Source organism: Aplidium turbinatum, chromosome 6, assembly GCF_918807975.1.
Source record: "Aplidium turbinatum chromosome 6, kaAplTurb1.1, whole genome shotgun sequence".
NCBI lineage: Eukaryota > Metazoa > Chordata > Ascidiacea > Aplousobranchia > Polyclinidae > Aplidium > Aplidium turbinatum.
Genome location: NC_137477.1, coordinates 9659682 through 9731770, shown reverse-complemented (window position 1 = coordinate 9731770; position 72089 = coordinate 9659682). Strand labels below are relative to the sequence as shown.

General features: G+C 38.2%; 3 protein-coding genes across 3 annotated transcripts; 1 reads left to right on the top strand and 2 right to left on the bottom strand.

Moving 5' to 3' along the window:
• The first annotated feature begins 12315 nt into the window (after positions 1–12315).
• On the top strand, positions 12316–28237 carry LOC145772779 (homocysteine-responsive endoplasmic reticulum-resident ubiquitin-like domain member 2 protein). Its single transcript, XM_082584653.1, has 9 exons — positions 12316–12484; positions 13013–13087; positions 13514–13591; positions 20705–20802; positions 21273–21407; positions 23295–23409; positions 25766–25935; positions 26382–26496; positions 26769–28237. The coding sequence occupies exons 1-9, from the start codon at positions 12359–12361 to the stop codon at positions 26886–26888; spliced, it is 1032 nt and encodes a 343-aa protein (XP_082440779.1). The 5' UTR covers positions 12316–12358; the 3' UTR covers positions 26889–28237.
• Positions 28238–31202: 2965 nt separating this feature from the next.
• LOC145772017 (glycine cleavage system H protein-like) lies at positions 31203–35249 on the bottom strand. The gene is made up of 5 exons (XM_082583824.1): positions 34982–35249; positions 34333–34412; positions 33704–33767; positions 33348–33479; positions 31203–31909 (listed from the first exon to the last, which is right to left on the bottom strand). Exons 1-5 carry the CDS (start codon positions 35136–35138, stop codon positions 31803–31805), a joined length of 540 nt encoding a protein of 179 aa, XP_082439950.1. The 5' UTR covers positions 35139–35249; the 3' UTR covers positions 31203–31802.
• Positions 35250–39199: 3950 nt separating this feature from the next.
• Positions 39200–63414, bottom strand: LOC145771899 (serine/threonine-protein kinase/endoribonuclease IRE1-like). The gene is made up of 24 exons (XM_082583655.1): positions 63249–63414; positions 62824–62972; positions 61995–62064; positions 60658–60730; positions 59855–59986; positions 58328–58432; positions 57721–57780; positions 56896–57100; positions 55944–56022; positions 53967–54072; positions 51651–51757; positions 51479–51567; positions 50732–50864; positions 48999–49123; positions 48694–48823; positions 48329–48388; positions 47840–47942; positions 46947–47143; positions 46524–46665; positions 44969–45096; positions 44429–44625; positions 43794–43970; positions 43079–43174; positions 39200–42478 (listed from the first exon to the last, which is right to left on the bottom strand). Exons 1-24 carry the CDS (start codon positions 63363–63365, stop codon positions 41656–41658), a joined length of 3603 nt encoding a protein of 1200 aa, XP_082439781.1. The 5' UTR covers positions 63366–63414; the 3' UTR covers positions 39200–41655.
• Positions 63415–72089: the final 8675 nt, after the last annotated feature.

Sequence of the window (72089 nt, the reverse complement as noted above, 5' to 3'; positions counted from 1 at the left end):
TGGGAAAATCTAGAAGACACCTTGAGCCAGGACATGAAAACTCCCTCAGCTTATCTCCAGAACTGGCGACTGAAACTCAGCGAAACCAAAAATTTAGCAGCAGCTTTCCACCTACACAATCGGGAAGCTGATCCTGAGCCACGTGTTTGTACCGACTGCAGCTTTGCATTTGTACACTTTTATGTTATTATTTAATTCAGTCCAGTACCCTCACATTCAACTTCTAACCTACAAGTTTATCTTCATTGCGTCTGGCAGCAGTGGCGCAATCATATAGCCTACATTCTGACGTCACATCGCATTAAATTGATTCGCGTGTGCTGAATCGTTCTTTTTCGATCTACATACTTCTGACGGAAAGGCCGAAAAGTTTCTAGCTCTGTTCGCTTCAACACGCTTCAGTACAAAAATGTACGGTACTTTCTGACTTCAACGGTTGTCTAGTCATCAGTCAGCAACAACCACCCTCAGCTAGAAGCGTTAGCCTACATGATAAAAACAATGGAAAACCTCTGTCCTTCTGCCCCCAAACCAAGGTATCTTGGGGTGACACTGAACAGATTGCTTAATGCTTACATACCGCCACCATTTGATGTCACTGCGAAAGAAACTGACACACCGCGCTGCGCTACTCAAGCGCCTGGCAGGCTCTAGCTGGGGAGCGAGGGCTGACACTTTGCGTATAGCAGCCTTAGCCCTTGTCTACTCTTCAGCAGAGTAGGCTACTGTGCACCTGTAGGCTATGGTGCCGCAGTGCTCACTGCCATAAACAGCGCCCTGCGCACAGTGACCGGATGCCTGCGTCCCACACCATTGGACAATCTCCCCATTCTCGCTGGCATCCAACTTGCTGAGCTTTGTCGCAAAGAAGCCACTCTGTCCCTCGGTCGACGGGCACTGGAGCCTAACCACCTTCTTTACTACAAGATCTCTGCTCTCCCGAACGAGCAAACCCGTTGACTGAAATCAAGACACCCATTCGTGCCAGCCATTCAACTTCTATGATCAATGAAGCTGATGAACAAGACATTTCTGCAGCTACTTGGGCGGACCATAAATGGAATTCTGAATGGAAGTCAAACACCACCAGACTCTATTCATTCATCCGCGACGCTGACACACGCCCCGTCGGCCTGACACTACTAATACAGGCATGGGTGCGCCTCAACCATCTCCGTACGAGTGTCGGGCTTTTCCGCTCAACCATGCACCAATGGGGAATGGCCTCCTCCTGTGAATGTAGTGCCGAGGAACAGACCGCAGACCACATCATCAATGACTGTACCATCTTCAAGCCCCCTAACGGAGTGGAAGGTCTGCGCGTCATGGATGATGAAACCAAAGATTGGCTGCTCTCTAGTAGCCTTCCAGTGTAGTCCAGGAACATCGTGAATCTGGGGTGGTAAAAGGGGTACCCGGACATTTTGTCGAAAGACATTTTGCCGAAAGACATTTTGCTGAATAGCCTATACATTTTGCTGAATATACATTTTGCCAAAACTCCTTTTCGTGTTATATGTATTGATATTCTCCACAAGGTGTTTTAGTCTATCGTTCACAACCTTAGTCCTTTCGGGTTCGACAATTTGTCCATCGGCAAAATGTCTTTCGGCAAAAATGTCATTTCGGCAAAATGTCTTTCGGCAAAATGTCCTTTTGGCAAAATGTCCGTGCACGGGTAAAAGGATAGACCCTCGGCCCCAGAGGCTCACACGACGACGACGACGAGCTACAGCCTATTGCAGACGAATAATTGTGCTGTTTATGTTTTGTAAGCCTTCGTTTTAGAAAAACCAAATGTACCGTACTGTAGCCGTCTGTAGGTCAGTTTAAATGCGCCTTTTACAAATTTGCACAAGCTAAGATTTGATACAAACCGAACGGTTTAACATCATCAATGCAACCATTTTCCTCTGCCAGATACTTCACACACAGCTGTACGTTATCTCACTCTTTGGTTTTGGACGGAAGCATCTGTAGCGGACGTCGAGTGGTCTGAACATCCGCCCATACCTAGCTGTAGCTGCTACAGCAACATCCCGGGTAGCCTACTAGCGTGTAGCGGGGATGATCTTGAGAACAACACCTTGCTCCTTTTTGCGAGTATGAGTTTATTGCAAAGAAATGAATGAACTTCCACGTCGGAACGTTGTAGCCAAATAATGCCTTGAATTCAAATAGAACTGGTTAAACTAACTCAGAACATAAAAAACTAACCTACACTACAACCATAATTAAACTAACACCGTGACTTCCAAGAAAGGAATCCGTAGCAAACTGACTGAGAAAATAAGGCACCACACAACTGGCCGACAGAAACCATACTGAAAACTCAAAAATTGATCATGTTTCACGCTGAACGATTGATTTAAAGGAGGCTTATTGCTTCAAGCAATGCAGCATGTGTCAAATGCGCAAAGCTACAACAACGTAAAACTAAGTATGTAAATCAAACCCTGATAAGCGGTGCAAATTCCAAGGAAACGCCCTAATTTTCAACCAGCGTTTCAAATTTCCACCAAGCACAAATTTCAAAACGGCAATTAAACTAACGCAAACACGAAAAAAGCCGCAGCGCTACACACTTAAACTCGGCAAGTGAAATAATCTATTAATCCAAGTAGCCTAGGTAGGCCAACACAGGACTCAGGAGTCATACAATGAAAACCGTCTGATGTGATCTTCGAGGCTATAGCACTATTTTTGTTTGTCACAGAAACAAAATTAATGTATCATGCATGCATTTAACTTCAAACTCAATAAGTTTTTTTCTTTAACAAGGATACTTCTGTCACAGCCCACAGAAGACAGACTTTTCCCTTAATAGACTATGGCTTAGCCTTATTTAGCTTTCTCCTAAAGGCGAAATGTCACATGAAAATAAAAATCTGTTGATGATATCGAAGCAAGAAAATTAAAAGTTTAAAAAATAGGACATTTGAGCATTCTCAAGTGTCCTCGACAGGGGTTTTAGGTTCTTTTATATAAAAAGTAGCCCTATAGCAATCTAGATACCACAACAGACAGAAAGCAACGAAAGACTATATCAGTCTTCCAGTCAGCTGCTTCCATGTTGTTCAACTGTTTTATTCGCATCAATAACGCACGGGCAGAGATGGGCAAGATCACCAGTATTGGTGATCTTGAAGATCAAGATCAAGATCACCAAGAATAGGTGATCTTGAAGATCAAGATCAAGATCACCAAACTAAGTGATCTTGAAGATCAAGATCAAGATCGTGATCTTGAAGATCAAGATCACTTTCAAGATCACTTTTTGTGTAGCCTACTTGAAAAAAAATGAAGTTTTTGGTCAATGATGTTGCAAAAAATAGTTACTATACTGTATATAAGCAACCCGGGTAAAGGTATATAGTTGGTATTGCTAACTTTTACTTTTAACTACTCGATCGCTGGCCTAAGAATTGTAATGAGTTAGTGACTGTTGCTATTAGGCCTATCAATTGTTGACGTAGTTTGCGTAGAATCGCAACGTCACCCCAAGGCCGAGGTTAATTACAATAGTAGCGATCAACACGATCATCCGCAACTCGATGCAGCCTCAAAATTTCCACCTCAATTTTTTACTTTTTACCGATAATGTAGCCTATTAGTGCCTCTGGTTGAGACTGAAAATTGAGACTGAAAAAGCAATTAGTTTTATGCTTTTTATTTATAATAAATAAATAATAATAAAGTTTAACTGCATCATTTTTTACCAAATTTTTGTCTGGTTTATGTTGGAGTTTTTATTCGTGTTACTAAGTTGTTTTAACTTTCACTGTGTTATGTCAATGTTTATTGCACCATTTACCCATCTGGCAACCTTGATACTGTTGTCTGCTATCAAAAAAGTTCCAGAGGTTTGCGGTCAAACAAACCGCTCCATACTCAGACCGTAAACAAGTCTTGGTCTGGTTGATTTGCTGCAATAAACCACTTTACATGACCAAAGTCGGCTAGAGTCCAGATTTTTTAACACCGCCATTCTACACTTTTGAAACATCTAAAATTGGGTCAAAGAAAGCAAACATTTCTTTAAAATTCACACATGGAAATTGTGAACAAAGTTAAATCATTTTTTATTATACGTCAACATAAAGTACACGGAAGTTGACTTATTTATTATGACCAACACCGAAAACTTTTTCAATTTTGAAATGGCAACACTGACCAGATTAGATGGAGATTTTAAATCGTCTTTTGTTCGACACATACCAGATTAGCAGTGGCTTAATGTTAGTAGTCGCCACTAACTACTTTGTACAGTACAAGTTTTAAAAAAATGCCTCTATCTAGGAAGTAAACTTTAATTTTAAAGTGATCTTGATCTTATTGTTCTTCAAGATCAAGATCACACAAAAAAAAGTGATCTTAGATCAAGATCAAGATCACCAAAAAAAAAGTGATCTTGAAGATCAAGATCAAGATCACGATCTTGATCTTCAAGATCACTTGTGATCTTCAAGATCAAGATCACGCCCATCTCTGCGCACGGGTACAAAAGATTGACACGGCGAGAAGAGCACAAACAAACATAGCCAGGTCGAAGACTTTAACCGTATCTGTTACTGCTTCCTTTTGGCGGCAAGAGTTACTGGCCGAAACCATCAGGTCTACGTCTCTCTTACTGCTAATTACTCCGTCGGCTTATATCAAATAACAACGGGAAAAAGTATGCCGTTGGTCAAAAGCCTTATCTATCACTTCAACCAATTTATTTCGCAAAATATATTCGTGATTGTATATTTTAGGTAGAAAAGGTGATGTTAGATTTTCAACAGGTCCTTGATAGGCCTGCCTTTCATTTTACTGCATTACTCCCGTTAATTTGTGTATTCGCCACCTAGCGTCGTTTCCCCTTCATTGTTATGTTATCGTTGCTTTGCAAATGGCAATATTCACCAAGATATTGTCATGAAACTTTCTAGACGTTTCGTACTTTCGTTTTGTTGCTAGTTTGCCAGCTAGCCGAACTTGTTAGCTACTGTAGTTTGAGACTGAAAATTGATTGAGTGATGTTTATGCTTTGTTAGCGGCTTCTCTGTTATGTATTTCCACAGGACCTAAGTTTGACAACTGCTATGGTAATACCTATTTGCGCGTAGGCTGTCTGTTTCCATATTTGCAGCTTGCTATCTCTCAAAGTTCAACTTACTGGTGAGCCTACTTGTGATATAATAATGTTTTGTATAACTGAATGTTGACTTTCTACCTTGAACAAACGTAACGTATCTCTGGTGTGCGTAAATTGTTGTTAGGTTAATACTTCAAACTTAAATATTGCAGAGTCAATCACTATAGAATCCTTCGCGTGCAAGTGCATCATTTGGCATTACTGATCCGGTCATACTACCACTCTGATACTACGGTATGTTTATTATTCTGAATTGTATGATCGATTGATTTGTGTCGTGAATTGTGGATTCATGTTTACTACTGAATTATCGACTAATAATTTAGCCTCATGGCAATAAATATTCGTAAACCGATCTTAACTAGGTCAAGTGAATTGCCACGTTACTTTGTTTTCTAATGATTATTGGCCTAGCGTTATGGTTTTATGGTAATCTACGTAACAATTGCGAAAGGTAACATCGCGAATTTATTTATAAATTCAGTCCGTCATTGGCCAACTTGTGCAACTTGTGTACCGTACAGTGGATTGAGAACTGTTAGTCAACAAATTTGGTACGTTTATCAGTTCGACTGTTGTGCTTGCTGAATTGTGACCACTGGTCACTGACCAGTGTCTTATGTTGTGTTATTTCTTGACAGAAAAACGATATAAACTTCATTGCTGCGAAACATTCATTGGAAACAGCGTGATTTTTTCAAGTTGGCGTGCTTTAACAGTGCTCAGTCCTGCCGGGTGGATTAGGAAAATCGTGACGTCACCGGCGCAATTACCGTACCTGTTGTGTTCGCGTCACACACAACAGGTAATAAAGACTCGGTTTTTGACCTATTTTCGCCATTTCTTGGTCAGATTTCTCAGTTCACATTTTATTTTGAAAGTCTTCTCAGTTCACATTTTATTTTGAAAGTTCACATTTTATTTTGAAAGATCAGTTGAGGCAAGAAAAAAAAGTAAAAGTCAAGAAATCTCAGGTTTCTAGCGTGACTGCTTCTATGTGAAATTGCTGAATTAGCAGAGGGCGAGACCATAGGGTCTACGCCAGTAACAGGTACGATTAAGAAACCGGCCTGCCACACCCCGCGGAGAGCGGCGTGATTTAGGGGTGACGATGCACTCGGAGGGTAAGTCCACCAGCTTAGGTCGTGGGGGCCAGGCTGGGGAGTCGAGGTACCTGTGGAGGGAGAGTATGGATCGAAAACACTACATGACCCGTCCTAGGAACGGTACATTACGGACGCGCAACTACGTTGTTCCTTCAACATTAGAAGGGTCAATTGCCAATTTGACATTTTTTTTACGCTTTACTGCAGGCTTGCTTTCAACTAAAAACCTTAAATTACTTTAAAACCAACTTAACTCTTCTTATATTACCCATAAAAAGTAAAATATTTTGTAAATTAGAAAAAAACGTAACTCTTCTAGTGTTGCGGATAAACCAAAAGCGGATAAAGTTTCGCATCGCTATGATCTACAATCCCTAACCCGTCCGCAAATTTAGAATGGTGGAGCGGGCCATGAAGACAGGCTTTTTCTGCATAGCCCAGAAAGATGACTTGCGACGGGCCAGGCGACCCGTCGCGTGTAAACGCTGAAAACGGCAGTAATTGACCGCCGGGCGGCGCCCATGTCTCCTTCACGCGATCTCGGCGCAGGTACTTTTGATGTCAAAATTGAGGTCTCCCACGAGGAAGAGAGTCAAACTATTTAAGGATAATTTGGCTCTCGTGGCAGACAAAATTCAAAATAAAAATCTGGAGCAGAGGCTCGATTAATCAATATAAACAAAAAATATAGGTGGGAGTGTAATAAGTACTCACTGAAGAAGAGTAAGCTTTGATTCGGCAAGCACGGATGTGCACGGGCCAGACGTTGAGGCAGGTTTGCCCAGCTGGGTCGGGAAGGCCAGAGATCGAAACCAGAGGCACTAATAGGCTACATCTGCACACTAGTGTGTATGAATGTGTAGTTAGATTTACTGTGATGGGGTGGTGGCTGACTAGATGACTGCTTATGGTCTTTCGCTACCATCCTGATTGCGCCATAATCTAACCAACAGTTGTACAATGCATTGTTTTGACAATTACATTTTACTCTGATTATTTGTTAATATATGGCGCTGTTAAAACAAAATAAATTGACTTGACTTGACTTGACACACACTGCCTCTGCACACTAGTGTGTATGAATGTGTAGTTAGATTTACTGTGATGGGGTGGTGGCTGACTAGATGACTGCTTATGGTCTTTCGCTACCATCCTGATTGCGCCATAATCTAACCAACAGTTGTACAATGCATTGTTTTGACAATTACATTTTACTCTGATTATTTGTTAATATATGGCGCTGTTAAAACAAAATAAATTGACTTGACTTGACTTGACACACACTGCCTCTGCACACTAGTGTGTATGAATGTGTAGTTAGATTTACTGTGATGGGGTGGTGGCTGACTAGATGACTGCTTATGGTCTTTCGCTACCATCCTGATTGCGCCATAATCTAACCAACAGTTGTACAATGCATTGTTTTGACAATTACATTTTACTCTGATTATTTGTTAATATATGGCGCTGTTAAAACAAAATAAATTGACTTGACTTGACTTATCGGTAAAAAGTAAAAAATTGAGGTGGAAATTTTGAGGCTGCATCGAGTTGCGGATGATCGTGTTGATCAATGCGTTGAAAGCAGATCGAGGTTTATCAAAGCGGGCAAGAACAGCGTCACAAGACGAAGGCAGCGTGTGATAATTCGAAACAATTGACTGATTGATTATTACATAGAGATCTAGTGATGATTGAAGTTACTTAATTGCTATTAATCCAGTCTCAATTCACAATGTACATGAGGCATTTTATTCCTTTCTTTCTTATTTTCGAATGTTTGGGTTTGATGAGACTGGAGCATGTTGATAAAACGACACTGGTTTATAGACATAAGGTGATAAATTCTTAGACAATTGTTGTAAGGTTATAACGTCTACATTGCCTACAAAGGTTTGCTGTCTTGCGCGCTGGGATACCTACTGCAATAAAATAATGGCGTAACTCCCCAGCCAGCAAGCCTATATGGGCCCCACATGGGGACCCATATGGGCTGATGTACGGGCCCCATGTGAGATGCCCATATGGGGCCCATACACATTGTGTCCGCGGGCATCACATTGCCCCCATATAGGCTGCCCATATTCATTTATGGGTTGCTCACACTCAACCCACAAATCTAATATGGGCTGCCCATATGTAACCCATAAATCTAATACAGGCTGCCCATATGTATATCAGGTATATAACTGCAGACAGATGCCGCGCAATGCATAGCAAGGTGCCCCCAGTAAAGTGCTCAATCGGCGTAAGTCAAGAGCGTCAACTGCAGACAGTGCACACGATGATGAACTGTTTTATTTTGATCAACAACGCACGAGTAGGTATATACCTCCATGTGACATTTTCCTATTTGTGGTACGTAAGCACAAAAAATAGTACTACTGCTAACCTTGCCAAAGTGCTCCAACTGCAAGCAGTGAGCTTTGCGCAATGCATAGCAAGGTGCCTCCAGTAATTTTGCTTGTTCAATTTCATTTTGTGTTTGTTTAAAAGATCAACAAAAGTCGTTTGAGACAACTAAAAAATCTCAAAGTCTAGACAAATGCTGATCGAGGTGTATATCATATTAGTATGGGTTGCCCACAAACCTTTGAATCACTGTGTGGGTAACCCATGGTCTGCCCATAAAAAATGTGGGCAGTCCATGGTCTGCGCATAAAAAATGTGGGCAGCCCATGGCCTGCCCATGAAAAATGTGGGTAGCCCATGGTCTGCCCATAAAAAATGTGGGCAGCCCATGGTCTGCCCATAAAAAATGTGGGCAGCCCATGGCCTGCCCATGAAAAATGTGGGTAGCCCATGATCTGCCCATAAAAAATGTGGGCTGCCCATGTTCTGCCCATAAAAAATGTGGGCAGCCCATGGTCTGCCCATAAACAAAGTGGGCAGCCCATGGTCTGCCCATAAACAAAGTGGGAAGCCCATCAATATTTCATGCTTAGCCCATGATCAATAATTTTATGTGGCTAAATTTCTTAAAATGCATTTATATGATCACGCATTTGAAGATTGGAAGTTTTATATTCCACCTTGTCATTTAGCAACACATTCTGCAAGAAAGCCCATATTGGGCGCATATGGCAAAAACAAAAAAACCCACATGCCCACAAGCCCATTAAAATAGTATATGGGGCCCATATGGGCTTGCTGGCTGGGTCACTTCTACCCTTTTCTCGACCTTTGCTATGTTGACGTGTAGCCTATTGTTTTGATATGATGGTCAGAAATAAAAACAACTGAACTGAACTGAACGTTGCTGTTATTGGAATGTCAAGCATAGCAAATTATGTTGAAAAAAATAAAGCAAGATAGTGGAAGGAATAATATCGTCAGACTAATAAAATAATGGCGTAACTAACTTTTTGACGAAATTGAGATATTAGTGTTTTGTAGGTCCCTATAAAGTGTAGCGCATCTGCCACATAATTTTCTGAGACCTACGTTAACAAGAAAGTGGTAACTTTGTAAAAAATGTCAAATGCCCTAACTCAAACGCATGACTTTAGGCCATTTTACAAGTCTTTTTATCGTTTGCTGGAAATTAATCTTTCCTCCAACAAACAGATGGTCACAAGACGACGATCTAAATTGCACAGATGGAGCTTCCATTTCATCACAAATCTAGACGATTAATTTAGCACAAGACAATTCTGTTTTTTCTAATCCATGTAGGCTATCGTAATCTTGGCCATTTCCAAGTCACTACCCTACTTCAATCAAACTGTTTTCTTTCTGTTCCTTTGAGAAGCTTCATTTTCCTAGCACTCTGGTAGTGCGACTTATCACCTCACACTGTGATACAGGTCAGATCTTTTTTTGCACCGTTTCTCAGTTGGAGACTTCTTGCACACATGGTAGGTTTTTGTGGAAAGCCATTGTTGGATACTTAAATTCTCAGCTTAATATCACTCTTACCAGCAACTTTATAAGCTCGTTGCTGGTTCTTCGCTGTCATTCTTGAGTTTCACTGATGGAGAACATAGGCTACTGTAGGAGAACATAGATTTCAAAGCGCTTGAATTGACTTTGAATAATTTGTAAGCTATTTCTAAATCAACATAAATGGCAAAAATTAAAGTTAAAAACAAAAAGGAAAAACGATACGTAGCAAGTGAAGTTGTGGCATTGGTGGAGAACCATTTTCGTTTAGTGGTTAGTTATTGAAATAAATGTTATGAGATTTTACAATAATTGCGACAATTTGAATTTCCAACGTAACAGCAAAAGCAACTGATCATAATTATAAGTAGCGCTTATGTTACTTGTTACAGCATGATTACGTTATGGCTTAAGTCATGACTATGCATTCGGAAAATGGCCTAAGTCATCCCTGCACAGTATTTTTTTCTTAAAAATGCATGGAGAATCAGTAGAGCCCTATTTAGCCTATGGCATACCGTATGCATTTCGCTCTACTAGCCTACTGCAGAGCACCATTAGTGCTTTAGCTTATTCAAATAGCAATAAATTATGATAAAAACAACTGTGTAGTCAGTTTTTTTCGATCTCAAAACAAGAAAAAAATAAGTTTCGCTATTATTTGTCTGACCACACGATATTTGATTTCGGTTTCCAGCACGTTTCAATAACGTTTGTGTTTTGTATCTTCTTTACTCATGTCAAAGATAGAAGTCTTGCTGAGAAACTGCCCTGCCATCAGATGGAAAGTATGGTTTCTGCTGTGATCAAACTGAAGTATAAGCAACGGCCTAGAGTTCATGTTGAACCCGTATCGAATCGTCCGTATCAAGTGAAAGATTTCATCAGCTTGTCACGTGACTTCGTACATGGGGAAAGTTTTTTTCATATTTAGCTGCAGCGCTCATCTCGATCGAAACAAAGACTGGTGTAATTTTTAAAAGACTGACGTGTACATTTACAATTATTGTTTACTATTGTTGTAGCCAGTTACAGACGAAGGGTTTATCGGAACTATTTTATTTATATGATTTACTAGTTAGTGAAGACTGATGGTTGTATCATCAGTTAGACTTTGGTGCTATAATTTCCTTTTGATAGAAAGTTAGCTTGCAGTGGGCTATAGCCCAGATTTGTCAAAACTCAAAGTAAGGGCAGCTTGAGTGACCTTTTATTTTTGTTTTACAATTACGCATTAAAAGTGTTAGCCAGGTCCAAATAAATGATTTACAGATTATAAATTTAACAAGCCTAAGTTTTTATCCAATATTTTTGGGGTACCGTAAGCATTCAAATTTATTCTTCATTGTTGAAAATAGCAAGTGGAAAATTAAATGGTAAACAATGACAATGATAGGCTGAACAATGAAATGATAAACAATATATGTAGCCTAAATTTTGTCTAACCAAAATGATTTAAAGTATGCTTATTGTAAAGTATTAAAGTTGGCATAAATAACAGGCGTGACCTGTTAGCAGTAAATACCGTATTACTTTTGCACAATCAATCACAATACCTAGGATATGACATAAAAAATCAACATCAAAATAGAGGATCGATTAAGTGGTCCAGCAACTAATGTGATCCAAATATTACTGCAACTTGTGAATCGAATATATATTATACAGTCTGAAAGTTGTACTAAATCAGAAGTTACTTTAAAAAAAAAGTTGATACAAATATGATACAAATATTGATACAAATATGATATCGGTACCAAATATGATACAGAAATAGTAAACATGCGAATAGAGTACCGTACCAGAACTATCGTAATTGGGGCTTACTTTGATACGGTACCAAATCTTTTTATATGTGCACTGCATATGACAAGGTTCATAAAACCAGAAAAAAAGTCATCCAAGGTCATTCAGTTGTTAGAATAATCATCAATGTTCTCAATCGTCATAAGTGTGTCACAAGTTCAGCAAATTTTTTTTAAGTGTGTTACTTCAAAACTTATGAAACATTTGTTTCCGTTAAGAAATGCAATAGCCTATACCAAAATTACAATTTAATTTTTGTAAGGGTTTGAGATCACTTTGAGGGCACCAAAAAGGTCCACCATGACAAAAAGATTGAAAACTACCTATTTAGAGATACTTGACCTGTCATGTGTCATATGTGTAGTTGTGTACTATTTCAGAAAAATAAAATTTGTTATGAAAAATTAAAGTTAAATTCAACAAAAGAATGAGTAAAATAACTATCACTTTGCGAGCTCCCAACCAAAACAAGGACCATGTCTTGACCTGTGAACCCAATTGGTCGATTCTTAAACTGAAAGAAGTTATTCATGAAACTTATCCAGGAAATCCGGTTAGTAGTCCTAGCTATAGGTTCACCATTGTACAAAGTACCATACATTGTGTTAATTGATTGTGGGAATCTTAAAACTGAGAAAGTATTTTGGGAAGCTTAATCCTGACATCTTTGTAAACTTGTAAAGGATTTGAGCACTAATGATGGTCACCAAGAGTGACAGAGTGAAGTTTCCCCTTGTTGTTTAAGTGTTACCTGTAAAGTTGATTATTTCACTTACTTGGGGTGTTGCTGAAAGGAAATCTGTCGTTGAAGTACGTTGCTTAAGCTCACACTTTAAGAGTTGAACTATCACTGTATGACATTAATTGATCTTAATATCAGTTGCTTAACCAACTGTGACACTGTGGCGGACTATATAGACAATTTTATTACGTCTGCAAACCAAAAATGCTTGTTTTGTTGATGAGACAATTTCCACTGTATTATGAATGAAGCGCTTTCCAGTTATTTAATTATGATTTTGTGTGCTACAAGCTAAACTGAATCGGTTTATACCTATTTGTTTTTTTTATTTTTTTACAGGATATTTCAACTCAAAGGTTAATTTATGGCGGGAGGTATCTTTTGGATAATGAAATTGTCAGTTCATCATTCAAGGTAACTTTTTCTTCACATTTATGAAGACAACCACATGTGCTCCATAACGTATTTTCAACTTTCTTGATTAAAATATCAAGCAAAATCTATGAAATCCAAATTAGATTTTGCACTACTGTCAACCCCACTTAGTTGGGACCAAGCAGGATTGGTCTAATATTGTAGCATATATGTCAAAATAAAATCTAGTGCAGTTACTTGTAAAACCTTAGTTTAGTGGCATTTGTGTTTTACCAGCAATTTTCGACGTCGGTTCAAGGTTTTCAGGCTTTGAATTCATGTCTGCAGGAATTGAATCAGTGTGAGCAGGAGCACACGTTGATGAGGTTTAGCCAATTTTTTTAGTACAAACTTTTTTCTTGAAAATTGCTATTGCAAAAGAGTAAGGAAAACAAACCTCTGGAAATGTCATATGAATTGTTTTAGGCTTCTAATTCTGCCCAAATTGTTCATCTTATTTTAACGGATGGAGGAACGTCTAAATCTTCATCTCAAGAGTCTGCGGTAAGTGCAGTATATATAATGTTCATCAAATATATAATGAATGATGGTGACCACAAAATCAGACAACCAGATACTCCCAATACAGTGAATTGGAAATAAACATTGCTATTTCATATCGTACTGTGGGCTACTCACAAAAGGCACGTGGGCTCTAATTTTATTTCTGAGAAACTTTTAGTTTTGTCCAAATCCAGAATTAGTTCAATATTGTAGAACATAAACTTAGTAACTTTGTTTAAGTTAAACTGTACATTCTTTATCCAAAGACTGGTCAAGTGTAGTCACTTTGGCTGCAGTAACAGAACCTTCAGACATGCACAGCCACTTGTATGAAAGATAAAATGTGCCTATTCAAAAGAATTGAGTTAGCTCTCAATGGCCAATGTATGCATTTTTATCCAGTAGCTTTATTGTTATGTTCTGAATGTTTTAGAAAAATGTGAGCTCCTTTTAGAGTAACAAAAATACATCTTAGTTAGTGCGGATTTTCCTTTCCATATATACACAATTACACATAGGCTGTGACTCATCATGATGAATTCTATACGGCCATGCCGTTTCGTGCGGTATCTAACATTTTGTTGTGGTATTTTTTTACCTGAAGCAACTGCTATTTTTGGTTTTGTTAGTCGCTTTAAACAGGTTCTCAAATAGCTTTGAAGTAGCTGTTTTCTGTCGGTATGAACATAGTTCTTTGGATTCAAAACTTTCCGATATGACATACCATCGATATACTTTTATACTACGGCAGTGACAGTTTTTTATTTGTTTTTTAATACGGTTGCGCTAGGAAGTGTGAAAGTTTTTAAATGCAATACATTACAAGTTAGCCACATGTTTTTAAGATAGGCGGTTCCAAATGCCTATCGTCGCTGCGTTGTGACCCATCAAAGAGCTCCTTCAGCCAAAAAGTCCCAACTTTGATCATTGATTCTTGTTTTGGGAGAAAAAAGAAAGAGGAAACTTTTGTTTCGTCTGTTGTGAGAATAGCACTGGTACAATTATACACAATACGAATAAAATAGCATGATGACAATCTAGATACCACAACAGACAAGCAGCGAAAGACTATATCAGTCATCGAATCAGCTGCTTCCATGTTCTCAATGTGACAAATGTCAAGCATGCATGGCAAATTATGTTTTAGTTATTTCCCTAGTTTCCTTTTTGTTACTTTGCCGTTCACTACATGTTTGCGCCAGCAATGAAAAACAAAATTTTTAAGAAATTTAAAAAAATGACGAGTTTCCTAAACTTTTTACTTTGAGAATCTTCAATAGCAATTTTATAAATGAATTGTGATGTCACAGAAAACTCCCCAAGATAAAAAATGACAGGAAAACGGCTTAGTTTAGTGTGACCGCATAACTTTAAAAATAAAAAACAAAACAAACTAAGATACAATGGAGCCCTACAAAGTGATTAGTTAATAGTAGCCTATCTGTAATAGGGTGGTCAAAAAAAAAACTTTTTTTGTAAATGTTAATGTCTCACCCTAAAATATTGTTACCATTGATGAGAAAATGACATGTGTGAATTTTCATAAAGATTGGTTGATATTTAGAGGTTGCTACCGGGGTTCAAAGTTTTGTCGTTTGCCCTTATTTTAACGTTTTGAGAGGATGTGATACAGATATGACATGATACGGTACAGTAAAAAATACGGTACAGTGCCATGGTATATTGCAAGAAAAATATGGTTTAATAATTACTCTATAGTCTGTGTATAAACTCATGTACGATTGTACGTCTGTATTACGAATTACACTAACTGGTCTACGTATAAAAAATGTGCGACTTAGTCGGCAGCAGTGGCCGAGTGGTTAGCGCGTTGGGCTCGCAGTCGAGAGCCTGCATGTTACACTCCAGCCACCCGCACTTGCTGTTGTTTCTCTGGGCAAGAAACTTTACGATAATTGCCTCTATCCAGTGATCAATTTCGAGTAATGGGTAGTACCAAATTTAAGTCATAGGTAGAGTAGACAACCGGAAACAGACATTGTCGTCGGCTGCAGCGTGGGTCAGGTGTATGCCGGAAGGAGTACACCGATGCATAGCGCTCAAGTCCGCTTTCCCGCAATGCAGGATAAAGATAAACAAACAATAAACAAACAGACTTTGTATACTTGTGTTTAAAATTCAGAGACTAAATTTGACAATCAATAACAACTTTAGAAGACAGTAAATAAACTACATGTACAAATGTACGTGATGTAAACAAATATACATAGTACAATTACATACATAGTTATTACCCTATAAACCAGGGGTTCTCAACTGTGGCCCTTGGCCCCCCAAGGGGGCCACAGAGCGTTCTCAAGGGAGCCACGATAAAAGGCTTCATTAATGAATTATAACATGTATAATATTGACAGAAACGTAGAATTGTGACACAAAAAACACTCATGCAGGTGTCAGTATCGTAAAGCTAGCTAAAAGCATGTTTTTTCATCGTATGTTCTAACTCACTGCATGTTGCATCATCTTTTGTGATTGTAACGTAACAATTAAGGATACGCTTGATTTACTGGCGTAGTCTATTACGAAAAAGAAAGCATTTAATCACTTGTTAACTGTTTTTATTGATTTCGTTTCGTTGTTCTTTAAACAAATACATTTTTATTTCACTCAAGGGGGCCATGGTCTTTTAGAGCCACAGTCTGGGGAGCCATGACTCAGAAAAGGTTGAGAACCACTGTCTAAACCCTTGACAGCCTGTTTCACCCTAAAAGGGTAATCATCAGAAGGTCCTCCTTTTAGGTTAAAACAGGCTGTCAAGGGTTTAGAGAGTAATAATTATAGTTGATTTAATTCCCTCTGCTTGGCTTTTTGCTTGGCATTGAGCACTTTTTGTAGTATTAATAGTTTTTATGGTTTAGTACATACATATAGGAATTATTGCGCTAGGGTCTTTCTACTACAGTCTGGATATCGGTGATCAGCGACGACGCGCAAAAGATACTGTTTTTGTTTTTCGTCACATGTGTGTAATGTGTTGTATTCCGTGATCAACGCCACTCCACGCTCGGCAATGTCATTTACAACCTTCATTTCACTCACAATTGTTCTCGCTCTTTGATACGCGTCATTGGTTTCCCAGTTATCTGGGTCTATCTCCAAAAATGATGAAGACAAATTTAGGGCCTTTAAATCGGTTTGTATTTGATGTAGCAAAATCTTCCAAACTTTTGTCTGCTATTTCTTTGTGGCCAATTACAGCTTTTTTACTAGGCTGTACTCCTTCGTCACATGTCTTTATTGGAGTCATCATCTTCCGTTTAGTGTCTAATGATACAGAATTATCAAAAAATGCCAACGCGATAAGCTCCTCTCCTAGGTACCACAAATGACGCAACATCTTGTTCACTACTGCCTTTGCCATCTTTGAATGAATATCCTTGTACTCAGTGGCGTAGCCAAGGGGGGGGTTTGGGGGTTACAACCCCCCCCCTTTGGCACACGTATGATGTCATGATATTGAGAATAATGCTTTCAGTCTAAAAAAAAATTGCCTAATTTTAAACAAAATTGCATTAAAAGAGCGAGTTTTGCCAATACCAAACATCTCAGCCAGGAATTAGCAACAAGAAAACACAGAGACTAAGCTTTATTTCCGAAAAATGCCGAAGAAAGCTTGATCTTATTCTTTTGCTATGCTACCGGACAGCACCATTTTACAGGAATATTCGTACCCACATTTTTGTTGAAAATGCTCTCAGAATGCACCAAATTCAAAGTAATTTTTCAAAAATTTCTGGGGGAGGCCCCCCAGACCCCCGCCGCTGGGTGGTCAAAACCCACCCCTTTCAAAATTCCTGGCTACGCTACTGCTCGTACTGATCGAGTTGTTGAGAAATGCGAGATCCTGAGGTAGTGCAAGAATCGGCAATGGGGTGAGAAACCAAGCTTTCACGTACACTCTCACAACAAACACACAGATATTGCGCAAAAGCGACATCCTCTCTTTTAGAGTCAACTACTGTACTGTTTTCGGTACATCCCAAACTTTGAGTGCACAGATGGCTTTCGCCATCCACCTGGCACGATGAAGGGCACCAGGAGCCATGATTTTGATGCCACGAAGAGGAACTCTACCCAAGAATATGATGGTCAACTCAAGGAGCTCTGTAGTCGTCACAATGTTGCTGCAATGCTGCATTAACAATTTTCATTAGCGAAGGTTCTTATGGCATCTGCTACGTCTGTCACATGCTTTAAAGCAGAGGTGACAAGCTCGCGCGGCCCGCAAGAATTTTGTGCGGCCTGCAAAACAATTTGACAATCGCCTATGCGAACAGTTCTTTTCTAAAATGCACTTTACAAAAAGTCGTTACAGGTCGAGGCTGACAGAAAATCTTAGTATGCAGTTGAGACTTGCCACATCGTTCGTTCAACCTAATATTGAACGCTTAGTCAAGCAAAAAACTTTCCAAACATCCCAAGCAAAAATTCAATGCTTCAATTTAATTTTTTAATATTTTATGCTTCAATGCTGCATTAGATAGCTTCAGCTGTATGATTCGCATGGCTTTTGTTTGTTGTTTGAAAAAGAAATTTCATACACTGATTTGTTGTTTCCGAGCATACTGGTCGAAACATTTAGTCAACTTCAGCAAAAAGGATAGAGCCAAAAAAAAGAAATCATAGGCCTACTCATATGACAGCAAACTCTTCGAAAATTAAACTGTCTTCATTATCAGTGCAAGTACTGTTGCTCTATCCTTTTTGCTCAAGTTGATTTGTTTTTATTTTTACTGTTGTATGTTTTGATTCTGCGTAAGATAATTTCAACTGTGTGGGTTTTATTACTTTCATCTGTCATTTCTTTCTTTTCATGAATAATATCTTGAGTCGCTTCTAAAACATTTCGTAGTAGGTTACGATTAAAAAGTTGTGTGGCCCGATAATTCATGTGTAATTGACAAAGTGGCCCGCGACCGCAAAAAGGTTCGTCACCCCTGCTTTAAAGCCTCGTCGTCAGTTCACGCACATTGTACATCATCTTTAGCAATAAATGACCATTTCATTTGAAAACGCTTGAAGAGTAGAATGTCCGGACCAGTCGAACGACCCATCACACATGAAAATATTGCCTCGAGAACTATCTCGTGAGTATGATGACGGCAGGCCAAATACAACAAGTCTTTGGTTTTCAAATAAAATGTTCATTCATTGATTTTGTTACATCAAATACAAACAGATTTTTTAAGGCTCTGAATTTGTCTTCATCATTTTTGGAGATAGATCCAGATAACTGGAAGACCAATGACGCGTATCAAAGAGCGAGAGCAATTGTGAGTGAAATAAAGGTTGTAAATGACATTGCCGAGCATGGAGTGGCGTTGATCACGGAATACAACACATTACACACATGTGACGAAGAACAAAAACTGTATCTTTTGCGTGTCGTCGCCGATCACGGTCAGCGATATCCAGACTGCAGTAGAAAGACCCTCGCGCAATAATTCCTATATGTATGTTGTACTATGTATATTAGTTTACATCATGTACATTTGTACATGTACGGTAGTTTATTTGTTGTATTCTAAAGTTGTTAATGAATGTCCAATTTAGTCTCTGAATTTCAAACACAAGTATACAAAGTCGCAGCGGTGACGCGCTCGCTTTCCAATTATGCAATCCTGGTTTGACTCCCGGCTTATACTGGTTGTTGACAAACACCGCTCACGCCCACCTCTACCAAGGGTGTAATATATTGGGTGGGCGTAGTTGCTGAAGTTAAGGCGGCCGAGAGAAAGGAACTGGCCTCCCTACTCTCGTTAGTGCCGAAGGCTTAGTATAATGAGAACCTCATCCCTTGATGCTTGTATTTAAGTATGGGACTCACCTTTACCTTATACAAAGTCGCACATTTCGTACATGTACAGTTGTACACCAGTAAGTATAATTCGTAGTACAGACACATGAGTTTATAAACAGACTATAGAGTAATTATTAAACTGTATTTTTCTTGTAATATACCATGGCACTGTACCGTATTTTTTACTGTACCGTATCATATCATATCCTCTCGAAACGTTAAAATGGGGGCAAACGACAAAACTTTGAACCCCGGTAGCAACCTCTAAATATCAACCAATCTTTATGAAAATTCACACATGTCATTTTCTCATCAATGGTAACAATATTTTAGGGTGAGACATTAACATTTACAAAAAAACTTTTTTTTTTGGACCACCCTAATCTGTAATTGATTCAATCTTTTAGAAATTTGATTTGGTAGTCATAAACAACCTTGGTCCTTGACTGATTGAATCTCTATCCTTGGACTGGGAAAGCTTCTTGCAGAGCTTAATCCTGGCAGTTTCGCAAGCGGCATACATGTAGACTTGTAGAGGCTTTGAATCACTGACGCAGGCCCGGTCACCGAGATTGACAGAGTGAAGTTTCCGATTGTTTAAGTCTTGTTGCCGGGAATTATTCCAATCCTTTAGATGCCGCTGAATGGAGAGCAGTTGTTAACCTTCTTCTGAGTCTATGGTTACAGTACCAAGCCTGGGCAGGGTTTGAACTTAGTTAAGTGAAAATGAAGGCTGACTACGGTTGGGTGGAATGTAAAGAAGGCCAAAACGTTTCTTGTGACTTCTCTTTACTTTGTCTTCAAATTTCAATAATAAAAGTGGCTATCTATAAGCGATCCAACTCACAAAATGCAATCACAATGGCTGCCGAATTCACTGGTAGCTACTAGCTAGCCTAAATCAAGGTTTCTTTGAATTCTCTCTTCTCTGCGAGTTTTTTTTATCGATTTCGACAATTTTGCGACTGAAATTACCACAATTCAATTCCTTTCTTAATTTGTCTAAATCTAGCTTTTCTCCAGGCTTAAATTTTTCTTGATTTCAATTTATATATTTAGACCTGGAAAGCAAAAACTTTGCTGTTTACTTTGAAAAAGCGCCGGAAACTATGTAGTGTGGTTAACTAGTTAATTACTGTTCCTTGCTGTTGATATCGTTGGTTAGTTACCATTGAACGACTTGTTGTACCTATCGAAATTTTTCTACTTCAACCAGAGATTTGGGCACCGTTTTGTTGATAATATTTTGCTTTTGAGTGGCAAATTCTATGACGTCGATTTACAATTCCTAGACTGCACCTGAAGAATCTTCGGAAGCCTCAAGTGTGTTACGTCATCGACACGTTCCCAATTCTCCTCCTTCTACCCCTTCTGGATCTACAAATAATGTGTAAGTCAATTCGGGTGTCATTTTTGTAGCCGATTATTATGAAATACTTGAGGCGAACGCCTTATTGCCTACTCTATTACAAGGGTAACATGTTTAGGTGCAGTTGCACCATGCTTATGTGTGAATTGTTTTTTGAAATTGTTCTTAACAAATTATACTTCATCGTATTTCGCTGTGAGTGTTAACTGCCAGAGTACAACATTTCTATTGAAAACATTTTTTTTCTGTTTACCTCTAAGCACTTAAACCCGGCTATGAAGCATACTCGCCTAATACATTATAATACTACTTGTTATTTTTGCTTGCATATTAGACATGTTGAGAAGCTTTATTAAATTTACAGTTGTTTTATGTTTGAATAATAATCACATAAAATAACTATGTTGCAACGCTTGTCAAACTCAAATTATTTTACGTCTCGTAACATAACTATCGCCATGCACTATTTAACGTTAACACAAACTTTGTAGACAGTGGAACCAATGGCAACACGGTTACAATCCAGCACAAAACATGTACCACCATCATTACGGCGCCCACAATCACAACCATATGGCAGCAATGTGGGAACAGTACCAGCAGCAGTGGAATCACTATATGCAACAGTGAGAGCTTTATTTTTAGCTATATTTGTTTGTATGTTGGCATTTTCTAATGCTTCGGTTACAACTAGACCAAGTGGTTGAAATAGCCACTGGCAACAAAGTTGCAGTCACAAACAGAAGTCTGCAGCTGTCAGTTTCGGGTCTGCGGTTGAAGTTTGTGCTATTTATAAGCATGCGAAACTATTAAACAAATCTTTCGTACATTACAAAATCTTAAAAATAGATTTATCTAAAAATTGTTGCACAGTTGAATTGTTATGCCTTGAAGAGACATTTCTTGATACTGTATATCATTTACAGTAGTTGATCGCATACCGCGATTGTTTTAATCTGTGTCCCTCGTTTGGTCCCTATGTAGCATGTAATTATAGACAGGTAGACTAAATCTCTTCTAGCTCCTTGGAATAGTGAGTCATGCCGACTTAGGAACAAGTTCATTTAGACCAGTGCTACTCAAACTTTTAATACAGCGTACCGGCAGCGGTATTGTCATTCGACGTACCGGTCACACATTTCAAACGAACAAAAAAATCTGACAATAACATTAACAAGTCCAATCTTGGTTTTACAAGTTTGCAATATGAAAATTCACAAACAGTTTTTCACTGACATTTCACCTAGGGAGTGGTTTTCGAACTTTTGCAACCCTTGGCGCTACTTTGTACAATGCACGAGCTTTTATATTAATATGAGAGTGTTAGGCTACAATAATTGGTGTTAATACCACAAAAAAGTGCTCAATCTGTTGGCCTACATTTGTTTTTGTGCAGATTTGTTTCGTTTTCCCTTCAAAAATTCTTTTCGCTTAGCTCCAATTTCAACTTTTAAATATAAATGCTTTCATGATCTAAAGTTTCATTGAGTCATTGCTGAGCATAATTCTGCAAACGACATATTGCGATTTCGGCGCACTAGCATCACCTGTTGTTATAATGCCAAATTCTAAACACCGTAAGATATAGGCCGATCGTATTGTCCAACAAGACTTGAACGATTTTTTTCACCGCTAACACTTTGTCCGCCCCGTTAGCTCAGCGGTTACGCGCCTGGCTCAAGATCACGCGGCTCTGGTTTGACTCTCGGGGTGTGCGCTTGAGCAACGCATTTCAGGACTGCTCTCCATTCAGCGGCACCTAGTGAATGGAATAAACACTTCAACAATCGGAAAACTTCACTCTGCCAATCTCGGTAACTAGCCCTGCGTCAAGAGCCTCTACAAGTATGCGAAACTACCAGGAATAACCAATCAAGGCTTTGTCAGTCCGAGGATAAAGATTCAAAACCAACCAACTTTGGTGCTTCCAATATAACTTTTGTCAGAATCGGAATCAATTGGGTCGGAAAGTGATTGTTTCTTACTTCTGTACATGTTCGTTGTCAATGCGACCACGCTTTGCCATTATAGGCCTACAAGCCCTACATCGGTTTATCAGCATAAGCAGCTTACGGAAGTTATGCCTCGAAAGAAAAACAACGAAAGCCTGATGAAAAACGTATACTTACTGATTAACACAAATAGACTACTCAATAAATTATTTTGAAGCTAATGGCATAACGGCAATCAAGCGCTTGCGTACCGCAGTTTGAGTAGTACTAGTTTAGACTTTGGTTATGACACCTGACACCTGATACCATTGACACCCGGGCCCCAAATAAAACAGATCACATTACCTCAAAAAAGAGAAGAAAGAAATACGAAAATAGGTATACTCCTGTAGGTTTCAACCAAAAGAATTAAGAGAAACTGTCTCCAAAGTAAGCCCTCTGTTAGGACTCCAAAGCTTCCGTGTTATTTTTTTTACTATGTGTTGGCCCTTAAACTAATTTCAGGCTGAAATGGTTCTATCGACCCCCTGTAAACGTTACTATACCATAACTTTTATTTAGTTACAATGGGCAACACCTAGCGAACAATCAAAATGAAGCTGCACCGGCCACTGAGGGCGCACAGCCTCCTGCTGCTCAACAACCCCAAGCCAATGCTGCAGAAGCGAACCCACCTGTAAGTCTCGTTATGTCGAAGTTGCAAAGCAATATGTTTAATAACCAAAATGCAGTTTTATTGTTTTATTCTCATCTGTGTCAAATTGATAAAATGTGGAGTATTTGTAATGTAGGTGCCACTTGTTTGTATGCACAAATGTAGTATAGGTAGGTGGGATGGGAATGTGAGTGAAATGTAGGTGGGATCAGGGCTTTTACACTTCTTCCTGTGGTGAGGATATTAGTTTCGTATTTTACAATCGTTACCATTTTAAATGACTAGTTAAATGTGTTATCAATTTTTAAATTCTATTGAAAATCATCAACAGTATCATAGCCGATGCGGCCTTTGATGAACTAGATGCTCAGTTCGTAAATTTTTTCCAGTGTTCCCTTTGTCGCGCAGTGTCCCAAAGTGTTCTTGGTTGGCTGATTGATGTATTGAAATTGGATATAAATGTTGTTCTTTGTCTGCCACGAGCACGTTTCCCGAGAAGGCGGCCGCTTAGACAGAGATTTTCGAAATCTTCCTTTCTGATAATGTGACCGAGAAATTTGAGTTGCCTTTGAGTTATGTTGTTCAATAGTTCCTTATCTTGATGTACTTGGTTCAAAACTTCTGCATTTGTGATGTGATCAGTATATGAAATCCTGAGCATTCTTCTGTAAAACCACATTTCTGCTGCTTCAATGTTACGCCTAGTTTCTGTGTTGAAAGTCCATGTTTCACAACCATACTGGAGAACAGACCACACTAACACTTTGAGAAGTCGCACCTTCAGAAGAATAGAAAGCTTGCGATCCAATAGAATAGGTCGTAGTCTATTAAAAGCGTCTTTAGCTAGGCCTATTCTTCTTCGTATCTCTTTCTTACATCGTGCGTCCGCTGTTAAGAGAGAACCAAGATAGTTGAAAGAAGACACTTGTTCAATTGTGTTGCCTCCCTGGTGAAGTACAAAGTGGGGTTCAGGACTTTGTTTGGAGATAGTCATGCATTTTGTTTTTTTGTCATTAATTTCAATTCCATATTTTGCACTGATGTCTGAAGTTTTGTTAATTAGTGTTTGTAAACCATCCGGGGATGTCGCTATGAGCACAGTGTCATCAGCATAGCGAATATTGTTTAATGAGATGCCGTTCACTAAAACTCCCTCATCAATACCTTCTATTTCTCTGAGAATCATTTCACTATACAAGTTAAACAGATCTGGTGACATCACACAGCCTTGTCTGACCCCACGTTGAATTTCAAAATATCTAGACAGACCTTCAGGTAGGCGAACTGCAGCTTGTTGTTGGTAATACACATTCTTAATTATGCGCAGGTCCTTGTGATCAACGTTAATGTTGTTCAGCATCTCAAAAAGCTGTTCGTGACGAACTTTATCGAAGGCTTTTTTAAAATCTACAAATGCTAGATATAGGTCTTGCTGGACTTCGATTGCTCTTTCACCAAGCATTCTCATCGTGAAGATTGCGTTGGTTGTTCCCCTGTCTTTCATGAAGCCAAATTGATTGCCCCCTATTTCTGGAAGCAATTGCCTTCTTAAGCGTTGGAGGATGATCTTTAGCAGCAATTTCACAGTGTGTGAGATCAGACTAATAGTGCGATGTTTGTCGCAATCAAGTGTTCCTGGAACTTTGGGTAGTGCAATGAATACTGATTTCAACATGTCCTCAGGAATCACACCACTTTCATATATTCTGTCTAAGAGCTTCCATATGATGTCTATTCCTTCTTCGTCTAGAGCTTTAAGCATTTCCACACAGATTTCATCTGGCCCAGCTGCTTTTCCTGTTTTCATTTGATGCAGAGCCCACATAACTTCGGCTTTCAAGATCGGTGGACCTGTCACATCTCGAGATGCATCTTCAGTAAGCTTGCTTCTGCTTGCATCCCGAAAGAGGTCCTGTATATATTCCTCCCATCTCTGAGTTACATCTTTTGGGTCATGAAGGATGTCTCCATTTGCCGCTCTGATACACTTCGATGTTGGTGCTGATTTTTTGCCTACAAGCTCGTTTATCTTTTTGAACATGTGTTTCCCATCAAGTCGAAGTTTCTCAATTTCTAGACATTTTTCTTCAAGCCATTTTTCTTTAGCTTTATGACATTCTTTTTTAATTTCAAGGTTTACTAAACGATATTGTATTGGATCCTGTTTCAATTTACGACGTTTGTCCATTAAATTCCTTATTTCAGAATTGAACCAATAAGTTGAAGTTTTAGACGCATCTATTGAAAATAGATGCGTCTAAAAGTTTCCACACTTTGATTTTAGAACTAAATACTGTAGTAAGGTTGTGCCAGTTCAAGTTAGAAATATAACCTTTGAACAGAGAAAGTGATTAATTCTTCGGACTGATCTCCGCAGATGAACGCCCAAGGAGGATTTGCAGCGGCGGACGATGAGATGGGACAACAAGATTGGCTGGACATGTTCTTTATGCTCTTCCGATACATTTTCTTTTTCAGTATAATCTTTTTTTACTCGACTTTCTGGCGCTTTGTCCTTGTATCTGGCCTCGTCCTCATATTTTACATGTAAGTCTTCGAATCAATTACGTCAACTCGTGTTGGTTTTCATCAACTAACTTATAAAAATCAGATTTAGTTTTTCTACCACCTACCGTGTCTACTTTGGATGATCAAGAAAGTTTATAGTTTCTTGAAACCGTTCTCAATGCTTCGGCTTGGTGCAAAGCTGTCTGCACCGCGCAAGAAAATCAGGTCACGCGTCGGGACAGTCACAGAGTTCATTATCCAGTCCAACTCACGATACTGAGACGAGAAAAATGGTTTAAAATGTGATGTTTTTTGCTATCAACGATATTCATTAGAATATTTTACTTGACCAGTGTCTAAGTGTATGAGAATATGAAATTTAAAGCATTGGGCATAGTTTAGATTTGGAAATATTTCAAAGTGAAAAAATAGAAACCAAAAAGGCCATTTGGTGGAATCGTTGTTTAATGTTTATTGCTTTATAGCTACCAAGCCGGTGGATTCCGGGTCCAACGGAGACGAGTGGTCGTTCAAATGGAGGGCAACCAACCAAATGAGCAGAACGACACTGACCGCAACAACAATGAAACCAACGAAAATGTAAGTTTGTCCTTTTTATCGACTAAACTAAAGGGTTTGTTCTATTATGGCGCTCTTGAGAAAGAAGGGCAAGAATCAACACAAAGGTTGGCGACAACCAACAATGGGGGAGTGAAGAAGATGGTGTCAATATATGTATTCGAACAGCACAAAGTAGGCCTATAAGATAAAAATCGTTCAATTCCAGGTCAAATTGACCTATAACCCTATTTGTAAGCCTCAAAATCTTCATGCAGAACGTATCTTAATTTATATCTATGTTTTATATGTAGGAAGAAGCCGCCACCTCCTCTCCCATCGCTCCCCCTCCACCTTCCTTATTTGCCACTGCCTGGTGTTTTGTTCAAACATTTTTCACATCCCTGATACCTCAACCACCTCCAGTTGTGTAAACGTTTCTTGTTCTTGGTTGACCTGTTTTGTAACTGTGTATCTGTGGGAGAGGTGTGTAGTTTTTTGCTAAGAATTGTTCTTTTGATTGTGTCTATTTCTTGTTTTCTGTGTCGTTTCTGTTTTGATCAAAGTCGTAATCACCTACGCTTTTGTGAGAGGGTCTAAAAGTTGTAAATTCTGAACACAACGATTTGGATAACTTTTTTGGATTGTAAACTTTCCTATTTGTGGCCACTTTTGACGTATTGGTTTTGTTTCGCTGTGCAGCTATGCTATTTTCTACCAACATGGACGTCAAGTTTAAGACACTAACAAAGTCTGTTCTGCAAACCTGGCTTAATTTTGCGTACAATACTCCCAGTTGTGATATTGAGCTTTTATTCCCTATGTTGTGATAAGGTATGTTAATGATTTCGTGGCAAGTTGCCTGTGCAACCATGCTTTTGCTTATACAATACATTATATTGATTTATTATTTTTATGGTCCCAGCCTCTGATCAAAGTAGTTGTACAATGTACATTGTCTCAGAACCGCATTTTTTATTTCTGTCAACACGTATTATTCTTGTACTATACAGTATCAGTATCGTGGTACAGTAAAACCCTCTCATAACGAAAATCCGTTGTAACGAGCATTTCTTGTTATCATTGGGCTTTACTGTATGCTGCATGTCGCTTAAGATAATAGTAATATCTTTTGTATGCGAACCTTTGCTTGTAAGTTTCCTCAAGCTGTTTGATAAGGGGCTTTAATTTCTCTGTGGTCACTTTTACGAGAAAATCTGTTAGTAACAGACATTTTTCAACTCACCATTGCTTTTGCATGAAATGTTTCTCGTAGTGCCTTGTGATAAACCATTATTTTCTCTCAATAAACTAATTCAAGGATCCAGATGCGGCAGTGAAAACATTAACGTCAAAACTTTAAACGATTTGTAACATCAAGCATATGTGACATGAAAATTGTGATCTGTGTGATCTAAAAAAATGCTGTCTTTATCCAGTTCACCCACCGGGTAAATAGATTACATGGAAATATCGATGATGCATACGCAATACGGTCTTATCACAGCAACTAGAAATGTGATAACTGGCATAGAAAAGACAATTGACCTACTTCTGTGTATGGTTCTAAGCAATTTTCTAATAATTGTATACAATGGCAAAGGTATAGTTGGGAAACGTGTTGTGATGAAAGTTTGCAGTGTTAAATGGTTCTTTTGTTGGTAGAGTGTGTTTGGTGGATTGATTTTGATCCTATCTTGAGAAGTTATAGTATCGGATTGTTTCATTAAACTATGTACTTCACTGCAGAGTAGGTAAATCGCCAATAAAGATCTCACGTCAAGTTTGAAATTGTGTTGCATTTTCATTATATGAAATTCCAAAGATATCAGCAGACTTAGCATCAGTATTCAGTAGCCTACTCCAGCTGGCAAAAGAGTTGTACGAAAAAGTTTAGTAATATGCCAAACAACATGGTTTAGCATTGTGAAACAGGTAAGAAATAGCATCGATTGCATGTGCTCCTGGGTTGTGCAATACGGTACAGATATCACAATTACATACAGACTGGTCTCAGTGGTCTGTGCCAAAGTGTTTCAGCTATATGTTTGAGGATAAAACGACACTAGCGTCGATGTACGAAGTGGGTGGTTTCAAATTTACGCCAAAAACGTTATCCAAGATTAGTTGTATCAAACGTTTCAGAATCCTTATCTGTGGTTTTCACAGGAAAACTGCCAACGTTTGAACTATTGATGGCAAGGTTATTATTTGACTTGCGAACAAACAAACTTTAACCTCGCGTGGAATAGAAGTCATTTGATTAAAACAGTTAACAAACTTACCCAGATAAGGATGAAGTGAAATACGGTACCAATGTTAATTGATTCGAACGAAAATTACACAAACGTAACCAGCTGCTGTCGTGCCTTTTTAATTATTATACTGGTGAGCATAGGCGCCGACTTTTCAAAAAACCTTGGGGGGCGAGAAAGGTGATGACGTCATAACCATAACGCTATTTTACTCGAAATAGTCTTTACTTAAGCTTACTGTCTTTTTTATATTGACACCTAGGTCGCAAACCGAATTTATTAGAACCGCTGCTTGAAACGATTAGTTTTACGCATGCAGTACGCCTAGTCGTAAACATTTTGATATTGTTAGCTCATAATTGGAACAGTTGGAAAACAAGCCGATTCATTTCCTTTTCGTGCGAGTGAATAACGATCAAGACAGTGAAGTTATCGAAATAAAACGCAAAAAAAAATCATGATCTCCAGCAGAGTGAAAACCCGCTATCAGTTTTATTAACCTCGTTTCGCTCGTTTTTCTAATTAATTACCTTCAAAGCGTTAACAACTGTTTTTTATCGGAAGTCTTTGTAGTCTGTTATCGAATACCTTTATACTCGAGCATAGGTCGAGATGTTCGCAAGTAGTTTTCACCTCAAAAAGACAGGGTCAACTTGTACACGGGACGACCAAATTGTACGACCAAAACCATTAAACACCTTTTCTTTCGTCGGTTTTCGATTTAATTCTCACACATTGCGAACAAAACAATGCATTCTGTTGAATCATAATTGATCTCACAGCGGGAAGACCTCGTTGAAAATAGCGCGTCTAATTTAGTGACTATTCCAGCAGCGTAAGTTACTCTACGATCTACTTTGAAATTTCCTCACCGTATGTCAATGCCAATACTTAGATGAACCATCGAATGGTAGTGTCGGGATACGCTATCCGACTTATACACGGGAGAAGGAAATATCACCGATTTTCAGCTCAAAAGTAGGAGTTCGACTTATACACGAGATCAATCTTTAATCGAGTACATACGGTAGTGCAGAAGTGTATATTGATGAGTGTATGAAATGTATAAATTTTCACAATATATGCATCAATACAGTGCTTATTGAAGCAAAACACGGATGACAGTTTTAAAAAATGTATTTTTTCTTCAAGCTGTATTTATTTAATTGTTCGTTGTGTCGTAGTTTCAACTCGATAAAATTTGCTAAAATCGATTTCATGTTTGAAGTCGCAAAAAATCTAACGGACGTTTGGGTAACTCGTGAAATGAGAATAAATATTCAACCTCGCATTCGCTTTTTCGCTACCGCGCGTTTTGATGTTGAAGTTGCTCCTCACGCGCAGAAGATGAGCAGTGTGTGACTGTGAGCATGCGTGCCGTGCGCATCGCAGTAGTAATTCACGTTCCAGAGAAAGCCATGCGATCAGTTGCTGTTTCGCGAGCAAAAGCAACGTAGGCTGCTTTTCGCTTTCGGCATTCTGTCCGTTTAAATGATCTAAATCTCTTTCCGAAGTATTTTATCTTTGAAACACCACTTTGTAAAGCCATTTTGTTGCCCCTCAACCATAAATTTATGGGGGGCGCCGCCCCCTGGAAGTCGGCGCGTATGCTGGTGAGACTGTATTTGCCCTTTTCGTTAGGCCTACTGTATCCTGCGAGGCAAACGAGCAGTAGCTTCTTCAGTTCGATTGTTACGCTTAATGGTCTTGCGTTGTGTGTTTTGCGATTCGATCATTTTTCTTCTTTTATACATTTAAAAAATATAACCGTCTTTATGCAATGATGTCTTTCTTGTGGCTGGGTCAAAATCCGATGTGGTTCAAAACTGCTGTTCAAGGAATCAGTGAGTATGAAAAATTCAACTATTGATTATCCCAACACAGAGACGTACGTAGCCACGGGGTAGGCTCGAATGAGCAAGTGCCCCCTTCCAAATGAATGTGTTCAATACTTCTTTTAAGGACAGTGTATTTGGATGTTTAATGACGTTTTATAAATATTTGGCGCATTCAGTAGCGATATTTTAAACAAACTCTTCATTACAAACATTTGCCCCTCTCGCAAACAGCTGCTTTTACCCCCCTAAAATTATCTCTCAGCTACCGGTACGTCACTATTCCAAGATGGAGAAATCCATGTCCTCGCAACGACCAAAGTTCTTCAGGTTAGTCCTGACAGTTTCACACAGTGCAGCTTTTCAAAAAGAGCTACGGGTATTAAGGGCTGTTCAAATATCATATTACGCTTGTGACCCTAGGGGCGTCAGTACCCTGACATAGGTGGGTACTTGGTAAAAATGGGTATCGAACAGCCTCCAGAATATTCAAAGGACTTTTTTCGAGCTAGTACCGCAGAACTGGAGTAAACAGACGTTACTATCTTATATCCGTGCACCTATGTTGAAACGACATTTTTTTCTTTCAGGACAAATTAACTCTAATGAATGTAAATACATGTCGACGTTGTTTAGGTAAAAGAATCGGGCAGTAGCCTACTCGTAACAACAATCGCTATTTTGAAAGTTTGCGAACAACAAACAAACTACACTCCTCGCACTCAAAACGCATGCAAGGCTGTGACCAATGTAGTATGAAGTTTCCTCACACAAATCAGGTTATTCGTGGTAAAGTCAAGTCTTCCGTTTGAATGCACTCGTACTGTCTGTTGTATCGGCTGAAAGCGGCTTAAGCTCCATCGGTTTCCATTTCATAAAAGTTTAGCAACTTGGTATTGGATCAAGCTTGGAAAACGTGAATGGCTAGATTTTCAAAACGCCAAATGCAATGCTGTCAAGGGGACTGGCCATGCACAAACAAAAATCACCCAGAGCAAAAGCGCTACTCTTTCTTGTAAACCAGAGTATTTTGAGAGGGACTAGTTTTGCGCGAGGAAAACAGACATAGACAAAAACAGTTTCCAGTTAGCCTACTGTGAATTGGACGCTGCGTCACCAACTTTGGCACACAATTCTTCTAAGCAAAATTTAAAACATTACTATCGAAAACCTCAGCAAGCAGCATTTATGCAGCAGTGTGCAACTGTGCATCTGCTGAGCGAAAATTCCTATCCCAGTAGGCCAGTGAGTCTTGTTCTCAATTATCCGGTTCGCTTGACTTAACCTTTTCATATTCTTCTTCGTTTAGCAGTTCAGTAACTTCGGTTTCCACAGACTGACCAACCTGTATTTTCACCATCCAACCTAAAAATATACAAATATAAATAAGCTTACCAATAAGATATTTTTTCTCAAAATACTAGGTGGTCATCTGGGTACTGGGCTTGAAAGTTTTTCCTTTAGCAGCAAGTGGCACACAGTTAAGATGGATTGTCATTGAAACAGTTCTATTAGTTTATCACAGTGCATATTTTGGCGCACCCGACGATTTAGGTCCTGCGTCACTATGAAGCGGGGGATTTAGGAGCAATTCAGAGTGAAGTTTTATAGAAGTAGTGAACAGCGTGGAATATATCTGATCAATAAACAGTAGCCTACACGAACACTCGTAACAGGTAGACCTGATGACAATACTTATTTTAAAACTCTTGCCTTTGATTTTTCTGCAGAAACCTTGAAGGAATTTTGGACAAATTTTTATTACTGTATTTCCAAATAATATGGCAATTTTGATTGAATCTTTATCCTTGGACTGGGAAAGCTTCTTGCAGAGCTTAATCCTGGCAGTTTCGCATACTTGTAGAGGCTTTGAATCACTGACGCAGGCCCGGTCACCGAGATTGACAGAGTGCAGTTTCCGATTGTTGAAGTCTTGTTGCCGGGGAACTATTCCATCCATTAGATGCCGCTGAATGGAGAGCAGTCCTTAACGTGCGTTGCTCAAGCGCACACCCCGAGAGTCGAACCAGCGCCGCTTGATCTTGAAGTTTCTTCGTTCCAGAAGTGACGCGCTAACCAATTGAGCTATCGGGGCGGACGATAGCTCAATTGGTTATTTTAATTATGTTTATTTTAATTTCAAATAGTTTCGAGGGTCTGTTATGATGAAGAAAGTTTTCCTGTCAAAGCCCTTTCCCAACCTCCTAATGAGCCCAAATATTTTGATTTAACATTGGACACAATAAACAAGCTGGTCACTATATCTATTTGTTACGTGCGATCGTTAACTGTATATAATAAACATATTATCTCAATACGCCGTCGCAACCACCATGCACCCAATAAGATAAAATAATCTTGGATTAGCTTCTGACCTAAATCACCCCGCGCCACAGATGTAGACCTGTCACGGAGCACGACAATTACACAGTCGCGTGGGCACCCTTTGCGGCATTGAAAGATGTGTTGTATTTCTGTATAATTCAAAAATTGCTTAAATCTTTCATCCCAAACTGAGAATGACTCTTTTTAATGCTTCATCCTGGTAGCTTCACATGCTTCAATGCAGGCTGGATCATCGAGGTTGGTAGCGTGACGATTAAACTCGTGGCCAGATTTGCTGAAATTATCTGCACATTTAATTAACAGCTTATTTGTTTGTCAGAAGGAGCGATCTTCTGCGATACTGATGAGCTGCATGAGCAAAATACGTGTCTATCGCTGTCAATTCTTGCTACAGTCGAATGCTGAGAAACAGCTTGGCACTCCTTTCTGATCAATTATATTTCATAGCTGATTTCACCTTCATCAAAAGGACTCGTGTTAATCAAACCGGGGTCAGAATCCAACGTTTCATTTCTTTCGATCACTTCGCCAGATACAGGGATGTACAAATCACTTGCTGCTTTAACACTTTCAACAATCGCAAACGCCTCTGCAATTAAAGTTCAAGTTTTAAGAAAATATCACCTATATACCATATTTATTATGAATAATATGAAACTACAGCTCATTAAACTAAACACAGTTGTACACTATTAATACGCTTGTAACATAAATGGCAAACTTACAGCAATTTAGTCATGTCATGGGTGGAAATATTCGTCACATTACTTTGATATAAAAACAAACTGAACTGTATTTAGTTTTACTACGTACCTCCCTTTTCATAAGACACTCCCACATCAGGAAGTTCACAAAATACAATATCTCCAAGCTTCTCCTGAAAAATCAATGCAATACAAGTCACGCCATTACCTACAAAGATACTTTGGTACACTTCACATCCCTGTACGATTTAAGTTATAAGAGAAATCAACATTTATCAAAAACCTTTGTTTATAAAAGCGCTAACTAAATGTAACAGCTTTGCAATAGAATAACAATTTGACAATGGAGAGTGTGCAGCAGTTGTTTGATATTGTATCCAGATATTGTAAACAACTAAAGGCCAATGATAAAGTTAAAACCGTAATTACAATCTGATGAGCAACCTTTCATCAAGTTGGTGAAGGGAACATTTCAATATCAGGAACTTAGTAAATTGACAACAGCACAAATACAAGGCTCATATAGTAAACAATGCGTCAAAAGAATGATATACAAAGGTCTTAAAAATTACAGGTTTTAGACCTTACCACTTCAAAGACCTAGTTCAAAGGCAAATAAAAACGAACATCATATAACCACCCACTCCGTCAACACACCAAAGCTGAAACAGGTTATCTCTACTATTGCAAACTATTTCACAACATGAGATGTCAATAACACAAGAAGTTTTTATTAACCTGAGCAAAGTCTGTGATTCCAATAGTTCCAATTTCTCCATCAATTTTTACCCATTCATGGCTCTCCGTATATGACCGTTCTGAAAATGTTATTAAAACAGTGAAGCTGTAGAAACGGTGTTTACATCATATATCAAGTGCCTATGTCAGTTACAATTTAAGTGATCTTGTAAAAAACACAAACAATAATTGCAGTTGATAGAAGCACAGACAATGTATATATTCTATAAGAATATGATATAAATATGAAGAGGTTTTTAATTAATTTTCAAGTATTTTAAAGTTATAATATTTATACAATTTTAAATAATATAGAATGAAATTGGCAAAGTGTGAGTGAAAGATGCTTAATTTTGAAAAACGTCACGGTACGGTACCCAACAATTTAAAAAAAAAATTGAAAAAATCCCCCGTTAAGGGATCGGACTCACCGAATCGGACTCACCGAAACGGGCCATTCCGCTGTTTGCAAGCCATTTTAATGAATTTTAATTTATTCATGAGACTCATACATGATTTGACATCATTGCTGCAAATATGATATTGTCCTGATGATTTCAATTTTCCAGCTGTACTGAAGTTAATAAGAATGAAAAACACAACGATGTTAGCAAGGACTGGCATGATAAATATATGCCTTATAACTTACTAGAATGTACTTTGTGTGATGAATGAAAACCTTTAAAAAATGTTTGAAAAGCTTGGTTGGACTTCCTTGTACAGAGAGTTCCGCTTGGTGAAAAGACTGAACTTGGGAGAATTCTGTTACCTTTTTGTAGTAACTTTTGAATTGCAAATCTTGACATAGCTCAACTTTTTTTTCAAATTAGGCACCAGCTTAAGCCTACAACAAATCTTAATATCGATAGACCTACACTTACATATATTAGTTAACGCAGCTATAGAAAACAGTGACACAAAATTACAATCTAGAATCTTATACACAATATACTACATAATTAAGTACAGTATTAAAATTGCAGTGCATGACAATGGGATGCAATAAAGAGAAAAAAGTTTGTGAGATATCATGTAGTATGTGCTACTTCTACTTCAAAAGATTAGCGACTGAAACAATCAAAACTCACCAGCTAAAGCTTACCAACTTGTGGAGAAGACAAAGAGTCAAAAATGAGTTATTTTCAATGTAGATGTTATCATAGGTGTCGATTTTTTCTTAGAAGAGAGGAATTCTGGGTGGGCGAGAGTTTTTAAACAGATTTCATTGAATGTGTATTATTGTGTATGTTCACAAATTCGCAACGCAATGGTTAGTCTTTCTCACAAATGCTGCGTTTCGCGTCGCTGCAGCAATTAAGCTTTAATAGGTTTGATGTTTGCTTTCTTGCACCTTGCGATCTTATGATGCTGCTAAACTAAACAAACTTCTTTTATGTTTTCCTTTGCGACCTAAAAAGCGTGTGACTCGTGACCTGTTGTCTTCAAAGTGGCGCCTTCGGATTTGCCGCAAAATGTTTGGACAGGTGTCTGCTAACTGTGCTGAAGGAACCTTCCCGAGCCGGAACCATTCGGACAAAAGAACAAACAAGGCTCTCATCAGGAATTGCCAGCGCGTGGCAGTTGCCAAAGCAACAACAATGCAGTGAGAACTGCCTTTTTTTCAACGCAGCATTGTTGTGGAATTGCTTTGTTCTGTCGGATACCTAGCGAGAGACATAGCGTAAAACAAGAAGTTGCGCTGCAGTTGGTTGGATAATTCAGCGTTTAACAAAAACGGTAATAATTGTAACGAACACTTCATAAGTGTCATGAAAACAGGGTGGGCGAAACATATTTTGCCCACCCTCGTTTCACGACAGACTGGGCACCACCCGGCCCACCCTATTTCGACGCCTACGGATGTTATTGTAAAGGCAGTGGCTATTTGACCGGCTCCGGTCTTTGAATATGAAACACTATTTGACCGGTCATGACGTCACTACATAAGCGCTTTTTTCTTTTTCTCTTTCAAAGCAACAGACGAGAAGCGCCGATATAAGTTCTAACTTCAACACGTATTCTTCAACTCAGTCCGTGGCGCGTGCGATACGTCTCCGGCTGCCAATCTAGAGAGGATGAGTTCGATACTATCCGGAAGCATTATTTTTTTTATCTAAATTTTGACCCGAAGCGCATTTTTGTGTTCAATTTTTAATTTGAGTATCCTACAGCCCATTTTTTATGTCTTTTCAAATGTGAGTAATAATGTTAGAGTTTTTTTAATTTGCTGGAATTTGAGAATTTCTCTTGGTAATTTTCCGATCGTCATAAGTGAACGTGTGTTGCCGAACGACCCTACATTTTTCTCTCAAGTTAGTTATATACAATACTTCTTTAAAAAATGGTTTTACCATTATTATTTCTTTTAAAAGAAGTATTGTATATAACTAACTTGAGAACTATACTTGAGAACTATTAACTAACTTGGACTGTAGGCTACTCAAATTAAAAATTGACTACATAAGTGCGCTTCGGGTCAAAATTTAGATAAAAAAAAAATGAAAAAAAGAATGCTTCCGGATAGTATCAACTCATCCCCTCTAGATTGGCAGCCGGAGACGAACCCTACGCGCCACGAACTGAGTTGAAGAATACGTGTTAAATTTAGAACTTATGTCGGCGCTTCTCGTCTTTTGCTTTGAAAGAAAAAAAGAAAAAAGTGCTTATGCAGTGACGTCATGACCGGTCAAATAGTGTTTCAGATTCAAAGACCGGAACCGGTCAAATAGCCACTGCCTATTGTAAAATCAGTTATTTTTGTTAGCCTACTTGAGAAGGGCTAACTTGAGTATGGCCGAAAACGTTCGTAGTTTACAGTTTTATGTTCACTCTAATATATGATGTTAAATGCCGTGTGGTTGCTTGGTTTTATCTGTCGATGGTTAAAGAAAATCACCTCTCTACCAAAATTGTTGCTAGCTCTGTTCACAACTGCTGACTTGTAGGAAACTTACCTGGCCAAGATTCACAAAATCAAGTGCATTGTAACAGGTTTCAGGACAAAATCCACTATATTCAATCAGTGCAGCAAGTAAACCAAGTCATGAAGATTCTCTAAATTGCTCATTTTTCTAAATTTGTTCCTAACAAAGCATAAAATCCCAATCTACAATGGGGACACATTTCCTAAAGAAATGAAAACACTTCACAAAGTTTACAAAACGATAAAAATAGAAAGTGCTAAACAAAATAAGTCAGATTCGGAAACTTGGTAGAATTTATTGATATTTATTTATTGCTTTCGCCACCGTAAAGGCGACTTCTTCAGTATCTGCAAAGGAATTTATTTTCACATGTGTCATTTCAATCATAAATAGCTAAAAACGATTTCGATCAGCTAGATCATCTTCAGTTAAGCTTATTCTAATAGAATATTTTCTTTCTTTCTATCTATTTTTCTTTCTTCTAATCTTTTCTTTCTATTTTAATAAGCTTAACTGAAGATGATCTAGCTGCAGCCTGCAAGGTTATCGAAATCGATTTTTAGCTATATACAGTATATGATTGAACTGACTAGTGTGAAATAAATTCCTTTGCATTACAAGACATGTAACCGAGTCTTTTATATCAAGCATTGTTTTGGGTTTGACACCTGTCAGAAAATATTTCATTTTCTTGATTCTTCAGTATCTTCTTCAAACAGAAACATCTGAATTCTGGATTGGTGTCGCCAGATAAATTTATATTAAAAGACAAAAAAGGGTTGCCAGATGACCACATGTGAAAAAAAACACATTAATTTTCGAATTTTTTTCCCCAGATTTTGTTTGCGCGGTGACCGTGGGGTGAAGTTCATGCAGTGAAAAGTTTCGAACGGTATTTTTTTTCACGTACGCAACCGTATACTCTGCGTGGTAGACACTTGACGACAATAAAAATGAGTTATGACCAGTGTTGTCAGAAACTACAAAATTCAATCTTGAAATTTTCTATTGGATTAGCATCTCACTGACCTGTTGTTAGTGAAGCGCGTTTCCGTAAAAGTGTCTCTTAGCACTTCTTTACGTGGAACTTTAACATTTTCCCAATCACAATTTACTTTTCCAACTACTTTGAAATTTTTCCAAACTAGAAAACAAGATCTCCCATCTGGCAACATAGGCCATAGCCACTTGTCAGATAGTTGCTGGACATGTTTAATCAAAATTAGTTAAAAAAGGCTTTGTTTTTTTTGTTTTCATTTCTGAACATCACATGATCTCAACAGAACAACAATACGTCACAGACATAGCAGGGGTCTAGAAAAAAAGGTAAAATAATGAAATTGAAAATTTTTCTTGTAAATGAGTAGCCTAACATTTTGTTGAAGGAAGCGTTCTTCCTGGCTATCAGCACAAAGCTGAGTAATGAGTAGGCTACGGGAACAGCGAGCAATTGCGATTTGCTAACCACAACGGTGTAGTTTCCACGCTAGCCAAAAGACTATCCAATCAACTACATGTTAATTAACCAAAAACGATGCGAATCTATACGTTTCGTATCGCCAAAAACAGTCACGTGAACATTGTCACATTTTCATTCAGCGGTACCTCATGCATGGAATAATTCGGTCAAAAGCGGAAACACCAGCTGGTCTTTCGCTGCTCCTGGCTGATCAAATTGATTTGTCAACAGTGAGCGTAAAGTTCCAAACAAAGAGTTGTCAACACTCTACCGGGTACGTTTGGAACCGTATGTTATTGTGATGTAAGCTTAATCATAGAATCTGATTGAGTGTTTATTGTCTGGAAAGATCATGAGGAAACAAGTAGGCCTACAACTACACTCAATAACTCTATTTGTGTCATAAAGCGGGGACTCCTGATATTTTCATATTTTATTACGTTTTAACCCTGTAAAACCCAATAAGAATCTCCAGGTTTTCAGCAACTTTTAAAATCTTTCTTTATTGTCGATACGAGCATTAAGTCTTAATAATATCAACGTAATAAATAACAAATTTTCATGAGTGAGACATATGCGCAACACGGTTCAGAAACGCAAAAAAGCGATAAACAATAAGTACGCAAGATAAGTAACTAAAACACACACGGATTTATCATGTTCATTCAATCAATGCATGAAAGTACGGTAAAACTGACGTAAAATCACAAAAACATAGCAAGACACAAAAGTAAAAAAACAAGTCCACCACAACCACCAAAAAGACGCGACTTACAATAAATTCAGATATAAAAAATAGACGCACTAACAAAATGACGTTTTGAGAGATGTTACTTCTTCGGCGTGTGGTGCAAAAAAGAACATTTTACAGGTCGCTAAATATTTTGATTAGTAATTTTAGATTCGTCTCGAGTAGGTTGAATGGAAGTTTCATACCCATGACGAGTCATAATACTTCAAAAAAGCAATGAACTCTACTAATGTATTTGGCTGTGCCTCTATGTGTAAGTGCAGTGAAATTGTCTGCATTGTAGAGCGCAGGGAATGACGACAGGAAGTGATGGAAAAGGTCGCTTCACAAAAGATGAGCATTTTTGCAACTAGGATATTGGGCAGTCAATTGTGCTGTTTAAATCGAAATAACGCATGGACAGAAACAATTGAGCCAAAACAAACAAGTTTTAAGTTGTTTCAAGAGCAAAGTTATAGGCTACTTGCTCTCAATAAACAGAAAAAGAACAAAAAAATTCTGATTTGGGAGAAGCGTTATTCCATCTCGATTGTTTTGAAAGTACTCTTCGTTTGTGAACTTCCAAGTCAAATTTTTTTTACGTTAATAAGTTATAATCAAGACAACAGACAATAAATAGCGAGCCACTTTCGTTGACACAATGTTTTCAAACTTTGAGAAGTAGCATAAAAAGAGTAAAAAAAAACTAACACAATGCTAGTTGTATTTTACGATATAAGAGTCGTCAAATTTAATCCAGAAGTTTGCAGTAGTTTTGATTCAATCAATGCAAACACAAAATCAACACAAAAACGCATGTTTGTACCGTTGAATTTTCAGTCAGCAAATCATCCCTTTTTACATCGTCTGGAGACTTCAAATCAATTTTTAAAACGCCTGATCTTCTGAATAGGTTGCACAAGGGAAAGATGAACTTTTAACAATATGTGAAGTAAAAAATTAAACAAAACTAACTTTCACTGAAACTGTGGCAAGGTGCTTCTATTGTAGACGACCTTAGATTAGTCAGTAATAGGGATTGAATCGGACACGGATTGAAATTTTTTTTATACAAATTTCTGTAAGCATTCACAATCACATACATTCCACATACACTCATTTACACCAGTTGTGATTGTTGGTAAATGATCGGGCATGTGGAAATATGTTGGTCCACGATTGCATGGACCCGCGTGCGCATGAGTAAGATATTGCTTTTAACAAGAGCATAATTATGACACTCTCGCTTACCGAGGCACAAAGTGGTACATAAATTATTCTTTTCTAAGCGCATTTGTAATGTGGATCTGGATTTAGATCAAACAATTTTTATGCAGGAAATAGATTTCAATATTTAATATTAACACACTTTTGCTAAACTATTTTCACACAACGAAATGTGGCAAGATTGTTGAATTTAAACAGAAAACGAATAATTAATTGACATCTACTTGGTTTAGACTGACTCAACTAAATAAATGATCATGAAAGACCTACCACATTGACAAAGTCTCTCTGCCTGCTCAATCCTGTCAGCTTTGCATTCCCGAAGACGTTTTGAACTACTGAGTCGGTCAAATGAAAAAAATAAAATACATTCGATGATAATTTACGTATTTTCAACATTGCGTGATGACTGATGATACAACGTTATACAAATTATCTGCGTCGAGATGGGCAGAAAGTGCAAATTTAACAAAAGTGAAAAATTTTCTTTGATGTCTATCTGATGTACGGTATTTCAAAATTTTAAACGTTTCCTGCGGTAAACAATAGTGCTTTGTGGTATTCCAAACAGACTACGCAAAACAGATATAGTAAGGTTTTGCCACATTTTTTTTCGAAAATTATCCTTGAAATGAAAAACTTTAACATCGCACTTCGGTATGTTACCTCAGTGCGGTAGTGTTGTTTGTAATGCGTGTACTTAACCATATGTTGTACTAAAATAATAAGTTTGTTACAAGTCCAAAGAAACTGGAAACCACTGATCACCCTCAATCGTAGGTTATGTAATGACAACGAAACAAGCTACAGTATAACTTATAAAACCGACGATAAACATTGCAGACTTCAAGCGTAAAAACTAGAAATTAAATTGACAATGTTGAATTTTCATCCTTCCACAAAACCACAAATTTATCTTGCGTTTGGTGGTGAAAGGAACGCAAAAGCTTAATCCATGTCTGGTTGGGGGGGGGGGGGGCAGTCTAAGGCTCACTGTTGACATTAGTGACATCATCAGTAATATCATCCAATGTCGGCGTAGATTTGTGCTTATTTTTCTTAAAACGACGTCGTTTCGGTTTCGCTTTTACTTTTTTATCTGTTTTAGTTGGAGCTTCTTGCGTTATCTCTTGATCGGAATTTTCATTTTGCGCGTCAGCGATGAGACTTTCGTTTGCAAGTTCTGAGATTTCTTCGACCCCATTATCAATAACTGAAGTGTCATTGCATTGATTTTCTTCGAAAGTTTTACTTTTGTCAGGTTGCTCTAAAGAGTTAAACGGATTAGAGCAAGCAACAACACCGAGTTCTTCTGAAGGCACTGGCTGTGGACGTCTTGGCTTGCCAGCCTTGACTACGTCTTTGTATGAAACATCAGTTACGTGTTTAGCTGCTCGGTCGGAAACCTCGCCTTCAGAACAAGCGCTGCTCGATTCTGAGACGCGAGGACTGCCGTGATTCAAGCGCCTTTTGGCCGCGAAACGAAGACGAAGCTCCGAGGTCTGCATATCCGGACTGTCACCCGAACCAGAAATATCAAGGTCTTCTTGATTGGAACGTCGATGGTCAGAAATATGATCAAAATCTTCGGCAGATCTAACAGTTCTGACATTAGAATGACTGCTCGAGATAGTTCGAGTAGAATTGGAATGTTTGGACAGACTTCTAAAGGCATTGGATGGAGAAGAGGACAAGAAATTTTGCCTGTTTGAGGTCGAGCGCCAATCCAGGTCTTGGTCAGCAGCGGATAAAGCTTTATTTGAACGATTTGTCTTGCCACTAGGAGAGCCTTCGCTAGGTAACGACCTAAAAAAAACAAAGTACAGGTTTAGATTTACCATCGTTTCCTATCTACCCATGAACACTCTAAACAGTTATGAATATTTGCCCGAATAAGAACTTTTGTCAAACGACACTTTTCGTAACTTGTCTCGGTTTTGAACTGCTGGCACAGAGCTTGTCAATAAGTTTGACAGCGACCGCTTGCTGTTGAAATAATTTTGAGAAGAAACCATTTAACCCACTGCCCAGACAGCAAATCAGTCGTTTTTTACGCTGACTCAACGTCTGAAAACGACTGTTTTGCTGTCTGGGTAGCTGGCAATAAGTGGAGTCTTGAAAATATTTTTTAAAAGTGCTCGCTGCATTCGTCAAGAGTTGAACCATCTGTGTTTGATTTTTCTATTTTGTTGATACAGAGCCGAGCCAAACTGTAACCAGACATTCAAAGCTAAAACTGCACACAGTCATTTAAGGTGAGGGCCACCATCCTCAAGCACGAGGGATTACCTTGACTACGACAGTGGCAAGCTTGATGTGGTATCTCAAACACATTTTTGATTTAATGTAAAATAACAAAATCTTTTATAAAAAAATCCAGAAATGCTCTAAAGATGGCAATTTTACCCGCTTCTAGTGTTCTTCCAAGAAGCTTTGCTGTTCATAGCTGGCTTGGTGAAAACGGTTTGGTGGCTGTCTTCTTCAAACAAGTGGTCTTGAGCACTGCAAAGGAACAAGTGAAGATATTTGGGAAAAGCTGACGGTTGACCGCGAGGTAGTTAGAAAACAAAAGCACGATCTAATCGGTGGCTTAGTGGAAAATGAGCACATTGTGGGTCGGCAGACAATACCCCAGCAATACCAAATACCAGTGATAAGAACAATGGTTCCACGATCAAAAAGGCGCCGGTTCGATACCGCTCAAAAGAATGTAGCTGGGTCTTCGGCAAGACAGTTAAAGGTGTACCTAAAGGTGGACACGAAGATTGGCTTCCATGCCTTCTCGTCTGCTTTAACTGAATCTTCACTCACTATGGATACGACAAAAATACAAATACCTTAAAAAAATTGTGCCAGATCTAGTTCGAAAAACCTGGACCAGATCTGGAAAAAACATATCTGATGTCCGTGTGGAGACAGTTGATAAGCTACGTCTAGGCAGAAACACACCGATAAGTGGGGGTAGGGGGCAAAAGAACAGAGCCTGGACGTATTTATCTGCCATTCTATTTTGAAAAAAAGGCATCTCCAGTGCAGGTATAGGGAAGATTTTATAGTAAAACACAAAAAAATTAGTCATTGCACAGGACATTTTCTTGCATAAGTGGAGCTTTTCACTCACCTGTCCGCGTAGTAGGAACGAAAGATGGACTCACTCCTACAACTCGCCATTGCGAGATACGTATGTATGACCAAGCGGGGGAACCTCGATGTAAAGTAATGAAGGAAGTCGTCGGGAATAGAGCCAAGCGATAGTTTGACATCATCAGGTAATTCTCTGTAGTGATGTTTCTTATTTCTGAAAGTGGAAAACCATTTCTTTTTTAATACATTTTAATTTTCATTATTTAAGCACACGATACAACACACAGCTAGATACACCATGCAGTATAACACACCATTCTTTACCCCAAAAAGAATACAATATTGCTTTCGTTTTGGCAACCTTACCTTCCCTCGTCTACTTAATTTAAATCTGCAACTACCAAGCATAAAGCGTGGATGTGACAAAAAGTGCAAATATACATTATACTAGTATACAGGCTACAGCTGAACTGATTTCAAAAACACAGCAAAATAAATGCAAACAAAACACTAATCACAAACCTATAAAATTTTACTGCGCTTGAACAAACAAAATGTTCATCAATTGTTGAACGAGACGGCAGAAAGAAAGCGAAAGATGGTGTGCGTTTAAAATAGAAACTTCCAGTTCGCCTGCTTGTAAGCTGGTATCAACCAGATGTCACAACTCGCCTGATCGCTCGAAGAAGATCCCGTACAGAGCCAGCTTTGTATGCGCGAAACTTTTGCAAATCTTCTTGCAGTGGCTGACACAGGTGTTGAACCCAGTCCCTTGGTACTTCGTTCTTGATATCCACCAGTGAGTCTCTGTCCAATTGTTGGATGACTGGACTGTCCAGGGGGTCCTTCTCAATCCGGTCACTTACGTCCTGGAAACAAGAAAAGACTGTTTTTTTTTGCATTGAAAAGAATACCAAAGACATGACCGTGACTGCAATTGTGCCAAGTATTGGATTCTTATGGTCGGGAATTTTTTACTACACTGCGATGCATTATAAAAAAATCAACGCTACGCTGCTGTTTTATTTTAACGCCTAAATCGATTGTATATTGACTCAACGAAGTCAAACTCTTCATCAACGTGGTGAAAGTAAGGTGTGTCACAATAGGCTATGCAAGCCGTGACACTGCCAGCCTTAATCGACTAAATAACATTTTTTTTAAAACAACGTTTTTTAAATTACAATTCAGCGAAATTGGTTTACGTCCAACCTCAAAAAATTGTAGCTTTTTTGCAGAGTTCCAAAACAAAGGATGCTTTAATACGGAATCGGATTTTGGCCTTAGAGTCGGATCAACTACCAACATCTTACGGATGAGATCAACGGCTTCGTCGGGATCTGAACAAAAATACATCCATGGATGATGCTCGGATTTAATGAAGAGGAAAGCGACAAGAGTTGATTAATTTGTAGTGTAGAACTTGAATATAGCGTGTTGTAGAAGGTTGTTTATAGCTTGAAACTGCAGTTTTTGTCTGACTCTTTTTAGGGGCTGTCGCCAGAAACTGCTCTTTTCTCTGACGACAGCTCCTGAAGAGAGTCAGACGAAAACTGTAGCTTCGAGCTATGAACAACCTTATCCTCGCTATTTTAAAGTAATGAAGAGTGCATACTGGATATGTAATATTCAAGCCATATTCATTCGCTTTGAAACTGCGAGCCAGTCTGTCACAAGATTTTGAGAGCGATGAAAGGTTGAATTCGCAATGTTTCGTCAGTCTAGGCCAGTGTTTCTCAACCTTTTATGGCCAAATACCCCCTTTATAAACTGGCGAAATTTTACCGCCCCCCCAACAAAAACGATTAATTACGAAAAGCAAATATATATTTGCGAGCATGAAAACAGTATACTGGTTATGTCATAGTATACAGTATACACGTTATGTAGTGGTTATGCCATAATGGAACTCACCAGATTTTGTGATATACTGAAAAATTACTGAATTTAAATTTTAAATAGATAGCGTTTGTAAACAAAACGGTTGGTCAATCAAATACGACAATGGTGTAAGAGAAATTGTTTTGCTATTGTGCGAGCATGTAGAGTAGCCTAGATTATCCAGACAATGATGTGACGAAATCGTTACGCTAGTAGGTAAAATGGGTTAAACTAGAATGCCCTCTAATAATCAAAACGCCCCCCTCAAGCCGAGATAATCATACCGCCCCCTTGCAAAATCAAAACGCCCCCCCGGGGGGCGCCGTTGAGAACCACTGGTTTAGGCGATTGACGTTTTCATATTTGCAATTACCGCACAGCAATATGACTAACTAACTATGCAAAAGAGAGTCAAGAGTTGTGGCTTTATATCCAACTTTAATATTGAAGATGACTTGTTTTGATCCTAGTTTGTTAAAACCTCCACCCTGCAAGCGGAGAGTTTGAAGATAAACTTTGTTTTTATCCTTGTGAGGAATAAACCTGCTCATATACACTGAAATGTTGGATAAGAAAAACAATTGGAGCAATCTCATAACAAGCAAAGAAAGCATTAGTCGTTTTCCATGGTGAGATCTCTGAATTATTTCCAAGAGATCAGTTCAAATTTACTGATGACTCATCTCAGTCAGCAAATCAGTCATTTCCACATCAGCTGTACGTCTTTAGAGTCAATGTCGTCTTCAACATCAACCTCTGCAGACGTTGAATCAGGGTAAAAATGACTGATTTGCCGATTGAGATTAGATCTAGGATTTTCTAGGTTTTTAAGGAGTGATTTTGCAACTTTTGTGTGTTAAATAAAAACAAACAACACCATACTAACGTGTATAATTCTGCAGCTCATCAAGGCTATAGTCTCCTGAGATAATCCTGGACTGCCGAGAGATAGAATCCCCGAACGGGTGTTTCCCACTGATTACGTAATAGAAGACACAGCCCATTGAGAAAATGTCCACCGCCTGGGTCTGCGTAGAAAATTGTGTTTAATTATACCAATGTGTGCTTTTATCCAGAGCTAGATTCATCGCCAGTACGCATCCTTGTTCTCAGCGCTTTACAGAGCACACAGTTTCAGCGCAGCAATAAACAGATTTTTTAAATGATGACTTATGAAAAAATAAAATAAATAAGAATTCATTGTCTTCTGTCCGCTTAATTTAAGTCTTCAACAACCAGGGTTAAGTATGAATGCAACAAAAACACATTAGTCAACCAAAACTTTCGAAACGTTTAGACTAAAACCCACCATCCTGTAGCGTTTGTCCAGGATCATTTCTGGGGCTATCCATCCATCCGTTCCAGCGGTACCCGAGCGATGGGAGAACGAAACACGGCCCGGTACTAGTTTTTTGCACAGACCGAAGTCGGAAATGACCACCCGTTGTGTTCCCAGCTTCCCGGGTACAGATATCAGGATGTTACTGGGCTTTACGTCACGGTGAACTGTGCATGGATGGAAGCATACTACTATCTAACTATTATTTACTATTAACATTACTATTAAACATACTATACATTGATCTTGCGAACTAATGATTTTTAAAGAACAAATCAACTCCAGAAGTAAATGACATTCTTTGACGCTATTTCACTTTTTCAGAGCAACACACAAAGTTTAAGATTTTATAATAGGCCACATCCAAAACTAACATGGAAAGGAACAGGTGAAGAATGAAGCAGACAAAGTCGGACTGAATGAAGAAGATGCGATGGACAGAATAAGATGTAGAATAGGAGTGAAAGCAATCGCTGCAAAGAAAAAGTAGGCCACCCTCACTAGTGGGGGTGGCCTACTTTTTCCGAAGCCGAAATTGGATTTAACCGAAGCCGAAATTGGATGATGACTTATTACGGTGGTGCTGCTACACATATCATTATATTCACTAAAGGTTTATCTCCGTTGCAATTATAGTACGGGTAAGCTTACAGAGTATGTGTTAAGAGTCGGATGTCAAAAAAACTTCAACCTGTTTTTGCAACTTTATCCATACACAAGCTATTCAGTTAAACACTTTGAAAAAAAACAAACACATAAAGCCACGTTGAGTGTTCTACTGTTCAGTCTTTGCAAAAAAAATGTTCTCACGTGAATAGACACTAGACACTTAGACAGGCCAAGAAGAAGGCAGCAAGTCTCACCTATTTTGAGTCTATGCAAATGATCCAAACCTAACATGGCCTGATGAAGAATGCACTGGATGCCCAATCCGGTGCTACACCCATATTGAGGGTTCTCTACGTACTGAAGATAAAATAAACTTAATATAACATGGTCATTAAAACTCATGAAAGCATTTTAAATGTCAAGTCAACACTTGATGAAGTTACATCAGTATGTAACTTCTTATAGTACCGGTCGGTAATTAACTATAGGGAGGTGATAAACCTAGTACCGGCTATAATGCGATATACCCAGTCTAAATAGTAAACGACTGTAACGTATTCGACATTTTTAACTCACACTGGCCTCAAAAAAAAATGCTTCACAATGAAATTATTGCAAGGTTGATTACAGTGTTGTTGAGATATCGATGCATCAAGAAAAGTGCAATCTCAAAGGTCAAGCCATCCAACAAAATTTTAATACCAGTGAAGTAGATCACCAACACAATGAAAATCAGCATCTACCTCTTGTAGCGTGTTGCTGCACAGCTCCAAAGCGATGTACTGGAACTGGTGATCTCGCTCCTGGAGAAAAAAAAGCAGGAGAATACTTTTAAATAAAGAAAGCTCCATTATTATTAGCTTCAAGCCATCACAATTAAAAGTTCAGAATAAGGAATATGCAACTTTCGGCGGCAGTGCTATTGTCAAATGAGTTCTTTTGACCAGTTTAAACCCATTAACTGGTCCCCTCTTTTTTTCCATCTTTGAAGCAAAATGGAGAGTGAGAGAAAACCACTTAATGGGTTCAAAAAGATTCTATCATATTCGAGCAATAGTGCTTTTCCACCAAGATTGGACATACAAGCGGAACATAGGCATGAGCTTACCATGCAGTAGTAGCGGATGACATGCGGATGTTCGTCCGACTCCCGGAGTAGAGCGACCTCTCTGTCCGCTAGACTGAAGCATTCCGGCATCACCCTCTTCACGGCAACACGTCGCCCGTCGAATTTACCGCTGATATCACGAAAACGACCCGGTTAGCAAATCACTTCTGTTTTTACATTGATTCAACGTCTTGGTTAAAAATCGATCAGAAACTAGTGAAAATAAAAAAAAACTCCACTCGATCGCTGCTTTCAAGAAAATATCTTTTCTTGGTCAAAAGGTATTCTTATTCGCCGCTTCCTACCTGTAGACTATGGTTCCTTCGCTACCCCTCCCTAATATATCGGTTGGGTCTAATGCGATTCTTCCCACGTGTTGATACCCATCGTATTGGGTGGGTTGAAGGGGATTTCCAGGCCAAACGGGTTTCTGCGCACACAAGAAAATGGTCACATGATTGCTAACATTCTTGAGTAGCATTTAATGACACAAGCACTGGTTAAAATGATGTAACAATGATCTTTTGCTGGCTGGGGTATCCACACTCCACAGTGAAGCATTATATGCATTTGAATGCATATAACCACTCAACTTTTCTTGGCAATACAGCATTAACAATAGTGGTTAACAAGCGTTGAGGCAATGCCAGCAGTGGTAATTATAACGTTTTTGCCTATTCTATACAATGCATTAGAGAAAGATATGCAAAGCATCGTTTATCATACAAAACCATGCATTTGTTAAAACGTCAATTAAAAAAATAAAACAATGCCGACGATTGCAGGCTTTGAATTGGCTTCCTTTACAAACAGCACGACGTACAGACAGTGGCTCTTATACTATAGTTTAGTGATTTTCAACCAGTGTTCCGCAAGAAATTTATTAGTTTTACTGGTGTTCCATGAAACACTGGTCGAAAATCAAAACCATAAGAGTTTCGCGTTTGTCTTTCTGCAATTTCAGCCCGAATATCAACTTTGCGCCATGTGTTGTTTATTGCGTCATTATGAAATTTCGTTTGGTGTTCTGCAAGATTACCACATTTTAATGCATGAAGTGTTCCGTGGCTTAAAAAAGTTGAAAAACACTGCTATAGTTAATGCACATGTCACAGGATAAACGCCACAACGGCTTATGCTCAACAAACCATTCATAAATGGATACAGATAACATTGCTGTTAACATCACGCCGAAAAAAAACTCAAAGTAAACAAGGACTGCAATAAAATAAACTACTTTTCGCATACCCATACGCCATATGCTGTTGTTGTAACGTTCATGTATGCAATGTGACCGTTACTCATGAGATATAGTCGACATATACTGTACATCGACACAGGAAAAAAGCTAACTGTTCTAAAGAGTTTACAATAGAAGATGGTAACCTTGTTAATAGGGTTAAATATACAATTATATCAATATTCTTAAACGTTGTTACATGCGGCGAAGTGCTGAATATCGCTGCTTATGTAACTGCAACTACACAGGAAAGATTTCTTATTGTTTTGTTCTGTTTATAAACTAGCAACAAACTTATAATTCTTTGAAATGTGAAACACGTTGAAAAAATTTCTCTGGCCGTATGGAATGGCTTCAAGAGAAATAATATGTTGTGCAGACCGACTTCATGCATGTGCAAGAACTACCGTTCAAAATCACAATACAAAAGCAATGGCTGACTACAGCATCCCTTTACGTAGTATGATTGTACACGATCTGTACTTGACGAAACTGGTTTTGCTATCTTCAACACTTCCTTGTGAATACTTTCAAGTTTTACCCTAGGATTCTATGATGCCCATTGGGAAACTACATAGCGAGCGACTAATTTTGTAGTAAGTGTATTTTCAAACGGCTGGCTATGCCACAAGGACGTGAAAATTAATTTGGTTAAAATTGAAAAATCTTTTGGTTGATTGAAGAGAATATGAATTTTCAAATTACAAAAACGCAAACTAACTGGGGCAGTTTCAATTCAGTGAATACAGAAAATCGATAAAAATAAATGTTTTTTTTATCGAATTGGACAGTACTTACCCTGACCAGGCAAACCACTAACAATCCGGTGAAGATTGATGTCAAAAAAGCGACAAAAGTAGCCACCGTGATGTCGCTCCACTTGGCTTTTTCCTGGTGCTCAAAATTCGGTTCGGATAACTTGCGTGTCTCCCTACAGGTGATCAGGCTTTAAAATTCGTAAATTTTAAAGACTTCAAAAAACGTTTGTCGTAACGTAAGATAGAGATAAAGTGTAAATGAACCCCACTAACTTCAATGGAAGTCGTGAAAAACGTTGTAAATAGTGGTTTATATTTGTGACGCCACATATAGTGTTGCTTTTTGTGTTTTTTTTTTAACTTGGCACTCCAGGGTTAATGGGGTATATATGTGGTTTTGGAAGCTTCGCGTATGTGGGCTTGAACAGTACGTGAAATTTGTACGGAACGGAAACGGAAAATACAAAAGTAACAACACAAATACTCAATGTGTAAAAACGTAGGTGTAACATCAATCAAACAAAACAACACAAAGTCTGAAACATCAACAATCCTTGGTTCATCTCATGAGGATCACACATGGTTCTTATTCAAATAAAATAAAGTCTATCTATCGTGAAGGGTACAATACATTGAACAAAGTTATGTTTTTTTTATAGAAGGTAGTTAGTAGTTACTAGTTATAGTTTTTTTTATAAACAAAACAAGACGAATTTAAGAAAACTTGTGATGATCAAACAGAATGTTAATTAATTGCAGCCAATCGATATAGATTTCAACCTCAAACCTTTCAGATTGAAATGGAATCTCGGCCTGACTTTTTTCATACACTTGTGGCTCGGTGGGAAATTCATCTAGTCTTTCGGCAGCTGGCATCTAAATTCAGTCGTCGTACAGGGTAAATCATCCACAGGTGACCACAAGTAACTATTCAAATTTCAACGGCTGTTCAATCTAACCTGCTCAGGAGAAGTGTGATCGTGATCAATGAGAAGAGGTTTGCTTCCGGAAGCTGGGTATGTCTTTGGCAACGTGATCTTCGAGGATGGCGGGACCTTGTGGTAACCTGAAAATGAGGAAGAAATTGCTTCTTTATTAGATTGACCAGGCGATTCAGCTATTTTGCTCCTAAATTGCTTTGATTTATATGATGATTTGCTACAAAAACAAATATCGTGATGTGATAAAAATATTATAAAAATGTAGTTTTTGTGGCAATCTCTATGACGACACGTCTGAAGACGTTAAATCAACGTAAAATGTCGGAGTTTGCTGTCTGTGACGTAGTCTAAATGTGGTTTATCCAACGTTTGAAGCTTGCGCGAAGACAATGTTGGCAAATGCAGAAATAACGTCAGAGTATCACATTTCTTGCACGCACTCCTTGATATGAAAGTGATGAGTTTAACTTGCGGTCCTTTCTTGTGTCATCCAACAAATTTACAATTTGACTTGAATGCAACGTTATAAGATTATGTACTGACAAAATCGCAACCTGTGTGAGATAGCCCAGGCAACAAACCAATCCTTTTTTACATTGATTTAACGTCTGCAGTTAAAATCGTCTGCGTCAAAATCAATAAAAAAACTGACTTTCATACTGGAGAAAGATCAACGGTTCGCGACTAAACGCCATCTGTCGTCAACTGCATCGCTCATATTAAAGTAATAAGAATCCTCTTTTATTGCAATTGCACTCCACAGCTTAAAAAGACCGATTTATGAGATAAATCGCATTTTCTGGGAAAAAATCACGGGTCCACGTCTTTTAGGCGCAGACAGTTAGGCGCCCGTCAAATAGGCGCGCACACTGTGGCGTCAGAATATTTAGGTGCTGAGCACTGTAGCGCCCGTTCATTTAGGTGCTATTCCTTGTAAAGTCTGCGAATTGTATCAGCTCAGCTTTGGCAAAACCTAGTCAGGGTTTTGACGGGAAAGTAAGTTACTCTTCACTCAAGCCTACCACCCGCTTGAATATAAGCTACGGTATATTTTTTTCTGATGTAGTGTAGTTATTATTTGACTTATACAGTATAACTAAAAGTGAACTCAGTCATGTTCGGAAATAACAGCTGACTAACAGCAAATAAATGCCGAACACGCGCATTAAAAAAACAATATTTTTCTGTTCAATGCCGGTTTAAGCAGATTCACTCACTGAAGCCATGACATATTTTTCTGTTCAATACAATATTTTGTGTAAAATGCATTGCCGGATAAAGCAGCTTCACTCACTGAAGCCATGACTAACAACAAATAAATGCACGCGCATTAACAAAACAACATATTTTTCTGTTCAATATAACATTTTGTGTGAAAAGCATTGCCCTACCTGCCAAGCTCATACAATCTGCAGACTTTACTAGGAATAGCACCTAAATGAACGGGCGCCACAGTGCTCCGCACCTAAATATTCAGACGCCACAGTGTGCGCGCCTATTTGACCGGCGCCTAACTGTCAGCGCCTAAAAGACTTGCTCCCAAAATCACTGTGTCCACAACTCTAACAATGCCATCAGCAAAATGTTTCAATGCTGCAAATATGTCTGATATGAAGCAACAATTTGATAATAATTATTGATATTTACAAGACACAGTTTAAATTTATTATTTGTGATGATAATTTTATCCTTAAAAACTTAATTCAGTATTTTCAAACATTTAAAAAATGGTATTTTTAGTAAGTCATCGAGTTCGAAACGATTGCAGATCTTTATAACTTATGACTGAAAACAAGACTCACAAGCAACACTAGACTCAGAAGTTGGACAATAGATGTGAAGCAAAACAATAACAGTACGGACCGAGTAATCTTTAATACCGGGATGTCTAACAAATGGACTATAATAATAATATATATACAATATTATTATATATCATTACGTTCGATACGTTCAAAATAACTTCAATATTGGTTCATACGTTTAAAATTTAACATGGCGAGATTTCCAAGTCACGCGCAATCGCCTTCATGTACACAATGTACATTCACATTATCTTATGAGAACTCTATATAGTAACCGTAAAACATTATTTTATTGTTGCTGAATATTTTTGCCTTAAACTTGTGATGCTATTAAGCAAACTCTCTAGGCTTAATAAGCAAACAAAATCAGTCAGGTTTAGAAACTTGTATAATATGTTGGTAAAGCTTTTGCCAGTGTAAAAGCGGCTTCTTCAAGATGTTTTGAATCTTTTTCAAAGCTGTACTTGATAGTCTTCTAGCTTGGTTTCAACTGCGTGAACAAATCAGCCATAACTAATTATACACTTACCAACAATCCTCCATATCGGCATGATTATGCTGGCTGCCTCAAGGTCGGTTAACTTTGTCCTTGCTTCGTCTCCTGGGCCTGGCAATAGCTGCAAGTTGCGATGCATCTGCAAACAAGAACAAGTTTACAACGATCCAACATTAACAACTGAATGAAATCAGCCAGGTTCGGAAAGTTGTATTTATAACAATTTAATCATGAAGCTTTCACCACACAATGGTCTGTGAGCTTGAAATCGAAACACAAGCTCACAATTTTAGCATGTATGACGGTCATCCGGTCATCATCAAGTTTGTTCGTCTTGAAAAACAGCAAGATATTTTCAGATTGCACGCACAAGGCAGTGGAGACGTGCTTCACTTCAAAATAGGACTTACATAATACATATGTTGTTAAAAATCCAACAAAAACACCTTTGTTGCAATTTATACTTCCAACCGAGACATATCTCCCTTGTTGAGGGAGCAAGTCTTTTAGGCGCAGACAGTTAGGCGCCGGTCAAATAGGCACGCACACTGTGGCGTATGGATATTTAGGTGCGGAGCACTGTGGCGCCCGTTTATTTAGGTGCTATTCCTAGTAAAGTCTGCAGATTGTATTAGCTTAGCAGGTAGGGCAATGCTTTTCACACAAAATGTTATATTGAACAGAAAAATATGTTGTTTTGTAAATGCGCGTGCATTTATTTGTTGTTAGTCATGGCTTCAGTAAGTGAAGCTGCTTTATCTGGCAATACTTTTCACACAAAACGTTGTATTGAACAGAAAAATATGTCATGGCTTCGGTGAGTGAAGCTGCATAAACCGGCAATGCTTTTCACACAAAATCTTATATTATTGAACAGAAAAATATGTTGTTTTTTTACGGAATGGCCCGTTTCGGTGAGTCCGATCCCTTAACGGGGAATATTTTCAATTTTTTTTTTAAATTATCGGGTACCGTAGCCTAATTATCATTGCCGTTTTAGGGTTAGGGGTTAGAGGTTAGGAACTCACCGAATAGTAGCAGACCCATGTAAACAGAGTGATGCAGCTTACAGTAGCACATTACATACAGTATCGCTATCCAAATAAAATAATAAATATTCATCTACGTCCGATACCAATATTAAGAGCCACGTGCATTTTCACTAATAATGAGCTTTGTACATCCGAACCACGTAAGAGTAGTGTTCGACAATAGGTTAAAGACAAATCTTGTAGCATCGCTTAATTTCATTACTGCTTGGTCAGAACAGAAGTTTAGCAACTCATAACAAAGTGTGGTAATCAATGAAATATACAAGGGCCCTCGACAAGAACACATCTTATTACAATCGACTGTAAGATTATATTGAAATAAGAAGCCTTATAACCAAGCAGCATACGCTGCTTTTGTGTTTATTGGAAGGTACACTCTGTTTAATGTAACATAATATCGGTTGGCAATGGCAGCAAACCACTTCAAAATCCAACCAGTATAATATAATATTTTTCTAATCGTCTCAAACCATAGCTATAATGTGCTTGTATCGAATTTCGAATGCTGTTGATCATTCAAACAGCAGAACAGTTTAGATCAGGGGTTCTTAACCAGGGGTGCACGCACCACTAAGGGGCACGAGACCTGTGTCTAGGCGGTGCGGGGATGCTGAATTATCAAGGTGTTATAATACGACGTAAGAAGCAAAGTTGTTTTTACCAGGTTTCAACAAAATTTCGAACTGTAGGCGACTATTACTTTTCAGCCAATCCTAGGAGGGGGTGCGAGAACTGGTTGGTAATTTCCAGGTGGTGCCGACAGGGCAAAAGTTTAAGAACCACTGGTTTAGATGCAAACACACACATATCATTTGAATCTCTGTTTTGGATAATACGTGATTGTTGTATGTTATTAACACCAAAAAAGTCTACTTTTAAATTAAACAGAAATACAACAAATGCGATAGCAAAAAGAGTAAAATAACAGTATATAATTGCTCTGATAATAAAAACTCACATTAAATACTACCCCATCGTGAGTCATTGCTGGCAAAGCATACAAGCTGTGCTGGTACTGGCCAACGTACAAGGAAGGCCTGAAACAAGACACACGTATTCAGACATACGATTTGCTGACAAATTATAGCCTAGTTTGGAAGACGGATTTCATGAAATACAGTTCATGTTGCACAGAAACGCAATGACAGAGTCATGTACTTCGGGAGATTTAATTTCTGCTTTAACGAGAAAAAAAATGAGATAGCCTAGTGAGACGTTTAATATCATTGATAAATTACGCTTGATACGACGGTAGGTTTCATAACTCTAAACGTTAAGCTGGCTGGAAAGCATTGCTTTAGTTGTAAATAAAAACGTCTTTGTCCAAAATACTATACATTTTGTAAATCAATTTTTTTTTAATGAAACCCTCTGAGTGAAAGACAAAAATACACCATATGCCAAGCTCGAAATTGAAGGAAATGAGAATGTTTATGGTTACCAGTCAGAAAAATGGTGCATCCTGAGTGGAGATTTTTATGAACAAGAAAAAGCAGTTTCCAGTCCCATGGAGGCTGCAGTAGCAGGATGATTACAAAAGCAGTATTTCCTCAAATCGTTTTGTGACTTTGAAAAGTGCCGCTTTGCTATCTTGTCATTGAAAGCGTGAGGGGAATGCATTTGTTTGGTGTAAAAAGTTTTGAAACAAAGATTTTTATTCACACTATATCTGGAGACGTGGAAGTGATGTAAAAACGCCAACTTTGCTCGCTAGATTAATAGGTTTAGTTACCAAACAGTGTTATTTTACCTTCTGAAGCTTTGTTCATTGTGACAAAATGTTCCTAGTTTCTGCTTGAACTTGCTTTGCAAACTTATGACATTCACTGCTGTATTCACTGTCTAGTAACTTCCCAGTAAAGAGTTGCAAACTGAATGTGAAAGGTGATAAAATGGCAACGATTACTCACGCAAGCGTGGCTTCCTTGGGGTGAAATCTTGGGTTTCCCTGAAAGATGGTATCCCAGTACGACACCTTGCCGTCAGCCTGTCTCAGCAAATAATTCATAGTCTCTTTGGCAACACTGGTCATCTCAACCTTCTGCAAGCCCTCCGGTACCCAATCGTACATGGCCACAACAGGGTATCCGTAGTTTTGAGCCCACAGTATGCGACCTACATTGTTATTCATTTGTTATTGTTGCTTTCATACAAAGACAGGGTGAAAAACAAAGCAAATCTATAAGTGAAGCAATAAAGCGTTTGCTTTCTATTTTTGTCTATCAAAAAATAATAATATGGAAAAAGAAGTAAAGCAAACATACTGCCATTTATCTTCACAACTTCAACAAAGCTTACGAAAATTGATTAATGACAAAGCATAAACATTTGTCATGAACACAATTCCTAAAACACTGACAAATGACGTCACTAAATTCAAACACAGACCAGCTGGTGCACAACCTTAACGAGGTGACAATGTGTTACATGTGAATGACCCCTAGGCCCTAGGGGTACGGGGGAATGTATTTTTCTCAAAGTTAAGACTAGTGGATTGGGAAGGTGGCAGCCACTCTACAAAAATTTTCAAAGTTTCTTCTACCAAAACAAGTTAAATTTAAAATAGAAACATTTCTTCGGGATGAAAATAGAATAACAAGTAAACGCCGATAAGGTTATCCAATTTTGGGTCGAAAAAACCTCACCAAACGACAGCTATAACTTTGTAATCTGAGTAATGACACTTTTATTATAAACTAGCATTCATTCATGTGTTTGTGGCAGTCGGGCTTTACCTGATTCTCTTTCCACAGTAATCACAAAACCGTCGGTGCTAGAAGCAAGGTGTAGAAATTCTGTACATACATTATAGAAAGTTATATACACTTTTCATTACATCAACGGTCTATTAACAGTGGGTTGAAAACCACGCATGGGTCCCTGTTCTGGCTGTTAAGTGGTAAAACTTAACTTAGTGATGTTAAACTAAAATCGAAGCAATGTCATTTTATAAATTAAGAGCTAGATGTACCATCGGGGGATTGTTTTAATAGGCCGATCAAGCTAATGGCCTGATTCAACAGATTGCGATTTGCTGCTGTAGATCAATAATTTAATCGGTGATTCTAATCAGCGGATTACGGTTGAGACATCAGAAAAAAATTAGTCCGCTCATCGAGCTGCCTAATCGGCTGATTTGCTTAATTGGTGAATAGTCTGTTGTTGGTGCACCCAACGCTAAGTGTCTTATAAAATAAGTTATCAGAGTTCATTGTATTTCTTTCACATCGCATTTAACCTAAAATCGACGCAAATGTAAGAAGTGTTTCAAACTTAAAATCAGCAATATTTCGTGTAAAGGGTTTTCTGATTCAACTTCAAAAATGATACAAAGCATTTTACCGTAGCTGTCAGAAACCTTCTCGTTGGCGTGGGAAGAGTAATCAGTGAACGTCACATTCCACCGCATGACGTTCGCCTTTGTGTCAAACATCGTCACTTTATATTCTGGAATATTAGAACGGCAACACTGAAATCTGAATCACTCCTTCACGACAATTACCGTAAAACGTAATTGTAGTGTATTTATCTAATGACAGGAATCGTAGTACAGTATATATAATGCAGTTGTAAGCTGCAAAACGCAGCAGTCAAAGATTGCATTATGCATTCGTCACTGTCTGCTTTGCGCTGTCGTCACTATTTATCGCATATGCGATGGTTACAGCACTATATAAAAACAAACATTATTATTACAATGAATATGCTGGAAAAACAAACACTACCGGTTCTTATGATCTGTGGACATGTAGGATACATTTTAGATCTTAGTATAACCGGCAGTTTTTCGACTGGATGATTTTGTTAATAAGGCATAGAGACAATTAATTCGCCTTAGGCAAACTGAGCTATACTGTGGCTTTGCTACGAAGATGCCAAATGTTTTCCACGCGAAAAATAACTACTGTGCGGCAGTGAACCATACCATACTCTTAACGCTAATATTTCAAGTCAAATGTAAAACCCGGATATCGGGCTGTAGTTATAAAATAAAACACAAGAAAATCCGTTCTTTTCATAGTTGGCAGAAAAAGCAAAACACTCTTCGTCGTTGGCCGTATGGGTATCTGGCATGTGTTCATAAAAACGTGACTGCTTCAACTATCGGTCTTGAAGTCCTGTTGCTGGACTGGTGCTGGCAAACTGGTGCTGGCAGTTTTGTGACGTGATAATTTGAATTGGGCATTTGGTGGGCATTGCAGTGAATCGTCAAAGCATTCAAAACTCACTTTAAAGTTCACATAATATTTCCAATTTCCATTGTACAACCAAAATGGGGATAAATACTTTAGACATCGTGGCAAGATACCGTATGAAGTTCAAGGAAGCTCAATTTGAGAGCAACGTAACTAATATCACGAAAAATATAGAATCCTGACGTGAGCTATTACGTCTTCAGCAAGCAGCCGCGCTTGAAAAACCGCTGTTGCTACCACCTACTTAGATGTGTTGATCCAGCAGTATAAGTTTGTTTGTTTTTAGATTTACTGTCAGTTCTGCAGTGGAAAATTAACAGCGTAGTTTAAATATTGGGATAGTTGAAAATTATTTTGACTGAAAATTTTTTTTAATGCAAAAAGAAAGTAAATTCAACTGCAGGCTGAGCAATGTGAGCAACTGAGCAATGAGCATGTATAAAAGTTTTGAAACAACGAATGTATTTGTACCGCTGGTTTAAAACTGCCTTCAAATTTTGGCATCTTATACAAATAATTTTACGAAAACATGAAGCAACTCAGTCATGTGTCAGTGATTCAACGTCTGTAGACGTTGCATCAATGTGAAATGATAGATTTTGCCATAATCTGGGTACTGGATCAAGCAGCGCAATTCACACTGCATTAGTAACCATTTGAAAACTTTTGATACCTGATCTCCCGATGAACATATCATTCACTGTTCCTCCTCCAGGACATTTATTGGAGGTGCTCTCTGTTGTTATGACCTGTCTCTTCATCCCAGTGAGAGGGTTAATTGCATACCATACATCCTGTTTGCGTCCTGTAATGTACAGTTACTGCAAAAATCAAAGTCTTTTTTGTTAAAAAATTGATGCAGATTGCAACTGAACTGATTGCTTGTCATTTATGGTGTTTTAACAGTAGAAAAAGTCGCTACGTCCGAAATGCCTGAGCATACTAAACATAAACTACTGGCACAGTGTTCCTCCATTTAATGTTAAAGTTACGTGGTACTTTAGAAAGCACTGACTTGGTTACACCATTAAGAATAAAACGTTCAGAAAGACAACAGAAGGATAGTAAACAATTTAACAACGCAAATGCATAATCTAGATCAGATCGCAAGAACCGCTTGATAATAGATTTTTTATAGGGTGCTTTTAAGGTAAAGAAGTTTCCTGCAACACTCCATGGATGATAGATCCATACGACATAAAACTCAGGAAAGTCAGTCTTCTTAAACACAAAAATTATTGTTCATCATAGTTCTGTTTTTACCAATGTTTTGCTCACAAACACTTTTGCACGCGTCTAGTCATGTCCTCTGCTTTAGCCTTATACAAATCCACATTGCACACCAGAAGCAGCTGCACTCAATAAAATATCCTATCGAATCCTTGGCAGTAGTAAGATAGTAAGAAATGCTTTTCATGTGTCAGCTTTAAAATGCAAGAGCTTAAAATTTAAATCAAGTCAAACTTCTTAACTAACCTGTGTACAAGATTCCGTCGGAAGACTTGCATGGTGAGGCTTGCACCAATTCAGGAATAGTGAATGGAAGTTTCTAATCGTGCAAAAAGAAAGTGTAAAATGTCTTTGGAAAAAAGACCTTGATACGTTTTGAAAGCGGTGGTCTGGTGGTAAAAGAATGTTTAGTTCAGCCCAAGTGTAAAATGTCTTTGGAAAAAAGACCTTGATACGTTTTGAAAGCGGTGGTCTGGTGGTAAAAGAATGTTTAGTTCAGCCCAACTTGCTACTAGAAGTTATGCAAAGACAATTTTGGCCATGAGCAGAATTCTATTCAGTGACACTGGAATAATGCATTCTGGCTATAGTATGTTAGCCTTTCGTTTCCGAAGATGGCGAACTAGTCAGAATCAGGCTTCTTGTTCCATGACACAAATATATGCAAGTTTCCAACTTTGATTCAGTTTGAAAACAGCGAAATGCGACGTAGCATTTCTTGCATTAACTCGACATCGAATGGATAACAACGACGAGTAAGGTTGTTAACATGCTTCTGTTATACTTTCGTCATAATATCATACTATGCCAAGCCAAGTAGCCAATGAATGGGGAAAGGTGGCAAAGGCAAAGCATTGTTAGATTTAAAATCTGCATAAAGAGTCGTTAGAATAAGAAAATATACGTTTGTACTGTAGCTGGCAACACTACAGTATAATACATGAATAAGAAACATTAGTAAATGACACACATTTTAAAACCAGAATGGGGTCGAATAGCTTTGTTTCTGAACTTTTCTTGGTAAAATCATGCAATACTGCGTTTGCGGGTGGCGCATCCCTATCGAGATACCAGGAAATAAGTGTCAAATTAGTTGGTTTTGGTTTCACTATTGCAACAATAGAATAAAAAATACCAGCAAACTGAAAATTGTTTGTCGTTATCAATTGTACAACGTTAATAGTGTATTTAAAAACAAACCAATCCATTTATTGTTTTCCCAAGGTACTTCAAGTAGAATAGAAAGACTAACAACCAGTGAAGACAAAGTGGAATAAACAATAAACAAAAACATCCTTGGTGCATTTGTTTACATCATGTCCGTTTGTTGCAGTGTGTACAACAATTGTGGAGCTTTCAAAACTAATAGAGGTGCTTTGATACAAATATTGAGTGCCTTGCTTTTAGCATATTCAAGTAAATGTATGATTATGAACCCATTACCAAGGTGCATTCACAACTGAAAAAAAAGCGACTAATTCTTGCTTCATTATGAGTATTGGACTTAACGTAACAAAAACTACAATTTTATTGTAAAAAAAATGCAGAAAATTCAAATAGATTGATAGGCCTATACTACTCACAGTAAGCCCTTGCGCTGATGGGTCATATGCATACAATGAACCGTCATGGGGGTCTGGCAAAAACGTGGGCCTATAAAATTTATATAAAGAAAAGCAAGAGTTTTATTTACCATCTGTAAATAACATTACACTGAATTACTGAAAGCATTTTAATTAAACACAACAACAAAAAATACTTATATATATGAATAGTGTTTTGTTTCCACTTCACAAAGACATTATATATATATAGGCTAAGTAAGAACTACAATGCAGATAGATATAGACGGAAAGTTTGACAAAGCGATGATGTCATTAACGCTGCTTGAGTGAAAAGAGTTTAACATGTGTGATTTGATTATTTTGCAACATCCTACCTGGAGCCATATTCATTATTCCGTCACACAAAGTTGTCTTGAAAGTATCGACAAATTTCTCAAAACTGGATGGCTGCTGTAGCAGTCCAGAATTTACGTGGGTTAGCAGATAATTGATCAATAAAGTTTTCGTGAAGTAGTATCACTTTTTAAAATAGCAACGCTACACATGACAACAAAAAATTGGCACCTAATGTATGGAATAATTCCCTGGCAACAACACTTAAACAATCAAAAACTTTGCTTTGTCAATCTCGGGTATGAGCCTGCATCAGTGGTTCAAAGACTCTACAAGTATACAAAACTGCCAGGGTTAAGCTCTCAAAGAAGCTTTCCCAGTCCGAGGATAAACATTCAATCAACTAATTAGATTAACAGTTAACATTATCTTGCAACTAAAAACATCAAAATAACAACAATGTTGTTTATACAATATACATACAATCCAGCTGAAACTCAAAAAGACTCTATACCCCTTAATTGTGCTGGTTGATTCCATGGGGACATGAAGAACAGGCTCCTCATCGAGTTTCCATTTCACGATTCCAGTTCTTTTGCTGACAGCATGCAGCGTACCATCCAGAGTTGATATGAGTAATAATGAGTCTGTTGGTGCCAATTCCTAAATACATTGTAGTTTTATAAGAAAACAAATATATATATATATTTGTTTTTATTTTATTAACAATTAAAATATTTTTTTATTATTTCAAACACTTACTTTAAAATCACACTGCGTCACATCAAATCTTCTATTCAATTGCATATTTAAAAAATAAAATCATAATACATTTAGTAAATTTAGTAAGTCATTACATTTAGTAGTCTGATGTAATAGTATTAGCGTTGTCAACTTGTCATGTTACAAAGTAGCCTACTGTTTACTGATATTTTATACCTGTGTAGAAGAAGCTGTAGAAACTGAAGCAAAGTCTGATCCATTTGGGTTAGCACAAACTGTCAGAAACAAGACAAATGTCCAAGTAATCCACTTCCCGAAAATTCTCCACCCCATTGTCAATGTTATTGTTTTTTTACGCTAATATTTTAACCTTAAGCAGTTCGCTTCTGAAAGATACAGTTTAGTGTTCATTTTTCTCCAACAAACAGCACTTGTCAAGATTTACAGCAGACAAAAGTTGGAAACGAATATCATGTTTGATAGGCTATTAACTAATAAACTTTATTGTGTTACTGTAAAATCCATATCCATTCTGCTTCATCACTTCTATTCCATAGCTTTTCACTCTTTTCTTTCTCTCCAACAATAGTTGCACCTTTTTGTATGACGTCAATGACCAAGGGCAGCCAATTCTATAGGAGCATCAATAATTGTTGATTGCTGCTGCCAAATACAAAGGCTAGACAAGCAAGCAGGGCCAGATCATTTTAAAGCCACCACAAGCTGAAATGAGGTACTTTTTATATGTTAAGATATGGTTAGAAGCTTGAAACCCTGTTCCAGAAAGACAAGTTTGTTACAAGCTAAAGCATTTTAATTGAAAACTAATATTCTGAGTATAATAACATATGAGATGTTGCAAAGGATGGATGGATGGTCAATTAGTCATTTATTTTTGTTTGGATGCGAAAAGTACATAAAACAAAAACGTACAGTGTGCATCCAATGAAAGAGTGCGAAAGACCGTAGCCTTTAAGGCATAGGAGGTCGTCGAGTCTGCACTCTCTCATTCAAACAGTTATATATACGAAAGAAAGTATTGTGTTTTTAAATAGCAAATTGACACAAAAAAGAAGGAATAGAAAAAAAAACAAAAAATAGGAAAAAAACAAAAAAACATTATTTTTAAACAGCACTTTAAGTGGATGGACTATTTACCGATCACAGCAAACAAGGGGTGGTTTATACAGAATAAGGATCGATTCGCTTTTACAACGCATTGGAAAAGAAGTGTCGCCGAGGGGCTACGTTTGAACAACGATTGCCCGTTTTGTAGATAAGATATAAACCTGAAACTTTTCGGGTGCATAAAGCAAGACATATCATACTCTTTTAGTTTGCAGAGGATTAATGATTTTATTGTAAAAATTAAATTGCTGAGAATTGGTACAAGTTGGTGAAGTTTAAGTTATAACAAGATAAAGCTAGTACTTACTTTGTACTTGTGTTTAATTGATTCGGGTAGAATGGTAGATATACAATCGTGCTTTCCAACAATGCCAAAATTGTAAAATCCGACCGGAAATGAGAAAGCTACAGCACTTTCAGTGGAAGCACTATTTATCGATCACAGCAAACAAGGGGTGGCTTATACTGAAGAATGATCGATTCGCCTTTACAATGTAGGCCTATTGGAAAAAAGCTTCGCCAGGCGATTAAGTTTGAACGACGATTGCTCGTTTTGTAGATAAGACATAAACCTGACACTTTTCAGGTGCATAAAGCAAGACATACTCTTTTCGTTTGCAAAAAAATAATAATTTTATTGTAATAATTAAATTGCTGAGAATTGGTACAAGTTGGTGAAGTTTCACAAGGTCACAAGATAAAAATAGTACTTGTTTTGGATTTGTAGCCAATTGATTCAGGTAGATGTATGATCATGCAGCTTTCCAACGATGGCAAAATTGTTAAAATCCGAGCAGTATGAGAAAGCTACAGCACATAATGGCAATGGTTTCATATTTTTGATGTTAAACTTTATTAGTTTATTATAATTAGATAAATTTTTAGTTATTTTTAGTTGAATTGATGCAAATTGATAAGTTTTATGTCATCCTAGGGCCTTATATCGAACACTCGATTTTGGTGTAATGTTTTTATTGTAAAAACATAGTAAAATTGTCAAAAAATCCATATCCATTCCGCCTTATCACCTCCATTCCGCCACTTTTTACCTTCCTTTTTTTCACCTTTCTTTTTTTTTACCCTACCAATAATAGTTGCGTCCGTTTTGTGACGTCATGTTAACCAGGGTGGCGGATTCTATAGCAGCATCGATCAAAGTTTCCGCAAACATTTTAAAAGGGTTAGGGTGTTTCCGCAACCAAACTGAGAAGATTGGGAGGAAAAATAGAACAAAGCCGAAGTCGCTGATCGCAGTTTCCGTTTTTCCGCAAACATTTTTAAACTTCCGGTAATGATCCTAGTCGCTGATCGCAGTTTCTGCAAACATTTTAAAAGGGTTAGGGTTGATCGGAGTTTCCACAAACATTTTAAAAGGGTAGGGGTTAGAGTTGATCGGAGTTTCCACAAACATTTTAAAATTTCTGGTAATGATCCTAAGAATTTTTGTTTGTTTGCGGAAAATTTTGAAATGTTTCCGGAAACTGCACTCAGCAACTTCGGCTTTTTTTAATTTTTTCTCTCGATCTTTATAAGGTACGAACTGACGGTACGAACTGTTCATGGTACGAATTAGGTTGCATCCATATCAGATAGGCAGGAATCAATGATTTATTTCAATCAATATTAGCTTACTATATCATATCAATATATTTTTTGATATTTACGTTTTGGTGCCCAAAGAAAATGTATGAAAATACACTATGAACCCAAAATACAGACAAATTATCTATTTTTGCTCATCATATCATATTCCTAAGTACCGAACTACTGCAACTACGGTACTCCACAATTTTTCATTTTTTATTCCTGCATTGCGAGTGTTGGTCTGTTGGAGATAAACAAACGTTGATCTAGCTAGCTGAAAGCTCTTCGCCTACTTTAATTTCTGAGTTCCTACACCTTTAAAAGTTAGTTGACAACACTTGGTATGTCACCTCTGAGTCTGTAGCCTATCATATATATATATATTATCTAGTTTTTTCAGATAAAATATAAGGACTTGATTGTTGTAACTGTGATTAAATCCAGTTGGGTAACAAACTTAAGTAGCCTAGTACAATAAACTAGGTTTGTGCTATTCTAGCCTATGGCACTCTTGTGAAGTGTACCAAATCATGATTTATCAGTTACCGTCAACCGGGGCAACTTTGTTCAGTTTTCAAGGTTTTCGGTTTCTAACTTCCTCTGAACAAAATTTAAAAAAGTGTTGCCATGCTAAACGTAACATTACAGGTCCCACCTATCTAAGAAAAAATTTTGCGTTCGTCGTCCTAGTGACATAACGGCACAATTTCTAGTTTTCTACTGAACAAAGTTACCCCTATCGTTGGGGCAACTTTGATCACTAACTTGAAACCTCTAGGTGAACAAAGTAACCTGCCTTTTGAGGCAACTTTGTTCGTTGCATCAGAAAATAGAAACCTGTACATTATTTAGAAATGCGTAAGGGACTACTGTGATCACTATAGAATAGTTGGATGATAATTTTAAGGCAATAAAAGGGTTGGGTAGGGGTACTAGCAACTACCATTGTTGCATGTGATATTACATCATTAAAATATCTATTTTACTTGTAACTTTATTTGCAGTTGCTGCCAATCTTTGAGATAATATCTTCTTGGTGATCGAAGAATGGCAAAGAATTGTTGGAAAGATGATGTAGGCCAACCGGTATCTCTGGAGCAACGCGAAGAAGGGAAACAAGAAGCATCACTTTCTTTTTATTTACTTAATGATATTATTGTTGTTTTCAATAAAATCGATATGATGGAATTAAATTAACTTAGAAATAAATAAAAGAAATGCGTAGGCTACGTGCGGAGCGTGACATTCTAACATAGAAATAACATTTGCGATATGCAGCGGTATGCGTGATAGCGTATGTTTTGTAACGGTACGGTTCATCATTGCAAACGCATATTGCAATGCTTTCCTATCACGACGTGAGGTATACAGGGGTACCATATAGCCTATCACTTGAAAAGAGTGGAAGTGGACTGACTTCAGCCTACCCTAGCATAGGCTACATAGCGATTAAGCCCATGAACGATGACAGGTAGAGCACAGCACCGCAGAGGGAGAGCTCCTCTTAGCCTATTCGGACCTCGTTACCTTAATTGAATGAGTTCAATAACTGAAGAAAGCAGCCTTTTTAATGTATTTTTAATGCTTTTGTTTTAACAAAAGCATTTTATCAATCAACAAAAGCATTCAACAAAATCAACAAAAGCATTAAAAAAAACATTTTAATGAAATGCAATCAATAAAAATTAAGTAGTCTACAAAACACAACATATTAAGATCAACAGTTGATCATCAAGTCCACAGAAAACTGGTTCATATAATGTCCCTCTAACATTTTTCACATTGGAACTCCGTTCCTTCAATATCATACGAATAGTAATCTTGAGTTTCATAATCGATACCAGAACACTGAAGATGGTACTGTTTGTGACAAACATCACAAACGATCCAACGGTCGTCTCCATCTTCTTCCCATGCTTTATTGCAGCTGTTGCACACCCATTCTTCCTCATGTGTATCAGTAGATACTTCATGGTTGAGTGAAGTAGGAGTATCACGGGTTGGCAACGATACAATCCTTCTTCCAGGCACAATCTTTTTTCCTCGTTTGCGAGTTTTTTCAGTCGGTTGTTGGTTCAAGCCACAGTGAGTCTGCAGTAGACTAAGTACAGACTCATTCAAAGCAGATGAAGTACCTTCACCACCAGGATCTCTGGTTGCTGAGGTTGAAGGTAACCTTTTCAGCACCTGGTTACGATCCAGTGGACATATTCCACATGCACGAAATCCAGCAACAAGATTTGATGATGAAATAGTTTGATACAGACGTTTGAGCAATCCTGGAAACTGTGCTTTCGGAATGGTTCCCTTGGAACGTGTTTCGCTTCTCCATTGGTCGAGAATTCGACGCCAAGATCTTTTAATTGGAGCAAATGCCGCCACGTCCAATGGTTGGCATAAATGTGTCGAATTTGCTGGCATGGTCACAAAGATGATATTATTTTTTAGAGATTCATTTATCACCAGCGTAGAGAAATGCGACGGCAAGTTGTCCCCTATCAATAGTATCGGACTTGATGCACGATCTCCATTGCAAACGTTTGGAACAAACACTTTCATAAACCATTCCTCGAAAGTTCGAGAATCGAACCAACCACTTTTTGTTGCTTCATATACTGTTCCAGAAGGGCCGCCCACGGTCCAGTTTGTATACAGGTTTAGAGCTTTATATACGACCATGGGCGGCAGGTAAGAACCTTTGCCATTGCCACAAAACATCACGCTGATGCATTGCTTGGAATGCTCCACCTTTCTTTCCACTCTTCTCAACCCTCTACGTACAATCACTTTTTTTGAACCTGGATTGTCGCTTATGTTTGTTTCGTCGTAATTATAGCAATTTTCCGGTGGAATTCCTTCTATAGTGTTCTCCAGGCTATCGAAATAGTTGTTGATGGTGTCCGTTGAGATTTCTGCTCTGTTACTTTTCACATTATCGGCAATGCGTTTGGTTAAACCATGTGTTTTTATGAAGTTGTTCAGCCAATCACTTCCTGGCAGATTATCTTTGAAGACTTTATCTGTAACACCACGACGATCTAAATACCCTTTAATAAGCAAGGGAATATCGGACCCGGTCAGTGGAACTTTCCATATTGTTAGACAATTTATAGACTCCAAAATCTGCGCTGTACATTCGGGAGAGAGTCTAAGTGGGCGTCCAATCTTTCCCGAATGAAGTCCTTTTACTTTGTGGCGCAAAGTTCCAAATGGTATCTTATACTGTTTTGCTGCTTTTCGAATCGACATCTTGTTAGTTTTGACGTCATTCAGAGCAGCTTGCAATGCGTCTTCTGTATATCCGGTGCAGTAGTTCCTGCTACCGGCTTTCCTCTTGTAGCATCGAACCATTTTCAAAGCAAAAGTACCGTAATCGATTATAGTCTATATACACTCCTGAAAATAAAAATAAACTTAAAAATGAAGCTTATACCTGAGCGTTACACAGATTTATCTCACTAAATTTTGATTCTCTTTAGTATGAAAACTGAAAAGTTTGAATGCTCATCAGGACAATTATCGTTTCTAGCACTAGTTGCATCCTTCATCTGATGAAAGTGAAACGCACCATGGCAGAAAGTTGCTTCATCAACATTGCAATGTACTCAACCGGAACAATGGAAATCTATTACCAAAAGCTTATAAATCGTTATTATCTTGACAGGCAGGCTGCATGCCTATTTGAACACAGTTGGAAACGTTATTGTAATTTAATTTTCGTCTCGAATTTATATTTATTGGAAGTTTTTACGTAATTTAACGTCGAAAATAACCGCTCACACATCTTGGCCAATCTTTAAAATAATGTGTGTTTCATTTTTTCTTGCGTTTCACCGCACTGCGGTATATAACTTTGTAAATTTTATTTTGTGTGTTAATCGCTGAGGATGCGCATTGTCAAGGTGGACGAAACGTCAGTAAAGCAATAAATCAACCTGCTTATTGTCTCTTTAGTATACCATTATGTTTTAGTCTCTGTTTTTGATGTCTATTTAATTTTCCATTATGTTGTCATATATGAACAAACTTACCCCAATAGAACAAAGTTACCCCGCAGAACAAAGTTGCCCCGGTTGACGGTACCATTTCATGCTATTACAGTATTACAACTGGATCTGTAGCCTACCATATTCAGGTGGTGCTAACTGCCAACCCGTATGTTGTAATGATTAAAAACTAGACTGAAATAATAAGCAATATTCGGTTTTATTATACATTATTGCCATGGGATGTCCAGCACAACACTAATTAAAATTGTCAAAACCACCTTTGTTGTCAAGAGGTTTCACTTTCCACTTAAACGCTGGCAGCAGTGTTGCCAGACTCCAGTTTGCTCACGACACCATTTCAACCTCCAAATTACACCATTTCAGATTTCACCTAAAATTACACTAACGCCATAAAGTTTCTGCTAAAGATACAGAAGTGTTCGAAAATTATTGGGAATAACAAAAATCACACAGTTACATGTACAACACAGCCAATACAGTATCAGTATGATAGTTAGGTGGAGAAACTAGAAGGTTAAAATAAAAATAGTCAAATCTAGGAGCTTAACTTTTTGCATAAACAATTTTACGAATATAATTAATTGATTGATTGATTGATTGATTGAATCTTTATCCTCGGACTGGGAAAGCTTCTTGAAGAGCTTAATCCTGGCAGTTTCGCATACTTGTACAGGCTTTGAATCACTGACGCAGGCCCGGTCACCGAGATTGACAGAGTGAAGTTTCCGATGGTTGAAGTCTTGTTGCCGGGGAACTATTCCATCCATTAGATGCCGCTGAATGGAGAGCAGTCCTTAACGTGCGTTGCTCAAGCGCACACCCCGAGAGTCGAACCAGCGCCGCTTGATCTTGAAGCTTCTTCGTTCCAGAAGTGACGCGCTAGCCAATTGAGCTATCGGGGCGGCATAATTGGCTGGTTGGTTTTGAATCTTTATTCTTGTACTGGATTACGGACAAACAGTTTTATAAAGCTTGCATGTTCGATTCCAGCCACCTGCACGGTAGGCACTTTGACATAGGACAGTTTTCCTTGCGAATCAGCTGATTTCAGTCATGCGACTCAGCACGTGATATTCTGACCGATCTACTCGAAAGAATTTTAATACAAAGAAAATTAAGTGAATGTGTCGCCACAAGCAGCCTGGCCTAATGGGTTAAGGTTAAGGCAAGGGAATAGTCATTTAGATTGCGTGGGTTCGATTCCCACCCTTTGCTAATGTTATTTTTTCTCCTGCAACTGAACTGAGTGCAAGAAGGATCTTAATGACTGTAATCAATTGAGTTTATAAGGAAAATTGTCCTACCTTTCTTAACCATTGCGCCGCGGCGCAATGGTGGTAGCTGGTTCGCACAGAAAACTGTCCTAGGCTATGTTAAAGTGCCTACCCACCCGCACTTTTTGTTGTTTCTCTGGGCAAGAAACTTTACGATAATTACCTCTACCCCTACCCAGTGATCGATTTCGATTAATGGGTAGTACCAAATTTAAGTCATAAGCAGAGTAGACAACCGGAAACAGACATTGTCGTCGGCTGCAGCGTGGGTCAGGTGTACGCAGGGCCGGATTTATCAGTAGGCAGAGTAAGCAGTTGCCTAGGGAGGCAAATTATTGGGAGCGGCAAAATATACGAATATATTACATTGATAATACTGTACGTGAATATAATAATTCACAACAAATATATTCAGGTATATAGCAATTAATAAATATGTTATGATCACACCACAGCACACATTTATAAACAGTGCAAGGCAAGGCAAGTCATCGGCAAATCAAGGTACCGTAAGTCATCGCCCCTAGAGTAGGCTACTTGACGCTTGATTGGTTTTTAACAATCCTCTGTGCTGCTTAGCGCTTCTTTTAGTTATCTGTCTCGCTTAGTATGGAGGACTAGGCTTTGTCTGTGCAATTTTTATTGACCTTTGTTTGGTTTGTTTCACTGTTAGTAAATTTAAAGGAGTCTAGAAAACATGTTTTTAGTCAATGTTAGGTTGATGGAAAAGTTGCAGGCTATTTTGTGTAGGCCTACGGTAGCCATTCTAACCAACACGAAAGTGGGTAATTCGGATGAGTCGCGCTGGCCAGAATACATCGTGAAACTCTGAATGTGAAACGAGATTTTCCATAAAAACAAAAAAATGACGCATAGCGCTTGACGCTTAAAATCGGCAAAATAGTTGCGCTATCACTTCCGTCAATTAAAAAATAAACTGACGGCGCTAGCCTCAGCGTTAACAAAAAGTTGACGCCGTCAACGTACAACACTGACTGTATTCAAACCTCAACTCAAACAACTTTTAATCGACAACACAGGCATTTGTCCTCAATGCCGCC

What these genes read in the sequence shown, in the direction of transcription:
- LOC145771899 (XM_082583655.1), bottom strand. Translation starts at nt 63,365, where the DNA reads ATGGGGTGGAGAATTTTCGGGAAGTGGATTACTTGGACATTTGTCTTG. An exon ending in TATGTTCATCGGGAGATCAG is followed by an intron (nt 58,433 to 59,854) that starts GTATCAAAAGTT and finishes CTAATATTCCAG; the next exon opens with AATATAAAGTGACGATGTTT. An exon ending in ATCACACTTCTCCTGAGCAG is followed by an intron (nt 51,568 to 51,650) that starts GTTAGATTGAAC and finishes GACTGAATTTAG; the next exon opens with ATGCCAGCTGCCGAAAGACT.
- LOC145772017 (XM_082583824.1), bottom strand. Translation starts at nt 35,138, where the DNA reads ATGTCAAGATTTGCAATTCAAAAGTTACTACAAAAAGGTAACAGAATT. An exon ending in ATCACACAAAGTACATTCTA is followed by an intron (nt 34,413 to 34,981) that starts GTAAGTTATAAG and finishes TAACATTTTCAG; the next exon opens with AACGGTCATATACGGAGAGC. An exon ending in CACGAGTCCTTTTGATGAAG is followed by an intron (nt 31,910 to 33,347) that starts GTGAAATCAGCT and finishes GTATATTTTTAG; the next exon opens with GTTGGATGGTGAAAATACAG.
- LOC145772779 (XM_082584653.1), top strand. Translation starts at nt 12,359, where the DNA reads ATGAGTAAAATAACTATCACTTTGCGAGCTCCCAACCAAAACAAGGAC. An exon ending in TTGTCAGTTCATCATTCAAG is followed by an intron (nt 13,088 to 13,513) that starts GTAACTTTTTCT and finishes GAATTGTTTTAG; the next exon opens with GCTTCTAATTCTGCCCAAAT. An exon ending in CTCGTCCTCATATTTTACAT is followed by an intron (nt 25,936 to 26,381) that starts GTAAGTCTTCGA and finishes ATTGCTTTATAG; the next exon opens with CTACCAAGCCGGTGGATTCC.